This window comes from Dermacentor silvarum, chromosome 8 (assembly GCF_013339745.2).
Source record: "Dermacentor silvarum isolate Dsil-2018 chromosome 8, BIME_Dsil_1.4, whole genome shotgun sequence".
Taxonomy (NCBI): Eukaryota; Metazoa; Arthropoda; class Arachnida; order Ixodida; family Ixodidae; genus Dermacentor; species Dermacentor silvarum.
In genome coordinates, this window is record NC_051161.1 from 23,658,739 (window position 1) to 23,720,657 (window position 61,919).

The following is a 61,919-nucleotide window of genomic DNA, read 5'->3' on the forward strand; positions in this document are numbered from 1 at the left end:
TTCTTGGAAGAAGCAGCAGCACAAAGTTGCAAAGAATTAAACATTTACAAGAACCCTGTGCTCCAGTAACTTTGGCGGTTGGGTATACGTGTTTATCAAAAATTTTCATTGTGCATTTTTATTGACAATCGAGATCAAATAACAGTGAAAAAGAGGAGAAAGGACAACTCACCATTGATTGGACTGAGCCCACAGTCGTTTGGTGGGGTTTAGCCCCAGCAGATAGCGTGTCATATTTTCCGCTGCACGGCCTCACCTTATCTCAGACCCAAGTAAAAATATAATGTACTCATACAATTTGATCACGTCACTTTGATATGATAATCACATCAGCTTTTCTATATATCAGTAGCTGTTGGCTTTTTCACGCAGCTTTTTGTTCGTTGGTGATGTTTGCCATTGGCCGGCTGCTTTCTAGCATCAGGATTGGCGGAAATTTTTCTCTACAACACATTCTAGCGTAAGAGCTTTTTGTGAATATGGATTCTTACTAACTGCTCTTCGCTGCGCATAAGATGTTGTTCAACTTCATCTGAACTGTTTATGTTCAATCTCTTCAAAACCAACATTTGTGGTGTTTAAATAAATGTGCAAAACTATTGCTGTTTTGCAGTTAGGAACAAGCCTGCAATTCGAGTGTCCAACCTCAGTGACAATTTCAGGACTGATGTTGCAGCAATGTGAACAAATTATACTTTAACAAATGGCTGAGATCTGGAGTGACTGATAAAATAACAAAAATGAAATTTCATGCTCACGGTGACTTGCAGACAGCAGTAGTGAAGCTCTGTAGTGTCGCTTTACAGCAAAAATTATCGCAGTGCATGTCAGTTGTACTACCACCATAACTGTCATACAGTTTGCATCACTCTTGGGCTTTTGTGCATACTTCGTTCTTGTGCCTTGAAAACTCGGATTTCACAACATCTCCGAGGCACTCAGCTTACATGTGCCTGTTGACCACCAAGATGAGACTCAATGCTTGCTTCCATTGCAGATGCTGGTGCTGATGACAGGTGTGGTGGCCTTCCTGGTGAACTTGTCCATCTACTGGATCATAGGCAACACGTCCGCAGTCACGTATCCTTGCTGCACACTGTATTTTGCTGGGGCTGACAATCTATTGTGTCTGCCTGGTCACTTGAAAGCAACGAAAGTAACGCTACTTGCTCGATGTTTTTTTTTACACCACAGTTTCTCGGTCTCTCATAGTGAAGACCAAGTCCCTCAGTGAGGCATGCCTTTCTTTCGTTGATAATGCATTCACAAGTTGCAAAAGATGATTATGAAGCGGCTGACTCATGTGGCTCATGTCGGGATTCAGAGCACATTGAAAGAGCAAAGGCCACAGAGTGTGACTTGGCTTGACGGTGACTTCCTAGAAAAATCCGGGATGTTTTGGCCCTATTGACCCTTTTCGCGGAGCAGTTTGTTTTAGAGAAACGAGATGGCGCTCACGGCGGCGCGCCATACGTCTTCTCAGTGACTGCGCACGAATACGAAACTATTACCGCTTCTACCTTGCTTCTGTGCGATCAGCTGTCGGAAATGCAACTGAGTTTTCGCTAACACGCTGTGCTCCAATCATGCTAGAATGAATCATGTGGATTGAAGACGTGTGCAGTAGCTGGCTACAAGAATAGTGACTGGCATGTTAAGGAATGGAATGAATCTGTGTGGCCAAGTTCGCGGACCGCTGCTGCAACTGTCCGAATGTGTTACCGGCACTTCGTGATGTACGGCTTTCCTCGAGGATACAGAAATTTGCTCATCCGCCAGCCTTGTATCGCTAGCCTTTGAAGAAAGGGCTTCATTGCCAGAACGTCGCCAAGAGTGAGTACCACTCGTTAAACAATGACAAAGGGAGTAGCGCCGCTTCCTGTCATAGTAAGTTTCGCGCACGTTATCTATACACATTTATCCCAAATGGCAGGAAAACTTACGCCCACTCTATCGCCGACGTATCAAGAATAAGTTAATGGGCGCACACTTAAATATATGCGCACTGTATACGCACAATAAATGACGGACTACACCGATGGTGCACGAATAGTCGAAGATGAATGTGAAAGTCCACAAGAGAAAGCGAATTACTAGCTGTAATATGAATTTACTACAAGGTATTACAATTTACAAAACAGCTACGTTTCAAGCCTTGTGCGCAGCAAGAACAAATCTATCGGAACTGAGCACACCCGCGAGCGATTAGGCAGAAAATAATCAGCTAGTGGCCGCACCGGGCAACTTCACTGAATCAGAAACTGAGAAGCCACCGCTTCAAAATATTTGCCGAATAAAGAACAAAGAGCAAAACACACTAATCCTGACTGAATTCATGAGCGGAATGTTTGGATAGCTTGGAATACATATTTAGCCCCGCTTTTACAATAAGCGCCATATACGCTGCTTGCGCCGTTTGGACATAGCTTAATCAGCTCCGAAAGCGCTTTTGCATGTTCTCTGAAGCTGTGATCAAAGCTTCGTGTCGTCCACCTAGTCACCGTCTACGATATCTCCGAAAACAGAGGTTTTCTAAGCCGCGCCGGCGTCATACTTCCATTGTAAACAAGGAGGCAACGGAGACGGTTGAGGCAAGCAATGGACGCGTCACCACGTGATCAAACATGGAAGCGCCCACGGGATCGCCGCGGAAAGGGTCAATAGGCAAAACCTGTTGACAATGATTAAGTACCTGGTTTGTGTACCTGTTTTCTTTATTCTGTTAACCATCAGAAGAAATTTAATTGAACGCTCAAATTTAGATATGGAGGCTATCATACTTTTATCTCGCAGTGTAAGAAAGAAGGATTAGATGTGTTGTGCACTTATTGCACCTGTTTTTCATGTTTTTTCACTGCGGTTTACTACAGTCTGATGAGATTTCACCAAACAGTAGACATGAAAGATGAAGGCTGTTGTACTCCCATCTCGACAAACTTGCGGTCAGCAAAGAAAGAATGAGTCATCTTATCACTAAAGTGATGAGATGTGCAAGGTCACATTGTCTTGATAGCACCAAGTGCTTGCGTTCATGAGTATGGTGAGGTGCAAACGACCTCCTATGATTGGTTTGCATAGACAAGGCAAAGCGAAAACATAACGTTGACACATCACTGGCAGAAATTAATGCGATGCTTGTGCCATGTATGTGCAAACATAGAAAAGCTTTAATTTTTCTTGTTCACATTCAGAGCACAACAAATCAAGAGAAAGAAAGAAACAAGGCTGCATGCTAAAATTTAATGGCAATGCAATTGTTTCATGCAACATAAGTATATGAGGCTGCATTATCTATGGATTATTTTTGTCTGATGCTATTCATTCTTATCATCCGTCCCACTGAGTGGCTGCGCTTGGTAATAGCGGGCCCGGCTTTGTGTGAAGCAATGATGAAAGGCAAAAAGAACAAAGAATGAAAAGAATTGCTACATAATATGGACCCTGTATTGCATAAGTTAATCCTTTATTGTATGGTTGAACCTCAATATAACAAAGTTGCACCGAGCACAACTATATTTGTCATAAGCATACATTCATTACACACTGATATCATAGAGAGGAATTCTAAGTTTACTTCTTTATATCCAATAATTTGTTATAGTATCTGTGTTCTACATATCAAGGTTATACTGTAAAAGCAAGAAAGCAAAAGTGTCATGACTGGGGCCTCCATACACTTCCTCATCTCTTCTTTTCCCTCTTTTGTTGCCTGGAAAACCTAGTCATTTCAGTTATGCCCCATCCTAACATAATAGCAAGAAATGTGCATCATCACGCTCCTTGACCACGTTGCAACAGCTACAACGTGGTGGGCCATTTGAAGCTGATGCTGGTGCTAGTTGGTGGCTTCCTCGTCTTCCAGGACCCCATACACACCGAACAGGCCATCGGCATTGTGCTCACACTGGCAGGCGTGCTGCTGTACACGTACATCAAGGTGCAGCAATGTGCAAAGGAGAGGCCGGTGGGAGCCAAAGCCACGATGGCATAGCCATTGCAGTCACTCTTAGTCTCTGATGTGGGCTACTCCACCAGGGTCATGAGTCATTCGTACGCACATGTGGGACACTCACTGCGGTGACTAGTGGTACAGACAGCTCGTTGCCAGGAATAAGGCTACTGGTCGATTTCCCAGCCAAAGTGCGCGCATTCCAGCGTCCATTGCAATGCATATATGCAAAGGTGCTGTAAATCTTAGCCTAAGAGGTGGGCTACTCCACTCGGGTCATGTATCAGCCATACGCACAGGTGAGGTACCCATTTACGGACACCGACAGTCTGTTGTGAAGAACAAGGTTGCGGGTTCATCTCCCAGCTGCTGTGCACACATTCCAGTGCCTGTTTCAATGCACAAATGACCTTGTGCCGAGATTTTGGCATACATCGAGAAGTGCCAAGAAAACAGTTGAGCCCAGATACAACTAAGGTGTTCGTTGCACAAAATGTACTCGTTATAGTTGCACTTTCCCTCAAAACTACCAATAGAGAAGAGAAAAAGGTACAGAAGGAGCTGCTTTATTTCTAAAAATGATGTGCACTGTGCTTACACTGGCAGAAATCAGTGACTGAGGCCTGTTTCAGGAGTGTCGAACCGATAACAGCACTCTCCAGTTTTCACAAGCTGTGGACGTTGTCATAGGTCAGGCCCCTTTCATGTACCAAATTTTGGAGTGAGGCTAAGCAGCTTAAGACATGTCAGTGTCGGCACCACTGTAGGGCACAGTTGGAGGCTTGCAAGTTTCTAAGTCATCCTCATCACTGGAGATCTCCATGTCCGAAAGTTGTCGCACCCTTCCAACAATTGCTTCAAGAGATTCAACAGTCTCCAAGAGATTTATGTGATCATCAGCATTAACAGTTATCTCATGGCTGCAGTCGGCAAGATTTGAGTTGATGCCCTGTGTCCATAAGGCTGAGTAGGAGGAAATGTGAGCTTTCCGGAAGCAGTTTTTTAATTCTTGCAGGCTTGACCTCCATCCATGATGCGTTCAGCATTTTCGTTCTGTCTAAATCTGAGATCTGAGGACATGCTTTTTGTTGTATGTGGGCATGCTAGCAGTGCAGTGTCCACTATCATCATCACCACCATGCCGGCCACAATCATCATTGGGACAGCTAGGCTCGAGGGCATGGACTCTGGTACTACTGGCTTACCATGTAGTCTTGCGAGGACAAGCAGGTTCTCAGCCCTCAATAAATATTAGTCCTATTAGTACATAGTCCTTCCCTTTCCTCAGTTACGCAACACCCTTGACTGGCAGGTTCACCAATTCGTTACGATTGTAGACTTCGAAAATCTATATTTGTTGCTCATTTTGCCATTCTCAGCACCATTGGCGAGCACTTTAACAATTGAATCTTTAGTGCCGGTGTCAATTGCATTTTTCTTAATTTATGTCAGGGCTCCTTCCAACGTTGCGATCGATGTGTGAAGAAATAAAGAAATGCTGCTTGCCTGAAACTGAGTTGGAAGCTTTCTCCAGAAAAAGAATTGTTCCTCGCTGCTCGGGAGTGCTTAAAGAAAAGGGAAGAGAGACGATGCACCACAAAGCTGTGATTGCTTGTGTGTCATGATTGCAGCAGCACTTGCTCCAGTAAAAAAAAAAAACAATTACTGAACAAGGAAGAAAAGTGGTATGTGGCACAGCAGTGCTGGTTCGTCAGGGTGCTGCCCCGCCACAATTCATTCTGTTTGTAACTGATCTGACCAGTGTGCCCAATCGTTACAAGTGAATGGCTCTCTCATAGAGTCCTTGCAAAACATTTTCAGTGTAGAGAAACTGTTTTTAGTAGCCAGACGTTCATTCCAAATCGAATCATATGCGGCCTCGACTGTACTAGAAATTAGCTTGAAACTCTCTACTACAATGGCATTTATGCCACAGTTGCACATTTGTCACTGGAAAACCACTCAGTGCCATAAATACTGGCGGAAACATCGCAATGTGATCGCTGCAGGACTGCTCATTAAATGCCAAAGAATCTGAAAAAGGAGTGTGCATCCATCTTCAGCCTGCAGTCTGAGCGATGCAAACACGCAATACTATGCATGTGTCGTGGCTTCAGTTCCCACCTACAGTATGTAGACTTAGTATGAGCTCTCTGGTCCCAAGTGTGTCACCTGTGGAGTTCTTCTTTCTGGGGTTTTACGTGCCAAAACCAGTTCTGATTATGAGTTGTTTCTGTGATGATAGAGAGAGAGAGAAAAAGGAAAGGCAGAGAGGTTAACCAAGGTGTCACCCGGTTGGCTGCCCTACATGTGGGGAAGGAAAAAGGGGGAAAGGGTGATTGGGGGTTACTTAAAATGTTTTTAAGTTCCAGGTGTAGAAAAAAAAGGGGGGACCTCAATAAAAATTAGTCCTATTAGCAATAGGACTAATATTGCTAATAGGACTAATACTTGAGTTAAGTTAGGATTGAGTTAAGATGTTACCCTTTCCTATCGACCATGTTGGGAATTTAAGCAGAAAACTTTTAGTAGCACTTTAAGGAGGAAAACACACAAATGACAGAAGGGAGGAAAAGATTAGTCAGTTCCAGCATTGTACTAAATGCCAGGCAATGGATTGCCACTCTAATGCAAGTACTCTTCCATAGGGATTGAGTGACTGCTGGCCTTTGATTTGTCTCTTCACTTGTCTGAGTGCTTGTATTGTCTGTCCTTGCTTGTCATTGCACAGCTGAAGGAGACCCCCGACGCTACGCTGCCATCCTCATCTCAAGCCAAGCCAGTCATCAAAAGCTAGTCAGATACAAACCATGTTCTGCCTTGTTAGGTGGACCTCACTTGCATAGAACACTCGATCAGGGTTTCTTACAGCCTGGTCAGTTTTGTATTAAACACTTGTTTTGGTCACAGTTTAACAGTGTGTCCTTCACTTCTGGACTTCGTCTGTGTTCTTCTGCAAGTCTTTGATGATGTAAAACAGTCAACTCGGGTAATTCAAACAAATATTAAAACTTTCTGTTGGCTAGCTATGTTCTGAAATGCATTTTGAGGCTGCTTATTTCAGACAAGGCTTTTGGTTTATTCAAAGTTATTAGCTTTGCATGGCCAAGTAATACAGCCAAGAACACCGGATAAGGGGACATTCGTAAAGTACATAAAGTCGAAACGTGGTCATGTGCGATGCTTAAGCTGCTGATGGGCAACAATCTAACATCTCAGATGTGCGTACATTATGATCCTAAGCCCCTGGCGGCCATTTGCTCTTCGCAATATTGTACCTTGTTTTATGCCTACATAAAGGTCCCCCCCCCCCCCTCCCTCCTTCATCCCACCTACCTAGATCTGGATCCACCAGTGCTGCAAGATGTTTGGGCGATATGCTGTGGATACTGTATGCACTGAACACCCTGCTTCGCTTGCTTGTTTTGTCGATTAATCAGTGCCATGCACATCTCTAAATGCCGAGGCAATCTGGTGTTGTTTCCCAATATACAATGAAAAGCACCAATTAAGTAAATTGTCGTAGCTGTATAACCTATTATCGGCACTTTTTTTTGCGAACAGCTTTTTCTTTCTTTAATGCACAAAAGAGACAAGTAGATGACATATATGGTACCAACATCTAAAAATATGGTGCAATGTTATATCACATACCTCTCTATAAATATGCAAGTTCTCGACACACATTGTTTGGTTTGTTCCTAGAGACATGGCACAACCCAATCTGGGAGATCAGCCATGAATCGGGCAGTGCAAGGGAAGGGTACAAAATATAATACTAATTTTGAGGAATATAATCTTTGTTTTGCAAGTTTTACCCCTTCATGACTTTCCTACCCAGCTGTGCACGCGACTTCGTAAGTATGAGTATATAATGGGCAAAAAAAAAAAAAAAAGGAAATTCTTTGACTATTTTGTTATTGTCACCTTTCTTTTGTTCAGTGCCGGCTTATGTGATATTATAAACTTGTTCTGTGAGAAAGGTCCTTGTAGGCAATTATTTCCGCTTTCTCCCCATAGATGCATCAACATTTTGCGTGTGTTGCATGACGAACTAAACATACAGGGTGATCATTTTTAAGTTTTATGAAATTGTCAAAAATCACGTGTGGCCGATAGCATAATTTTTGTCCTTTAGCTGGATTATTCAAAGAGGCGGACATTAGTATCACGAGAAATCTAAACATGTTCAACTAATTAACAAAAATCACTAATTAACGTCTTAATTACCTTACGGCACATATTTCAATCTACGATTTGTAGACGGTTCGTAAGGCGTATCGACGGGAACAAACTCTCGGGGAGACATCAGTTTGGACGTATTTTTTAAAGTGCGAGACATGGCGTTCCAGTTAATTTTGTGCTTCAATGCATAAAACAGCGTTTTCTTAAAAAAGTGGAACTGCACTTTTACAGCACTTATCTCCTAACTGCTGTCATTCTGGAAATTCATTCCAAGTGAATATGCCTTGCAAGCTCACCGGCTACAATTCGTAAATATGTGCCGTAAAGTAATTAAGAAGTTGGAGAATCTTTGCTAATTGATCATGCGATTCCATTTCTCATTCATGTCTGCCTCTCTAAATAAAATAATCCAGCTGGAGGACTGGAATTACGTTATCTGCAACAGGCAATTTTTAAAAATTCCGTAAAACTTGAAAATGATCAGCCTGTATATTGAAAAAAGCAAGCAGCGGAGGTTCCCCATTGAAATGCGAACTGTTGCAAACGGACTCTCGAATCATGACCACGTGCATCTTTTTATTCGTTTACTGGTAGAAGTTATCGTAAGCGGCAATTTTTAAAAATTCCGAAAACTTGAAACTCAGCCCGTACATTGAAAAGAAGCAAGAATTAAGCAGCGATAAGGTTCTAGTGTAATTTTTCTCGTGTAAATCGGAACTCAACTTCGGCGCTGCTTTATTGCTTTTTCTCACTGGCCGGCGGTTAGGGAGGGCGGGTGACGCCCATAAAAATCCAAAATTGGCCCGAAGAGTCATGCAGAAAATCCTTGAATTAGTTATGCTTATTTATCTGTGCATGATACCACGCTTACCAGAGCGCGCAGTTCTCATATGAAGAACCACATTTTTCTCCCTCTCATCCATTCAGTACATATACACGTACAGTTGGCTACATGATGGATGCACTGCTGCGGGTGTTGAATGCCCACACGCGACTGAAAAGTTTTCAGAGCAGGGGATCCGAGAACAAGCGGCATTTCGTAACAGCCAACACGCATCCTGGATTCACAGGCACAGTCTTTATTTCCTAGTGCAGCCACAGCTGCTTTACGTACCAATTAAATGCTCCTTTACGAAACCACGAGGAAAGTGATTTTTTCTGAGCTCTCTGAATTTCCTGAATACTGCAGTGCTCTCCCCTTCTTTCTATCCAGTCTCTGCATGCCAGTCGCCTCTGTCAGCACAGCAACGCACTACCTGCTTAGGGCAGCTAGGAGTGGCTGATTTTGACATACAAACAAGTTGCACGAAAATCTTTCAGTTAACATCAAGAAATTGGGTGAAATATTTACAAAAATATTTTTTATTTTTTCAGAACGTCTTTATAGATAAATTTAGCTATTTATGTGTTTCTGCACTGATATTGAATGTTGTTTATCATCCGGGCATCTTCGGTTTCTACACAAGCATTGTGGGTATGAATCAAGATGGCGGCACCCATATTGAAGTGGAAGCGGGTTACAAATACAACCGGACCAGCGCCACGGCCTCGTCATGGTCACCGAGCTGTTGCTATCAAAGATTTAATGATTGTATTCGGCGGTGGCAACGAAGGGATAGTGGATGAACTTCACGTCTACAACACATGTAAGAACTTTGGCGGGCTCGGCTTCCGTGCAGCTCACTAACATGGCGCCGTGTATTGTCTATGGGTGCAGGAGTTGGTATCCTATGAGCCGGGATTCTTTCCGCTACCGCTTATTTTATTGCATGGCGGTCAGCGAAGCATGGACAGTTATTTTGCGCGTATTGTGACCCTTAACTGCTCGCTAATGATCGATCTGACGCTGATCATAACGCACTTTCGGCGTCATATCCAACATGGCGGCGCCCTATGAGTGTCATGAGAAAACTTTTCGTGCAGTTTTCGTTGAACGCAGTGAACAAAAAACTGTCAGACCGGACCGATGTTGGCCGCGATGCCCCGGGCTTTGTTGCTTCACGTTGTCTTTGCGATCTGCGGTGAAAAAGAAAAGTGCGAGCCGTTTGAGTTAGGCGGTCCTGAGAACTTCTCCCAAGATGGCGTCTGTTTGTAGTATGTTCGCTACCATGGCGGGCGCAGTGCGCGCGCGCTAGTTGACGGAAGTTCCGAATTTCTTGCGTTATTTTCGCAGCAGCGACGCTATGAGGAATTTGTCTCGCGCTGCTTTTCAAACGCACACTATGCTTTCAAATTACCTTAATTTCTGTGGATTGCTGAATGAAAATGAGAGCCCAGCAACGTCTGAATGTTGCCTGCTCTGTGCTAGTCTTCACTCCGATGCGCCGGTTAGGCCTAAGCCGCGTCAGATCGTACGCGGCGCCTCTGCTGGCGCGCTGCCGCCGGACTCTTTGCGGCGCTTTCTTGCGGCAACAGTGTTGCCATTTGGTTGTTTCGCGGTTATTTTCGGTTTCCTGCAACGTCAGAAGGCCAAAGCATAGTTTAACCTCTCCGATTGTATTGTCCGTTAGCTCTTTACCGTAGAGCTCTAGAACTGCGGATTTGAGGGTTCATCGCGTTTATGTCGCCAATTGCGTAAGCCTGCTGTGCAGTTTCGCTGTATTTTTGGAGCGTAGCGAAAGGCGGTGGGTCTCAGTTGCAAACCATGAAATGCCGGCTAGAAGACGACGATCTTGTTACTGATCTCTGCTTGAGTTGATATTCAGACGATCTGCAAAGTAGATGCTGTTATTGCGAGTTATTCGCTGTCTTCTCGCGGACGAGGGCGTTGCTTTCTCGAAGGTCCAAGCCTGCGGAAATTTATGGGATTTATAACTGGAAAAAAAAAAAAAAGCATTGTGGCTCGCCAAAATTTGGGCCTCCTAAGGTAAGTGAACGGTGCCCACAGCATTGTTCGCTCACCAAAGTTTAGTTCGCATGTTCGAACATCCCTGTTTTCTGAGTGCATGCGCACAAGCTAAACACAATAAAAGGGTTTCTTTTTAGACATTGAAATGCGGAGCTTGACATTTAAATGAATTGTGTAAAATTTTTTAAGGGATAAACATATACATACTGCTTACTAGACTGATGCTTTCGTGTGTACGAGTAAAAGTGCACTTTGATACTGGGAGGCTGCTAGGTATGCTTGGGTGCCGCACGTATCACTGAAACAACAGTTGTGCATGGCTTACCTGAATTGCATTACATTTGTTTGTTGTGTTTAAAATGAGTAACCTTTTCAATAATGCCTTCAATTTTTGCAAGTTGAATACATGGTCATCAGTTATCCAGAACATTTCTGAAAGTGTGTTGCCAGAACAATCTATTGAAGACAATTACAGATTGTATTGTTCCTTTGCATCTTCGTAGTGCTGTTGTCGGTGTTGGACGCATGAGACCGCAACGATGAGCCTAGCTTGCATCAGACTTTGCAAAAGACAGATTGCGAATAAACGAAATCTAAATGTCTAAACCACTTATTGCCAGAACTGAACAGGGCTGCTGAACAGAGCTGTTAAGTTGCATAGCTGGTTGATCGGACTACATCAGTTCGCAAACTTCAGTTTTAGGTATTTAAAAGGCCATGTTAATTTATTAAAATATCTAAAGTAAGGTAGAGTGCTTAGGACTTTTGGAAAGGTCATCTGTCGCTGTCATGCTGACGTTACTTTTTTTTTCCATCAAGTAGCATTTAGAGGTGTTAGTACCAGATGTGGCTATGTTCCCTGCACTTTTACAAGTTCTAGCAGCTGCTTCTGCTAAAATGCTTTGAAAGTCATTGAGTGGATTGTGTAGCACATGGCTGTAGCGGTATGTTTTTAATGTTTAAGTCTTCATAGGGTCAATGTTGAAACTGTATTTGGTCGCCATTGGACTTCTGTGGCTAAAACATAAAAAAAAAAATTGTTTTTCTGTTAAAAAAATAAGCACGGTTGCTGAAAAGTTGTGCGAGTACAAAGGCAGGTATTGCTCTTAGGATACATGGGCCCTGAATGCAGTGCCTGGTGACCTTAATGGCTTGTCCCTTTGGAAAGCATATTGGCAGAACATTTTAATTAGCAATAAGAGAAGTTCATGTTAGGCCACTTTGAAAAGTCAGATTTAGAGAATTGATTCAGAAGTTGTGAAATGAGTGAATTTTGAAACCCAATTTACTACAAAATCCAGCAAAAGTGCTCGTGACATCATCTGTGCTTCACATAAATGCCACACCAATGCCTATATGACTATTATATTTATGACTATATTGCAGTGCAATATAGTCATAAATGGATGTTCAATTCCTTTGTTTTTGCAGGAGTCTTCCGGCACCTTATTAGTGTTTAATCTGCAGCTCCACCGAGGACCCAATTTGTTGAATGTGACAAAAGCTCCTGAACATTCATTATATAGGACTTTGTGATGCTTTCTGCCATAACTTTTGATTGCTCATATCAAGTTGCTTAACAGCAGCATGTTCCTATTGGTATTTACTATCAGTTAAATCGTCACCTTAGGAAGTAGATCCACATGTTTGATAGGCTAGCTTTCTGAAGGAAAATGGTGAGTGAATGCAACAAAAGAGAAGAAATGCGGAGTTTTCATGCATCACTGTTTCAGTATATCAAATGTGCCATTTACGTTATGTTATCCATGGGGAAAGGAAAGAAACTAGAAGGGAAGATAACGTCACGTAGCCAGCTTTCGCAAGCCCTCTCTTCGTGAAGCGGCCCCATTTGTTTTTTCTTTATCCTGTGCCCCCATACGTTAACCCATAATGTGATTATGTGCCCTGCAGACTTGGCCCAGTGTGTTTGGTTCCTGGTAGACTTTAATCAATGCAGACTTGTTTGGATATTTTGCAAACTGTTCTGTGCGCATTTCCTCCCAATACGCTTGTGCAACTCTTGTTGCTTATTTCATTGTGCTCATTTATTGTCTTCATTGCAATGGGTGAGTGTGGCAGTTGCACTCGCACATTGTCATTGCACCTGTTGTCTTTTGGAGGAGCGTGCGCTGAATGCGGTGGTGGAGAATGCTAAAAGCCCACCGTGACATGATCATATGCTGGGCCGACTATTTCTGGTTTCAACTTTATGACACGATGCTCCCTCCTAACTTTTTCCTTCCTTTAGTGTTCCCTATGACTCCATCTTTTGACTGTGGCGATAGTTGCCTTGATTGTGTGTTTGCGTGTGTTTGTGCAGCTACCAACCAGTGGTTTGTGCCGCCAGTCAAGGGGGACATTCCGCCTGGCTGTGCTGCTTATGGCTTTGTGTGCGATGGAACGCGACTGCTGGTTTTCGGTGGCATGGTGGAGTATGGCAAATACTCCAATGAGCTCTACGAGCTGCAGGCGAGCCGATGGGAGTGGAAGCGGCTCAAACCGCGGCCGCCCCGGGGTGCCCCGGGGCCCCCTTGCCCACGCCTGGGACACAGTTTCACGCTTATTGGCAACAAGGCCTTCCTCTTTGGTGGCCTGGCCAACGACAGTGATGACCCCAAGAACAACATCCCTCGGTGAGTGAGCTCCTCCGTGCTGGCTGTAGTCGTGGATGGAGCCAGTGCTGAGTGCACAAGGCTGTGATAAAACAGATTGCCATAGTTACTAGATTCTAACGTGCCTTTGATTTTTCATGGCCAGAAATAGAAAATGCAGTGCCCTCGATCGCAATGCACAATTCGATTTTCAGTTTTTAAAATACGCAAAATGCAATACCCATGAGTGTTTCCTCGCGATAAGAGAGAAATTGGGATTTGTTTTTGGGGATAAAGAATTTATTGCATCGGAGCCACAGTTGACTGGGCATCATTTATTGTCGCTCTCTGAGGGGAGATTCAAGATTGGGGTTCGGGATTTGGACACCAGCTTTTGCAGTTTTGGTTTCATACTCTATTCTAATGCACATGTCATATTTTAGTTCACTTTTTGGAAATATTGAATGTATTAGAATTGAGTAAATGTGGTATTTGGTCAATTACAAAAACTTCTGCTTAAGAACTGTACAGCACGCAATGGAAATACCTTTCCATTGCCTGCTGTACCTGCCAGGTGAATTCCATGCCACATGCTACCGCACGGCAGACAATGAAGTGTTATATCGTTGCACATATCAAATAAATTATACTTTCACAGATGAGACCTGGTACCTGTGCTAGGTTATGGCATGCCAGATGCTCAGAGTGCGGCTTTTTTATGGCTAAGATAGTTTCAACCCAAAGGACTTACACTTATGTGGTTATTCTACACATGTACAAGTCTTGCAAAAGTCCAAGTGGCATCTTTCCGTACTTGGTCTATTCCACTGCGACTATCTTGTAAATCTTCGATTGGGTATAAAAAATTGAAATTGACCTTCATGACTAGAGCAATGAGCTATACCCTAGTGCTAGTTTGCTTTCAACTTTACCTGCGTTCGTGAACATAAGCTCTTGTGAAAGCGTCTGTGTTGTGACTCATGTGCAGGTACCTGAACGACTTGTACACGTTGGAGCTGCGACCATTCTCGAGCTCAATGGCGTGGGATGTGCCACAGGTTTTTGGGCAGCCCCCACCCCCGCGGGAGTCCCACACAGCAGTGGCATACCAGAGTCGCGAAGGGCGCCAGCCACGGCTTATTGTTTACGGCGGCATGAGTGGTTGCCGGCTGGGTGACCTCTGGCAACTGGACGTGGACTCGATGAGCTGGAGCAAGCCACAGGTCGGCGGCGTTGCTCCACTGCCCCGGAGTCTGCACTCGGCTACGCTGATTGGTCAGCGCATGTTCGTCTTTGGCGGATGGGTGCCGCTGGTGATGGACGAGAACAAGGCGTCGACGCACGAGAAAGAGTGGAAGTGCACGAACACCCTGGCCTCGCTCAATTTGGACACCATGGCATGGGAGCCGCTGGCCATGGAGGTGTTTGAGGAAGCAGTGCCACGGGCGCGGGCAGGCCACTGCTCGGTGGCCATCAACTCTCGCCTGTACATCTGGAGTGGCCGAGATGGCTACCGCAAGGCGTGGAACAACCAGGTGTGCTGCAAAGACCTTTGGTACCTGGAGACCGAGAAGCCGCCACCACCGTCGCGTGTTCAACTTGTGCGCGCCTCCACGGCCACTCTGGAAGTCTGCTGGGGAGCTGTGCCCACAGGTTGGCTTTTCTGAATTTTATTTTTTGGGTAAGTGTAAAAGGATGCTAAAGACCAGAAGTAAAGGCCAGACTTCCCTTTATTTTGTTTTGTGTCCAAAATGCAGCACTGGTATGTCTCTGTTAGGTCACGAACTTCAATGCTTTTTCTTCACATTTTGGCTGTTTTGACTGAAAAAGTTGAGGAGGATTCTGATTAATCTGGCTTGCTATGTAAACCTTTGTCATAGAAAAACAGTTTATACAAAAACTGTCTAAAAATTAATGGGATCATGGCTTGCTGGTGAGGACATAAAGTGCATTGGGCACCCACCTTTCACTTTTGCATGTGTATATATATATATATATACACACATTTCAACATACACACATACACAAGCTCAGTAGGACAAAATGTGTATATATATATATATATATATATATATATATATATATATTATATATATACACATTTTGTCCTACTGAGCTTGTGCTCACAATGAAAGTAAGCTTTTTGGCCTTTTAGAAACCTAATTTACCAATCACCTTAACCTAATAAATTGAAATGATCTCTCTAACGTTTTTTATTCCTTTGTGTGTGACACACCCACCTGATAGGGAGGATTGCAAGATGCTATCAGCTTACAATGGTGCAAGCCATTTTTCCAACTTTTAGGTGCGGTGTTGGTTTTCATAATTCATGATTGGCTGATAACTCGCCACATTACACACAGATGGTGAGACGAGGAGTGTAGATGTGTCTGCGCTGCACACTGCTTTGATCAAGGCAGCCTGAGCTCGAGGGTTTGGGTCTCTTCTGTGCAGCGGACGCCTACGTGCTGCAGCTGCAGCGCTATGATGTGCCACCGACCAACACAGTGCCGCCGCCTCCTGTGGCACCACCTGCTGCACCTGTGGCCACACCGCCACCAGCTGTCCCTGCTGCTGCCGCCCCAGCCACACCCCCAGCAGTGTCCCCCATTGCGAGCCCAAAGATAGTCACACCGACCCAGTTGCGCCAAGTTCGAGCTCCTGGTGGGTCTGATGTTTGACTATATACAGTGGCACCCCGATTATACCACTTTGGGGGGACCGCGTTATACAGTGAAAGCTCGTTAATTCGGCCCCCGTTAATTCGGAAATTCGGATAATTCGGCCTGCTAATTCCCTCCCTTCAAAAATGTACATATGCCTATGGCAGCGAACTCTCGTTAAATCGGCACGAAATTACGCGTGCACCGCTTAATTCGGACTGGAGACAGGCCAATACCGGCGCTGAAGTGAGTTTTTGGAGTTTTGGAGCGCAGAAATCAGTACTGGCACGTACACACTAGCCGCAAAACGCGCGCGGCGCGCCGCCGGCGGCCAAAACGCAGCTGCGGCAGGGCGGCCACACCAACCGGCGGCGCGCCGCTGCGGCAATCACGTGACAGACTAGACTCTTCCCCCCCTCAACGTTTCCCCCCTTCTCGAACTAACCGCGTTGTCATGGCAATCGTGGAGCTCTTAGGTGCCTAGGGACATAATCGCTTAGGGACTTTTGAGGCACTGGTCTCCGCTGAGCGTGGCTCTCTTATCTCCGGGACCGGGCGCAGTGACCTTGCCGAGCGTAGCTCCTACGTGCGTAGAGAGCGAATCGTTTAGGGCGCGTTGAATGTCTGGCGGTGTCTGGGCCACGCCGGCCGCGCTGTTGCGTTTGTTCAGGGCCGTTTATAGTCCGACGTAACGCGAGCGTGCACGCTACGTCACGTTGGCGGAAACGAACCTCTCAACGTAACCGGCGGCTTCCGACGCGGCCCGATGGGCACGGCTCCTGACCCATTCGCGCGTTGGTCGCGCAGAATGCGCCAACCCACAATGCATTTAGCGCGAAGAAATAAAGGCGCCCACTCCACTTCGCCGATGGTCGCAGACAGCCGTTCAAAGCGGCGCGCGGGCTTGTGATCATATTGCGCATGCTCCGAAGATAACAGCCGACGCGCGCGCGTCGGAAGAGATGGCGTTTCGGCTGGCGCAGCGTGGCTGGCCGCGAACGATGCTGGCCCGCGCGCCGATAACGTCGGACTAGAAACGAGCGGTCGGGCGGGTCCGCATGACACCAGTTTCCCGCGCGCACGTCAGGGAAGCGGACTGCTCTCATTGGTCTCCTTCATGCGCGGCACGCGCCAAACCGCAAGAAATCAGTCCTGGAGCGATCCCTTCTGCGGCTAGAAAAACCCGTTTCGCGGCTGCTTTCACGGCGCGCGCGTCTTGGCACGCCGCGACGTGAGCCGAAAGAGACGCGGCGCGCGCCTCGGCGCACGTCGCGGCACGCTTGCACTGGACGGGTTGGCGCATGTGCGAAAAGTCGACCTTGCCGCCCAGCTTTCGACGAAAAAACAAACAACCATCACGGACTTCTTTACGAAGTGAAGGTATGGAATAAAAGCCTTGTTCATACGCATATTTTGTTGTCCATTCGATAATTCGGCATTCGGATAATTCGGACATTTTTTTTACTCCCTTGAGATCCGAATTAACGAGGTTTGACTGTACTGTCGTATAATTCGGGCGTCGTATAATCGAGGTTACTAATACACTATTTCTATATGGAGCTTTGTCGGGACCAAAACTATTCCTTATCGTCGTAAAATGCGGATTGTCGCATGACCGGGGGACATATAATCGAGGTTTTACTGTACTTAGATGTAGGTGCACGTTGAAGAACTCTGGGGGGTCAAAATTATTCTGGAGTGTCCCACTTTGGTGTGCCTCATAATCAGCATGGTTCTGAAATGTAAAACCCCATATTTAAATCTTATTTCCAGGACAGGTCCACCTAAAAAGGTGGACCTGTCCTGGTGGCTCAGTGGCTATGGCATTCTGTTGCTGAGCATTCCAGGCCGCAGCAGAATGCAAATACATTACTTGTTCTTCGGTCACATGGTCAAAGCTAACCTGGGGCCCTCCACTATGGTGTCCTTCCTAACCCATTGTGCTGTTTTGGGACTTTAAACCCCATAATGAAATTAAGAGCTGCTGGTGCTGGGTTTGGTCACTGCACGTGGAGGAATTTTTTGACTGCAAAGCCTTTGTTTCCGAGGAACCCAAATACGTTTTCTTTGCAGTGTCATGCTGTTGTGCGCAAGTTTGTGTGAAACTCTGTGGTTTGCTCATTTTTATGCAGCCGTGGCTCAGCCGCAAACTCCACCCCAGAGCCCAGCCATCCGTGTACCTGCAGCTGCATCATTAGCATCTGGCCTGAGAGGTGAGCAGCAGTGTCCAGTGCAGTCTCAAATTGCATTTTTTTCTGGTGCATTACTCTTTGCAGTTTTGTGGCAATAAGTGGAGTATTGATATGCAAGAGCAGAAAAGCTAAAAAAATGAATGCAGCAGATCCAATGAGTTGGAATCTGTATGCAGTGAAGCTTCATGCGAGTGCATAGAGTCGAAACACGAGTTTGAGTTTATTGAATTGCCCTCACAAAATGACAAGGAAAGCTTTATTCAGACATTGTAGAGAGGCAAATGCAATGCCGCCGCGGTTATGCGAAGGCGAGCTTTCTGGTTCTTTCCCCCGCACGGCTGCTACCACTGTGGATGCGCAGAGACGAGCGCCATCTGGTGGTTGGCTAGTTGCGTTGCCGCGCAGCTGTTCAAATAATCAAGTATGTCCGAATGATCGGTCGTTGACTGTATTGCTTTCCGGCTACTAAATTTGGGGACACTACATTTTTATGAAAATTAAGTACTCGTTAGATTTGTTTGCATGTTATTTGCATCCTTACTAAGAAAGAAAGGGCATTTGTTGCATTCTGAGCCATATTAGATTTGGCTGAACCATGCAGCAGTTAATCATTTGGAAGATGGAGGTTGTACTGTTAGTGTGTTATTTCCACTTTGTACATATTGCAAATCGTATTCTTTTGTGCAATGATTCGGCCTCCTGCCGTATGAAATTGTGGATGTTTTGTCTGTTTGAGCTTTACATAGCTTTTTGTGTGCAGGTACGGTGACATTGGTACGCACTCGGTCGCCTGGTGTGGCTGGTCAGCAACAGATCCGAGTTATTGCCACCACCCCAACAGGCCAACAGGTGGTCAAAACGGTCACGGGAAACCTCCCTACAGTCACGGTGAGCCAGTTAAGCCATTGTTGGTGTCTGCTGCCTTGCCTTCGGAGTTGTTCAAGGACACTGAAGTGATCAGCATGTTTGATTTTGTACATAAAGTAAAACCTCATTTATTCGACCCTTGTTAATTCGAAAAAAAAAAAAAATTGCTTAGTTCGGACTTGTCCTCTAGTCCCGGCAGGCATATGCATTACACTCGGACCTTGTTATAACGAAGTTGATTGGGGAGCTGAAATTACTTCGTTATATCCATTGCCATTTACTGCAATATATTCCCAATGGGGTGCACAATTGTAAACATGGAAATAAGATGGCGTTGCAGCCCGCAGTTCCTCTACGTGGCCACGCATGCGGTTAAATTTGAATAAAACAACCAAAGAATCTTTGGTGTGTGCAACACGCGACTTAGCACTTGACTTCAGCACCTGACAGCCTTTAGATAGCTAGCTGCCTTCTGTTCTATTTTGATGGTCTTTCACGTCCACTTTGAGCAGCGTGAGGCAGACAACACAGCGCTCCACTGTATGATTGAGGAGGCAAGCGAACTCCGCTGTGCTGGCTTGGCTCGGCCAGCTTGTGGCCTCCCAGATTGCATGGACGTCGAGGCAATCTCGGAGACCACACCCAGTTGCCAGCCTGTGTGGCGTGGCGCAGAGTGAAAAAGTGAATGCGTTGCGTGACCCCCGAGATTACGCTCGAGAGGTCTCTGAGGCGAGGTCTAGCAGCGGATGCCTGCGTGGCGCGCCATGGAGAGAGAAGTGAATGCACTAATATTTCGCGCCGCCGAACGTAGCCGCGCAGCATGGTGCTGTTTGCCTACTGTTTGCCGCAACCGCTGCGTATGAACCTGTGGTGGTTATCAATGCAATAAACGATGGTTATCAATGTGTTGTTATCGTAGCAAGGCGACTACGCACTTATGAAGGCACGCGGCTAACCGCCAACACTGTGTTCAGTGCGGCGATAAATGCAAGGATACAGGTTTTAAGGGCACAATTACGCCCGAAGCGTTTCGGCTTTGCTGTCAGTCATGTATCGCATACGATTGCCGCTGAGGACCATGGCGGTGCGGACTGCGCCGCCTCGTTTTCGGTTAGACGTTAGCGCTGTTTTTGCTTATTTGCGTCGCGCATTTGTGGTGCTCGGAGCGCTGTCCGCATCGCCATGGTCCTCAGCGTGGCTCTCTGAGGACAGCCACGTTTTGCTTACATTTAGCGCGGCGTAACCAAATTGGAAATTTGAACTGCATGCCACGGTGACGTCTCCGCCGTACGTAGCCTTCACAGTGCAAGGCTTTGGAGGAGGAAGGGGAGCACAATGGAGACCGTGTTTGGTTTCCGATAACTCCGCTTCTGTTGAACGCATTGAAGTACTTTTTGCGGCAAAGTGATTCTGAAATAGCCTATTATCACTTCAAATGTCTTTCTCCACTTTGATAACAAGATTCAGATCCCCTTTAAATACATGCATCTCTATGGGGATTTCAAGGGGAATTTCATTTACAGTCGCTGACGGATTTTTCGGTCTCGAAAAATTCGGACTTGTTGGATATTCCGGACTTCATAAATGCACCGTCAGGGCAAATCTGATCGCCTCAAGCGTAGTATGACGCAGGGCATTATTAGAGATTTTTTATGCCGCTGGCTAATGTTTTTTTTGGGGGGTGGGGGGTGGACGAGTTTTTCGGACAATTTTTCGGTTCCTGCGAGGTCCAGAAAATCGGTCGGCAACTTAAAGCTAATGCATTTTCGCGACCGATTTTTCGGACGAATGTTGGCCCCCAAGTTAGATTTTCCGGACTAAACCGCTCGTTCCGAGCCGCACTACCCAATCTTGTGGAGTCCGCCATGTTGGAATTTCGGCTGGTTTGGCTAGGCTTGGTGGCTCCAGTGGCTTCCAAGATTTATAGGCGCATGCTGTCAATTGAGAGCGCACGCCAGCCTTCAATCTCGGAGGCCATATCCGCTCTTCCTTGGCTGACAAAACGCTTCGGGGTACGGCACTTTTTCTTTTTTCTTTGTTTTTTTCCGTTAGCACTATTGTCATAATCACTGAATGCGAGATCAGTTTAAAGTTTCGGTTGCTATTTTGCACGTGCCGTGTCCACAGAGCAGGTGTTCATCGGAGACCTCGCATCTTTGTGTGTGTTTGTGCAGCTTCGCATATGTGTGATCAGCCACACCTCCTGTCCCTTTTTCAGAGACAAGTGGTGCGAAGTAACGGGGCTCGTTTCTTCGATCTCCATGGCGATCTCCGCCAATGGAGATCGCCAATGCGGTGTCGCTCTTGACTGTATACGACGACGTCAGTTTTACGCAAATCCAAGAAAATCTGATCGCCTCCAAGCTTAGTATGAGGCAGGGCATTAGAAATTTTTTATGCCATCTTAAGGCTAATAAATGTTTTCAAAATTTTTTTTCAGGGGGGCCCCGGGGGGTGAGCAAGTTTTTTGGACTATTTTTTGGTTCCCGCGAGGTCCAGAAAATTTGTCAGCGACTGTACTTCGTTATATCCATTATTTCGTTATGTGATGTTTTGTTATAACAAGGTTCGAGTGCATTTAATGGAATCAAACTTAATTCGGACATATTTCGGCGCACATCGGTTAATTCGGTTAATTCTTGGTGCTTGACGAGAGCATCGTGCCGCAAAAGAGCAATAACGGCGCTAGGGTCCAACTGAAATGTATTGGTGCAGTCCGAATCGCCATCGTTTTCATCACCATAGTCACGAGCGGTAATCGTACGTGAACAACAGAAAAATCTGAACACTTCGTAGCTACTTGTACCTTTATAGCCTTTGATCTTGTGTTTACTGCTGCGCATAACACTGTGTTGGCCATGTGCTTTCATAACTGTGTATATATTGTTTCGTAGTTGTAGCTTATGGCATCTCCTCTGGGATCTTTTGCAGCAAACCCAGCAGCAGGTGCAGCAGCTTCAGCAGGTTCAGCAAGTGGCTGTGTCGCCCTCTGTGTCAACCACTGGCGCTCTGCCCGCAGGGCAGGCACAGCAGGCACAGCAACAGCAGCAGCAGCAGCCCATGTCTGGTATGGCAGCACTAGCGGCGGCTGCGGCTGCCACCCAGAAGATGACGACTGTCACCAGCACAACTGCAGCTGCGTCTCCGACATCAGCCATCCGGGTGGTCTCCCCCTCAGTCCTGGCTCAGCAGGGACTCAAGCTCAGCACCCTGCCCATTCAAGGTGCCTCCACCTCTTCTGTCAGAAGTGCAAATTTAGTGTCACCTTGAGCAAGTGTCCCTCAGTGTTGATGTCAGTCCGCACCGTCGCATGAGAAAATGTGGCGACACTAGGTGCAGAGAGGCACTCTAAGGTGAACGCGTTTGGTGAATTCGCTTCACTTTGTCTACTTCCTCCGAAGCCTCAATTACAGCCGTTGTAAGAGGTTAGGCCTCGGGTTATTTTTTTTTTTTGCATGTGTCTCGTGCAGGTATTAACAAAAGCAGCCTTTGCTCATGAGATGTGCATGTTAATAGTAATGACTGGCAGTAGTGACTGAAAGGCATAGTCTAGGTCAGCAGTACAGGGGGTTGTGGTAGGGTCGGTTTGATGATTGAAGTGTACAACAGGATTGTTTGTACGTGCAGGGAGCCCCACTGGTACTGGAACCGTCAGGCTAGCAGCCCCGGGCACTTTGCTCAAGGCGGGCACCACTGCAGGTGGCAAGCAGATCATCACTGTGCACAAAGGGGCTGCGGCCACATCCCAGCCTCAAATTGTCACCCTCGTCAAGACTACACAGGGTGTCACTTTGGCCACGGTGAGAAAATTCTGTGTGAAGTGATAGGCCCTATGCACTTAGCTGTTGTCTCCAAAATTCCCTTCCTTTCTTCGTTCCTAGCATTCGTTATTGTGTACTGTACAGGTTCTATTTTCACGTTGACTTGGGCCACGTGATTATCAACAGCAACGATAAGTTAGCAACGCTCGAGGAGCCTTTGGTCCAACTGGTCCAAACAGACAGACAGGAAAACTTTATCGGAAGCGAGTGAGTTTGGCCTCCTCTGGGTCCCTGGTCCACCGCACGATCCCATACTATGTCGAGACGGTCATGTTCCTTTTGTTCATGACATCGGCAGCCTGAGCCACTGCAGCAAGCTGCGATGTAGAGTCCGTAGAGGAGAGCAGGACCTCCCAGTCCTCCCAGCTTGAGATGGCGGGCTGTCCCTGCGGGGGTGGATCAGCAGGGCAGCCAAAAAAGATGTGGGAGAGTGTGGCGTGAGGGTCGCCGTATAGGGAGCATGTAGGGGAGGTGCCACAGTAGTGGGATAGCAGCTGAGGGAATGGGGAAGAGCGGGTCTGGAAGAGTCTCCAGAAGACCTATTGGGAGTGGGTAAGGGAGGGGTGGGGGAGGAGGGTAAGTCCGATGGTGGGGTACCTGCGTGAGCTCTGCAAAGCTGCGAGTGGTTTGATCGGTACTAACCTCTCCTGGTGTGTGTCTGTTCAGATGCCTAAGGTGAGCCTAATCCAGCAGGCTGGCAAGGGGTCACCACAGGGCAAGGTGATCCCCCAGGGGGCCACCATTGTCAAGCTGGTCACCACGCAAGCAGGCGGGACTTCTACCAAGCCCACCCTCATCACAACCTCGCAGGCACAGCAGCAGTCCACTTTGCTTGGTCTGGCGGTAAGTCTCGATAGTGTCTGTAATGTCTGTTTGGTTTTTCACTGCTGGAAGCTAGTTACAGGGACATCAACAGGAGCATTTGAAGACTGTTGTCTGTGTCGTGAAACAATGCACAGTTTTTGGGATTGGCCCAGCACACTGCCGAGCACACTGATTCGAGCACACTGCCTCCTGGAGCTGTTCAGTCAACATTATTTCTGCGGGAAACTTGGTTTGAGGCACATGATTTACTAAGAAGTGATAGCGAAGCTTCAACTTTGCTCGCTGACAGCACTCAAGAACCTACCAGAATTTGGTCTAATACAGACATGAGCCGCAGCTGGAGCCAGTTTCACTGCCTAGGTGATTTCTCTGCTGGTGGTGCCTGCTCAAATGGCTCCAACCTCTCTGCATAGCATCTAGCACAAGGCACAATCTCGCACACTGCTGCATTTGCTGTGGTAGTGCAGTTGTTGTAGAATTCTGTTTCTGAGCACAAGTTTGATTCCCAGCCATGGCAGCCATGTTCCATTAAGGGCCCATTGCAAAAATCTCCAAGTTGCCGAGCTGTGGGTGTGTCAGAAAATAAGTTTATCCAGAGCCACTTGCCACGGCCTCTCTTATGGTGCTTGTGCTGCGTTGCGGTAAACACTAAAATTCACTGGAAGAAGTGCGCATTCCTGACGGGGGTGGAATGTAAAATCGCTTGTGTACCGTTCTTTGTGTGCACGTTAAAGAAGCCCAGGGGGTCAAAATTAATCCGGAGCCCCCCGCTATAGGGTGCCTCATAATCAGATCGTGGTTTTGTCATTTAAATCCCAGAATTAAATTTTTTTTTCTCTTCGACTTCTCTCCATGTTGCTTTGTACACAAGTGCAGCGAGAAAGCACTGAGCTCTACCGTCATCATGGCACCAGTGGTGTTGCCGCGCATGCACTCTGGATGTGGTGAAATCTGTCTATTGATTAAAAATCAGGTTGACGAACGCTGCTGCTTATGAAGCATTTCTTAACCTCGCTATCTGCGTTTCAAACATGCTTGATTTGCTTGGATGTGCAGGGTGCAGCGGGCTCCAGCCCAAAGGTGACCATCCTGCGAACACTGCCTAGCAACATGGTGACAGTGGCAAAGCCTGGCTCGCCAGCGTCTGTTGCCACAGTGGGCAGCAGCCCCAAGCAACAGCAGACCATTGTGATAGCTGCGCCCAAGGCGGGTGGCCAGCCAGGGACCGCCAAGCTGCTCACGCAGGCAGGTGCCAAGGCAGGTCCTGGTGGCATCCTCGTGGTTACCACTCATCCGCAGGGCAAAGCCACCGTGGTGGGCACTTCCGCTGCCACAGTTGAGGCTGGCAAAGGTGAGAGATAGCTGGTGTTTCTAAAGAAAGCATGAAATGCTTATGCCTTCCATCACCAACTAAGTTATGGCAAAGCTCTTGTAGTATTGGCATGCAAAGGATAGTTTACAAAAGTTGCTAGGCTTCGGCTTCGCTTATTTTAACAGCGGAGCTGTTTAAGCCGGCCATTAGTCCATCCGTTGCGGATAAAAATGTGGGCCGATCTTGGCGGTAGTGCAGAGAGGTTCCAAGCGCAATGTGCTTGGCCTAGCCCAAGTACGTGGCCAATACCTTGCGATAGCCAATCGATAGCCAAATGTGTAATAGCTAATCGATAATCAATCAATAAATTCCAGAAAATGCTGGGGATGACTTGGTAGAGCTCAGCCTAGCCCAAATATGTGGCCAATACCTTGCGATAGCCAATCAATAGCTAATCGATCAATAAATTCTGGGAAATACTGGGGATGACTTGGTAGTGCATAGCCTAGTCCAAAAGCCAGGACTAGCTAGGTGCCCATCAGCTCCGCTGTCTCTTTAGGATTGTGCCTCCAGTGCAAGCTACGTAAATTTTTTTGAGAGCAGCATAATAGTTTTATTGATGAGCAATTAATTTTCCTGATTGGGTGTTGCCAAAACCTATTTTGTACTGTGGAGCTGTTATAGGAATTTCAAGATAAAATTGCCACCTACGTACCTTTTCGTTTTTGCATCTTTCCTTGCATATCAAACCTTAGCTTGTGGTGATACTAAACTGTTCGTGATTGCACAGAGTTTGTTTTTTAGCATGTCAATTTTGATTGTGTGCAGGTGCCAAAACAACATCGGTGAACGTGCTCCCACTGTCCGCCGGCGGTCAGCTCAACTCGGTCACCTCGCCAGGTGGTGTGAAGATGATTGTGGTCTCGTCAGCGGGCCTGACTGGCCAGCAAGCATTTACGCTGCTCACTACAGCTGCTGGTTCTCGTGAGTGCCAACCACTGTTTCTTCACTGCTGCTTCCATCTCTTGCATTACCAGCTCACCGGCTTGTTTGTGGCCACTGTTCTTGGTGTACTTGCTCTGAATTTATGTGCCTCTTTGTAAACTGTTGTGCACAATGTCTGGACATTTTAAAAATTGTAGAACCATGCTAACTAGGGGTGCGCGAATATAAAAATTTTCAAATGCGAATCAAATATGAATACTTAGTTTCGAATATCGAATAATGATATGCACATGCATTCATTAGCAAGTTGGTTAATTTGTTATGTTGGAACATTGCTATTACATTGTCGATGTTGTTAAAAAAGCTAGACTAGTAAGCCGTTATACTAAAACATTGTGTATTTGGCTCATGTTAAACTGGGAAATTTAGTCATTTCCACGAGCTGTCCTCGCCAGCCTGTGACGCATCAAATGCTCATATCTCTGAGGCATTTGACCCTGTGCCAGTCGTCGCTCATTGCACTTGCTGTCAAGCAATGAGCTCAGAATTAAATGCAACGCTAAAAGAAGGGGGGGGGGGGGGCAATACCCGTGTCACACGGGCACCCGCAAACTCCTTTAGGATAAGGGAGCGCAAAACTTCGTAAGGGAGTTTGACCTCAAGGAAGTTGTGGCCGTGTTGGCCAATAACAAGTTTTCAAAAGAAGCCGCCAGAGGCGCTATCAGCGGCGTTTGATGTTTGTAGAATTCCAAAAATGTAACTTCTAGTTACGTTCGTAGCTATTATAATTAACACTCCTTCCATTAAAAATACTATTTACTATATTTGATGCGAAAAACATACACCTCGCTAAAAATCAAAGTGCGCTCGCTAAGCATTGCCGTGCTGACAGCGACGCTAGCCACCCCATGCTTCTCTGTGTTCCTTTGCAGCGTGGCGAGTAGGCTCTGCAGGGCTCTGCGTTGTTTTACCGAAACAATACTCAACATTTCATGCACTGTGATCTCGTGAGCTTTTCTTTTATTTTGTGCACTGTGCCATGTCAGTCATGAGTGCCGGAGCGGAAGACGAAGTGTAGGCCTACAGGTCGAGAGTGTAGTCCAGCAGCAAGCATAAATGTTACTGAATTGTACTTGGAACGTTTATTTATTTCAACAGAACTGTTTTGAAAAACACTCGACATTATTTTTAATGCAAACCATAATTAAATTCTCAGCTTTACAACAAAAAGTATGGGCACGAGAGTACTCCCTTCAGCCGCTGAGGGAGATCGCCGATCTCCCTTGACCAAAAGCTCCGTTGAACTCCCTTAGTGGAAGGGCAACCGTGTGACATCGCATGCATCTCCCTCAAGATAAAGACGACGGAGTTAAAAGGAGTTTGCGGATGCCCGTCTGACAGGGGTATAAAGCTACTTCCACGAAGTGAAATTTGTCGAAACAGCAGAGCTGTGGTTGTCTTCCTTTTTAACGCTGTATGTGCAAGGGAAAACGTGCGACGGGGAACCCGCAAATGCACCTCGCACACGCAAAGGCGGGGAGCGGGAATGAAGTGCGCTCCAGGGGGGGGGGGCACACTTTACTGCGGCCGCACGCTCCCGCCGGACCGGAAAGCTCCGAGGGAAGGGATCTCCTGCCAGCTCGCGCCGAGCGGTTTCCATCTTTCGAAACCGCGTGCTGCACAGAAACACCTGCCCTTATACCCATCGCTTCTCCTCCTCGCGCCCTGTGCGGCCTCTCATTGGTCGCCTCCCCCAGTACGCCTCTCCTCCTCTGCTCGTCACGTGGCCTGTGTAACGCTTACGGCGGACGGCGAAGGGTCGACTAAGAACAGCTCCACTGTTAAAAAAAAAAAGTGCACCCTCACTGTTTGCAAACTCAAGCCCCTTGCTACTGAGAGACTGGCTTTCCCGCAAGGTTTAGACATGTGGTGGCTAAGTGTGCTTTGCAGGCGAACTACCAGCCCGAAATTATCACAATATTCAGCACAAAATCGCGCCAATATTCATAGATTAGATAGAAGCAAATGCCAGGATCAGTGTTTGCTACCGCACAGCTAGCAATATATTCGATTTGATTGAAATATTCATACCCAACCGAATATTCAAACATTTTTGCATATCCATTTTTTGAATCGAATAAGGATATTATATATACAGTAGAATCCCGCTGATACGTTTTTCACAGGACCGTAAAAAAGGCACAAAAAAAACGCAAGAGCCGAGAAACAGGAAAAATTGAGAAATGGGAGTAGTGTTGAACTGCACACAATATTATTTTAATTATTACATGCGAAAAAAGTTGTAGGTACTATATTAATAAGCATGGTGTTGGCACCCACACGTAAAGATGCACACATCGCACTCGATTAGCGCGGACACGCGCTGTCATACGCTGGCAGCGTGTGGAAGCGCCGCTGCAGAAGCAAGCGAAGTAACCTTCGTGCTGTTGTCTATCGCTTCAATGCAAACTGAGCGCCGAGAACACGCAGCACGCACGAAGCTACGAGCCGCCGATGCACCTACACTGCCTAGACTCTGCCCCAACGCAGATCGCTTTCAAGATACAGCCCGCGCGCGAGCTGTATCCCTCCTTCCTTGCTCCCTCGCTGGTGCCTCGAGCGCAACGGAAGAAGGCGCGCTTCCTCCCTGCTTTTCTTTCTCGCACATGCAGCATACGGTGCGCGGCGACGGCGTTATCACCCTTGGACTTTATACGAAACACCTATGAGCCAAAACCAATTTTAGGGCCACAACTCGTCATAGACACCATCTTTAGATAGCAAATACGGATTCAAGGGCCATACTTTTGCTGGCGGACACCGAAAATATGTCGTAGTTGTCACCCCCGGCACTTTCTGCAGCTAATGCCATCGTCAAGCCACCAAGCCAAGCGACATGAAAAGTTGAAATGGCCGCTCGGGTCGGCGCGAGGTGGCAGTTTGCAACGTATGATACAGGAATGGTCCCACAGTTGCGACGCAACAGCAGGGTTACCAATGCATTGGGTTCTATGGGAGCTGTGCCGGGACCGGCCGAAAACGACGTAACAACCAGAAAAACGCAGCACCCAGGAACGTAACAGGGGGGTTCTACTGTCTAATATTCGATAATGATCGAACTTTTCGAATATTTGCACACCCCTAATGCTAACCTGCTATGTAAGTGGGAGATGTGTACACAAATAGGTGCGAAGATAGTGTGAATTGAGGTTGTGGTGGGCAGCTTTTCAAAGGAAGATTGTCTCTTTTTTATTTGTGAATATAAATTGATGAAACATCCCCTCCATATCTATTGCGATGTGCTAAATTAAAATATAGTTTTTTTCTCGTACTATGTGTGGTTCTTGAGGTCAGGAATCAAGGTGTTTTGCAGAACTGTTTGGGAACCCCTGCGCCTATGAGAAGTAGCAGCACTTGCGTGGTACCATTTGTATCGCATGGTATAGGCTTTGTGCTGAATACACTTGCAGGACTCCTTCACTTGTAGGGGATGTAGTGCAGGCCCCTCTCATATGAAATACCTTGCTTGTTCAGAGCCAGTTCAACGTGGAATTGGCTCTGCATAGCACATGGTAGTTGGAATTGTTTCTTCACGAGGTAATTTACCTGCTTTGCTGTTAACCCACTCGATCTTGGGAATTGCTGAGTGGTTGAACGGTTTGTGCTTGCATAGCTGAGGTCTAATGCTTGTATGCATTTTCTTGCAGGGCCTGGTCTGTCGCAGCTGACGAGCAACAGTGCTCCTATTACGATCACCATGCCATCTGGTCGGGGTCGGGGTGCAGGGGCCGGAGGCGGACAGATTGTGGCACTGCCTGCACAGGGGTTGTTGCCCAGTGGGGGAGCCATCACAATTCAGACCAAGCCTGGCGTGAGCCCTGCTCAGAAAGTACTCACGATTGTGACGACAACCAGTTCGAACACTCGCACATCTGCCCCACTCTCTATGGTCACGCAGGTACCTAGAGTTTGCTCTTGCTGTCGGGCACTGTTTGCATGACTGTGATGTTTTCATTTCATTTTACTTGCTTAACTCCCTGCCTGAAGCACACATGCTGCAACAGAATTGTGAGTTGGCAAAATACAGTTAAACCTGCTTATAACGAACCTCCATATAACGAATTCCTGGATATAACGAAGTTTTTCGATTCCCCGCCGTTACTCCATAGAAGCACATGTATTTGAGACCTCTACGTAACGAAGTGGCAGCGGGAGACCCCCTCCATATAACGAATTATCCCCGCCGACAACCTAGAGATTTCGCCCCAAATTTTGTCATTTTTATGCGAGCAGCAACCGGAAGCACCTTCTCCGCAGCGACGGAATGCGAAGTGAGCGCACGTGTGCGAGGCGGGCCTGCATCCCCCGACCCGGCGATCTTGCCGCCACGGGCGTGACCTTTCCCTCTCCCTTCATTCAAACCTGATCCTGCCGCTTGCTGCAGCTGGCCTAACCCGCCAAGCCGGCACTCTCCTTTTCCAATTGATGTTGCCGACGCGCTCGCAGACGCTGTGACACATCACACTCGATGAGCGCGGACACGCGCTGTCAAACGCTGGCGGCGTGTGGAAGCGCCGCTGTAGAAGCGAGCGAAGTGACCTTCGTGCTGTTGTTTATCGCTTCAATGCAAACTGAGTGCTGAGAACACACAGCACGCACAAAGCTACGAGCTGCCGACGCACCTACACTGCCTAGACTCTGCCCCAACGCAGATCGCTTTCAAGATACGGTCTGCACGACCCGCCGCGCAGTACGTAGTTGATGCCAGAGTACAGTACAATGCCGCCCGCTATCCCTCCCCCCTCGCTCCCTCGCCGGTGCCTCGAGCGCAAGAGAAGGCGCGCTTCCTCCCTGCTTTTCTTTCTTGCGCGCGCGAGATTTGGACACCGTCGTCGGCCTCCTTGCACGTTTTCACTTGCACATACAGCATACAGCGCGCGGCGACTTCGTTATTGCCCTTGGACTTTACACGGAACATCTATGAGCCAAAACCAATTTTAGGGCCACAACGCGTCATAGACACCATCTTTAGATAGCAAATACGGATCTCAAGGGCCATACTTTTGCTGGCGGTAACCCAAAATACATCATAGTTGTCGCCCCCGGCACTTTGGTCGGCCAATGCCATCGTCAAGCCACCCAGCCAAGCGACATGAAAAGTCTAAATGGCTGCTCGGGCCGGCGCGGGGTGGCAGTTCGCAACGTATGATGCGGGAACGGTCCCACAGTTGCGACACAACAGCTGGGTCACCGATGCATTGAGTTCTATGGGAGCTGTGCCGGGACGGGCCACAAACGACGTAACAGCTGGGAAAACGCAGCACCCGCGAACGTAACAGCGGGGTTCTACTGTAACACTATACGTCGCTACGACACCATCGTGACGCTTGCTCTTCGTTTCCGATGCCTCGCTGCTTGTGCGAAACGACACGCGTCCACGCATCCAGTGCGTGGTGTGACATTCCAAGGATGAGTGCTTCGACGAAAGCGGAAAACAGGTGCGCGTTACAATCGAGGGCGCGCAAAATCGAGTAAATACGGCAAGCGTTTCTTTTTCGAATTTTCGTGCCGAACCTGCATATAACGAAATCCTCCTTATAACGAAGTTTTTCGGGAATTTGTCAATTTCGTTATACCCAAGTTTAACTGTACCACCGTCTAATGTTTTATTATTGAATCTGGAGACAATTGCAAGAACAATAAAAAATTGAAGCTAAAATAAATAAGTAAAAACATTTACGCTGTAATTGTACAGATGCACTAGCGGCATGTCGCACTGTCCGCTGTTTTCCAGACACTAGCCAGCGCTTCATGTGTCCTGCTTTTTTTTTCTTCTGTCCGTGTCAACGCTTTATAAGCACCTGTCTTACCAACAGGCCCAAATTGCCACCCCTGATATAAGCCCCACCAATCCAGTTTTTGTCCTTCTGGACCTTTTTGACTAAGTTGGGTGCACATCCTTTTAGCAGAAATTCACTTGCTGTGGTACAATGAGTCAGCCTTGTTGAGTGTCTGTGCTTGGCTTGCAGGCACTGGGTGGTAGCCTGTCAGCTGCTGGTGGTAAGGTGATGCTGATGGCTACTGGTCAGCCAGATTCAGCCGGCGGTGGAGTCACCTACACAACATTGCCCTCTTCAGCTCTTGTCCAGGCTGCTGGTAAGTTTCTGCTGTAGTTAAAATTGGAATTCTAACCTCTGTGTGGTAGTATGCACATCACACACCTCAGCAGTGACCCCTTTGAAGAAAGGAAATGAACTTGATTTGAAGGCTGTGTTTTTGTGTGCTGCAGACTAATTGCTATTTATGGGATGCTGGAATGCCGGACTTAAGCAGCAGCAGCACTTGTTGCAACATCTCGTGGTGCGTTGTTCAACCACTAGATGTTAAAGGAGCTTTTATGTTTGTTTTGTATGCATTCTCATCATTATAAAGGAAAAACAAGTTACTTGTCACAGTTGACGCTCATTACAGTCAACTGTAAAAATCTAACGAAGATTCATTACAGCCAACGTCCAATATTTTTTTTACTCCCTAGGGGCCGCGAAAATGTCAAGAAAATCGGCGTCCCAAAAAAAAAGAAAAAATAATCAGACATGTCAATGTAGTTAATATGTCAATGTTGAATCAATGTCATACAGCATTTAAATGTTACAGGAGCTGGTCCGGACGAAATGAGTTCAATTAACATTAAATTAGTAGCTCATCTTATCGCCCGCCCGTTACCTCATGTTACGAATTTAGTATTTAAAGGGAGTATTTCCAAGTCATCTAAAAAAAAAAGGAAAAATTATTCCAGTAGGGTGACTGCTCCTGCATTTCTAATTATCGCTCTATAGCTATTCTTCCTTTCTATAGCAATGTTATCGAAAAATGTATTGAAAAGCGCCTAACTAAATACTTCTCAAAATTCAACATTCTTTCGCCAAATCCAATTTGGCTTCAGGGTAGGTTCCTCGACTGCCTGTGCTATACTTTCTTTCAATGATAAAATAAAAAGCGCTATAGATGCCGGTTTCTACGCAGGATCAGATTTTATCGATCTGTGTGTTCTGGAGCTCAATTTGCTTTGAAGCGATAGACAACACGGTCACTTCGCTGGTTGCTGCTCCCACGTTTCCTCACGCCAGCGTTTTGACAGGGAGGGTCCGTGGTCATCGAGCTTGATGTGTTCATGTTTGCTGTGTGCGTTGACACCATGCTCGTTGATTTAGTTAGCAAGCAAATGTTTACAAGCTCATATGGCAGATAAAAGTACTATCCTTACTTCGTATGGCTCTCTGCTAATTTGCTATCGCAATCGATGCTTTGCCTTTCGGGGGAACTGCGACTTTTTTTTTTTTTTTCAGTAAAATAAACAAAAAATGCTCAGGCGGGAACTTTAGAAAGTTGTGATAATGATTATTTCTTATTTGCACGGCTTACAAATTATGGTGCATTTTTAAACTTTGGGAGCACCAATATGAGTATACATGTTACGGATGCCTGTGACGTGTAATGGTGCTGATAATAGAAACTTACTTGATGCCGTTTGTGATTGCTGTTGTCTGCTTCGCAGCCCAGCCGACAGCTGTGGATGCAGTGCTTGATGAGAGTGATCTACAGGTGAGACACCAAGGCTTCATTTGCCTTGCACGCAGGGCAAAGAGTAATACTGTGGTATTTCATTTTCTTAGGAAGCATAGCAGCTGTCTCGCACAATGTAAACATATTGTCGAATGTACAGGTTTGTTTCTTGGAGTGACTTGGGCTCATTTTGTTCATGGAATGACGGACAGTTTAAAGGCAGTGAAAAACTCTTACCATATTAGGTCGAGCCTTAATACCTGAAGAGTAGTAGTAAAAGGCTTGTCAGTTTTAATCGCAACATTGAAATAATCGCGAGTGCTTATGCCAGCAAGGCTGGACTGCCACTGAGCAGTTGGGAACATGTAGGAAATTAAATGCTGGTTTCACTGGCTGCCATTGATTCCTTTGATAGCTTTGGACACTTTTGTGTGTGTTATTCCCTTGGAGCACAGTTACGCATTTTGGATGCTTGGGTCGCAGAATATACTACAGCATGCTGAAATTGCTGCAAATGTCACTGCATCACAGATTCTTTGTTGCCTTTTTGAGAAAAAATTGCATTTGGGATGCAGGCATGGTTTAAAAATACAGTGGAACCTCGATTATACGTCCCCCGGTCATGTGACGACCCGCATTTTACGACGAATTGATTTGGTCCCGACAAAACTCCCATAGAAATAATGTATTATTAACTTCTATTACACGACACATTTTTACGCTGACCCGCTTCGTAAGACGCCTCTCTGGTACTGTCCGAGAGAAGTTTCTAAGCAGACGCATTCTGGCACGTAAGCACACTGCAACAGGCTGATAACGGGTGCGCAATACCGTATTTACCCGAATGTAACGTGAGGGGCGACTTTCCAGTCACGCGAAATAAAGAAAATAAAACCGCTAATGTAACGCAAGATGAATGAAAATGAAATGGTACCTTTATTCAAGGAATCGCAATTTGGAAATGTTCTCTTCACTCATCATGGTCGTCTGAACAGAAGACGGTGCTTTCCTTGGGTGATCTTCTTGTGCGATCACTTTCGTAGATAGATTCACTTTCGCAAAATTTCACGCTCGCACTGAAAGCGTCCTCGATAAGTGTTTCCGGCACTGTCCTAAACTCGCTATCAGCGCAAAGAGAGCTGTCGGCAGTGTACTTTAAGGGGCTTCGCGAGCCGAGTCTCACGAAAGTGAAAGTGAAACTATCTCCAAAGTGATCGCCTGAGAATTGTCATGTTCCGTGCCGTCGAGCTTGCTTGAGATTTAAGTACTTGACTGCACAGTCGTGACTGCACAGTCATTTCATTCTGGGTCACTACCAAGCCACTTCAAGTTGCACAGAGCTTTCCTGACTGGCCTTGCATTTAACGCTGGTCCTGCCATCTGTGTTGGCGTCGAGACACCAAGCCACGGCGATCTTTCCCAGCTCCTTGGTCATCAAAATTGCTCGTCACTCGAAGCAACCATCATAGCGAATGCACTGCGTCACCGTAATGTCGCAAATGAATGGAGTTGAACCGCAAAATGCCGTAAAGTATTGCAGCAACCAGCCACAAGCACACCGAAAACAGCGTCGATTCCAACCAAAAACAAGTTATGACTTCAGTCGACTTGTCTATGGATTGGATCGAGCCGTAAAGTTACAGGTTGCCAACGTAACGCTGAAAATTGCGGGATTTAGACTGTTTTAAAATGTCAATTTTGTCGTTATTCGACTGTAACGCGAGGGTCGAGTTCAAGCAACGAAATCGTGAAATAAGAAACTCTCGTTACAATTGAATAAGTACGGTAATTTTTTAATAATTTAATATACCTTCCTTGGAAGCAGTGCAAGTCCGTGCTGCGGGCTTAATCAGGCGGTCTGTACCCGTTTTTGGGCAAGACTGAGCGTCACTGCCTGTATTCTTAGTTTTTCGGTTATACGACGCCTGGATTATACGACAGTTTTGCGTGGTCCCGTCAATGTCGTATAATCGGAGTTTCACTGTAACTAGCTTTTCGGGTGCATGACCTTTAATGCTGAATATTCTTCAGTTGCATTTTTCAGCCAATATAAAGCAACTTTGAGAAAAGTTACATATTTTGGAATTTATAAAGGCCTTGCTCAGCTGTCTTCTATAAACAAGCGAGCTGGAAACTTTGAGGCAGCATGGATTTTGCTGTAAGTTTACCTTTCGTGTGGATAGTTGGGCAGTGCTTGTCCTGTTTTATTATCGACTTGGGTTTCTCACGAGCAGGGCTTTGTGTGCGGCCTGCTTTGCTTCCAGGTTTGCTGCTACTGACATGTAAGGCACTTGACTAATGCTTTGCCGATTTTTCAGGGAGTTCCTATGGAGACTGATGCTGACAGCACTACAGATCCTGCAACCATGCAGTCTGCTCAGGCCTTGCTTGACACCATGGTGCCTGTCAAAATCACTGCTGAAGGTGTTTGTGACGATGGAGTCCAATCTGCTCAAGCTTGCACAGATGGCATTCACTGTGGTACACCGGAGCCTTGCACAGATGGCGTTCACTGCGGTACACCGGAGCCTTGCACAGATGGCGTTCACTGCGGTACACCGGAGCCTTGCACAGATGGCGTTCACTGCGGTACACCGGAGCCTTGCACAGATGGGGTTCACTGTGGTACACCGGAGCCTTGCACAGATGGGGTTCACTGTGGTACACCGGAGCCTTGCACAGATGGGGTTCACTGTGGTACACCGGAGCCTTGCACAGATGGGGTTCACTGTGGTACGCCGGAGCCTTGCACAGATGGCATTCACTGTGGTACACCGGAGCCTTGCACAGACGGTGTTCACTGTGGTACACCAGAGCCCTGTGCAGATGGTATGCATTGTGGCACACCTGAGCCCTGTACAGATGGTATGCATTGTGGCACACCCGAGCCCTGTACAGACGGTATGCATTGTGGCACACCCGAGCCCTGTGCAGACGGTATGCACTGTGGTACACCCAAGTCCTGTGCAGATGGTATTCACTGTGGTACACCCGAGCCCTGTGCAGATGGTGTTCATTGTGGTACACCTAAACCATGCTCAGATGGCATCCATTGTGGCACTCCAGAGGACTGTGACTCACCAGAGCAGCCCCGCTGTGCCAGCCCAGAGCCTCCATGCACAGTGTCCCCTGTGCTTCACAACAAGTCCCTGCTGCGGCCTGTGCCCATGCGCTTGGGTGTGTGTGTGGTGGCCTGTTCGGACCAGGGTGAAGGGGGTGAGGGTGACAATGGACAGCCGCCGGGTGATGACTCAGCACCGGTTGACAGTGGGGGTGGAGGAGAGGGGGAGGAGCCACCGGGGCAGGGAGATGACCCACAGGAGCCACCAGTACCGCCTCCACCGGCGGACTCAAGTGGCGGGGGTGATGAGCCACCGGAAGAGCAGGGATCCGGTACCCCAGATGCCGCCCCTGCTGATGCACCTGAACAAGAGGAAGAAGAAAAGCGTGAGTCTCTCTGACTATCATCACTGTGCTCAGTGTGATCTGAAATGCAGTGTGGTCAGTCAAGTGGAAATTGAATCAAGTGGAAATACTGCGGTCTGTTTTGTGTGCATTACTATGACAAAGAACATTGCTGGGAAGTCTCCTTTACTTTTTTTATATGCGCTTTCATCAGCTCAACTTCTCTTGTGTGGGCTTCCTCTTCAAATGAGCTCTGACTGGAGCTTCTGTGTCTTTGGTCGCACTGATGTAAGTGTGCGCTAAGTTGTCTAATAACGAGATTGATGTTTTTCGAACTTGCTGATCCCTTGTCTCTCTAACACATTTTCTGTGAGGGCACATGAACGCATCCACTCTGTGTGAAAGGGCCCTTGGAAATTTTTAGCGCTAGTTCAGCTTAACAACAAAAAAGTACATTGAAAGGGATAACGAGCATATGAGAAAACTGCTACTGCATGACGGGAACAGCACCCGGGGTGATACCAGGCGTGTCAAAATGCTGGCACAATGAGAAATGCCAGCCGTGGTGTTACAAGCATTGCACCTCGATGGTGTAAGAGATAAGACCAACAGAAAAGTGTTGGCACTTGTCAATGCCCTATGAAAGGATTACATAAGTTTAACTTGACAATTACTATTCGTTACTCTCAGACCAGTGTGTGCACCACGGTGTGGTATGCACACAGCTCCTCAGCAGAAATGCTAATGTGCGTGCACTTCTGGCAGTGCCAGTTAAGCAGTGCATGACAGTGTGCCCACTTGGCTTTGTTGTGTTTGCAGTCAAACGCATTGCACATCTCTGGGGGCCTTCTAACCCTCCACACACTAGCTGCACATGTGCTGTCGTCGTGCCTCAAGTGCTCATATAATGTTTATCACAATAAAGTGCACTGAATGTTCTGGAACAAAATGAAAGTTCCAGCCTGAAATGACAGTTCTGGCAGTAGGTGTGGTAGTGCATAAACCCTGTGCACACCAAACCTGCATCTGGCAAATTATACGTGTTTTTGCCTCTCGGAGCTAATACTACATTCACTCGTATGCAGTGATGCATGCCAATGGTCACTTGAATCTTTTTTTTTTTTTTTTTTTGATCCTGGTGGCCACTTCTGAACAAAAGGGCATCTCTCCAATCTCTCCAATGCTACTCACTGCATGCTTGTGAAAAGTTAGACTTGAAAGGATTAGGTTCACCAACCCTTGTGGGAAGTTTTGTTGACCTTGCTGCAGGCAATTGCTTTTTGGATTCAGAGGATACATGCTTCCAGCGAAATCGTTAAATACAAACCCTGTCTATGTGTTGAATCATTCTTCTAGAAGAATGCATCTCCTCAGGCTGGACCTACTAACCTAACTCGTTACTGCTATTGCTTTTTGATGCATTTCCTGAGCTAGACGTGTGCCAAATTTGCGTGCTGTCATTCTGATTGCATCTGTTTCTCTTAGCCGAGGGTGAAGGTGAGGAGTCGGCCGCAGGCGGCCTGTCTCTGGAGACACCTGGTGCACTGCCTCCTGACCAGATGTGTGTAGATGACCCACCCCCTCAGCAACCACCAGCACCAGCTGAACAAGCAGCTGACGGAGGCAAGTTGCCTTTCTCGTATATCTGTCCAAAAAGGAAAGAACATGCTTCTTTGGAGCATTGCGGTTTTGGAGGCGAACTTGTTTTCTGGGCTAAATTATAATGCAGTCAAATCCTGATAATTGGAACTCGAAGGGGCCCGAAAATTTGTTCGAATTAAAAGGACTCATTTTTGAAGTATTCGTGCACCATAGCATGGGACCTGCGAACGGTGCGAGTTGTGACACAACGCGGGCGTGCAAGCACATAGCAAGCGAGGGCCCTGAAGCTGCCCACGTCTGCCAACGCTCCGCTTCCCGATAACGGCCGGAAATGAAACTTCAGGGAGTGGCCGGCGCCGACACAGCGACAGCGTGCGCTGGGACCGTCGAAGGTGAGGGAGGAGGGGGGCAGGGAAGTGGATTTGGCCTCAGCAACCCCGTCGCTTCGGTGGCTCTCCTCGCACTTCCTTGCAACTCCCTCACCTTCGACTGTCTCCGTGCGCGCCTGCGACCGTGCCGGCGCCGTTGCTCCGTGGGCAGTTACGTTGGCCGGACTGGGCCTCTGCTGTTGCTTCCCTCTGTGCCGCAGCGTTCAAGGTCAACACATGACCAGGGAATAGAGGAAGCAGAAATCAGAAGGGTTCACTGCCATTTTCTCCGCGTGGTTGAGACGTCTGCAGGTACACGCTTATTCCGGCGCAACGTAGAAACGGGGACTTTGCCGTTTGAGAGAGTGAAATTTCCGGCGCGGTTCTTTTTCTTTTTTTTCTCTTTTTTTTTTCTCTCCGCGCGGCATTGAGGGGTCTCGCCTAAGCTTTTGCTCTATGACGTTGTCAGAGCAATGCTGGTCGGAGGCGCCGCCACGTGATTTGGTGCACTGCTGAGAGCATTGTCGTTGCGGGGTATGTTCGATTTAACCGTCACGAATGCTTTCACGTTCGAATTACGTACTGGGTGTTTTTGCCCATTGGAATGCACATAACTTTGACGGGACCACAGCGTCAGTTCGAATAAACCGGAAGTTCGAATTAAGTGTGTTTGAATTAAGGAGATTCGACTATCTTCGTTCCTTAATTTTGTATGAACCTTACGAGTGATGAGTTTCAATGTGGTGCACTAATTAGTGTAAAGTGTGGATCTGTAGCATGGACCGATAGTTCGTCCAAAGCAGTCTTCTCAGTCAGTCATGGATGTGTCGGGACCCCTTGTGGACCGTTGGAAGTGATGGGGGGGAACCCTTGCATTGAGGAAGCGCAGGAGAGAGGGGGGGGGGTTCAAAGGTTTATTTTCTTTTCGACAAGCAAAATTGGCAAGGAACACTGACGTCTTTTATTTATTTTCTTTATTATCCTGTGCGGATTGCTGTTGCAGTTCTGGGAATGAGTCACGGCTAAACTGGCCTCCAAAAAACACGCAATTTTTGTTCTTTCCCTGCAAATATCGACATTTTCGAATATGAATATTAAGCTTTGAATATTGATTAATTATATGCACATGCATTTATTAGCAAGTTGGGTTAATTATCTTGGAGAATTGCAATTAGATTGTCCGTGTTACAAAACTAGACTAGTAAGCCATTATACTAAAACATTGTGCATTAGGCTCGTGTTAACTTGGAAAATTGAGTGATTCTCACTAGCTCTCCTTGCCAACCTGTGCCTTATTCATCATCATCAGCCTATAGTACTATTTATGTCCACTGCAGGACGAAGGCCTCTCCCTGCAATCTCCAATTACCCCTGTCTTGCGCTAGCTGATTCCAACTTGCACCTGTAAATTTGTACCGCATCAAATGCCTGTAAGCTCGGAGGCATTGATCCTGTGCCAGTCGTCGCTCATCGCAATTTGCTCAGAATTGGGGGTGGCGCTCAAAAAAAAAATGTAATAAGTGTACACTATCTACCCGCAAACCCGTGCCCCTTGCTACTGAGGCTGGCTTTCCCGCATAGTTCCGGCTTTTAGCCGCTAAGTGTGCTTTACAGGCGAGATTTTGCCAGCAGCACGAAATTGTCACAAAATTCAGCACAATATTGCCCCAATATTCTTAGATTAGATAGAAACAAATGCTTCTACTACTTCTTCTTTCTGGGGTTTTATGTGCCAAAACCAGTCCTGATTATGCGGCACGCCGTAGTGGAGGGCTACAGATAAATTTTGACCACCTGGGGTTCTTGTACTACAACGCAAGCACATGGGCGTTTTTGCATTTCGCCTCCATCGAAATGCGGTCGCCGTGGCCGGGATTCGATCCCGCGACCTCGTGCTCAGAAGCACAACGCCTTAGCTAACACTGCGGTGGGTAGAACAAGAACCGTGTTTGATCCCGCACAGCCAGCAATATGATCGATTTGGATTGAATATCTGTATCCAACCGAATATTTGAGCATTTTCGAATATCTATTTTCCAAATCGAATGAGGATATTAAAAATTTTAAACTATGCTAGACCCTTGGTCAGCTCATTTGGCAAAGCGGTTGCCTCGGAAAGGTGAACTCTGCAACTTTCTTTGAGGAATACAGATGCCCTTTCTTTGTCGCTTTGTGCTACTTTGTGGATGCCAATTTTTCAAGCAAGATGATTTCAATGTGGGATACTACATGCACAGACAGTGGTTGAGATGTGTTGTGTACCTGTGCAGTGATGTCGGCAGAGGCTGAACCACCTGCGGAAGCCACTGCTGTATCTGCCGCTGCTGCTGCTCTTTCCGCTGCTACTGCTGCTGCTGCTGCTACACCTACTACTACTGCTGCCGCTACTGTGGCGGGGGCTGAATCTGCAATGTGTGCGGACCCCCTGACCACGTTGGCGTCGGCAGCAGTCTCGACAGCGAGCAGCACACCTCCAACTCCTGCTCCAGTGCTTGCGGCTGCTGCTGCCACCAATGGCCTAGCAGCTTCCATCAAAACGGAAGAGGACGTCAAGCCGCCGGTAAGCACCTGCTTGGTCAGTTGAAAATTTTTGGGAGTCGTGCACAAGGAAGTGCTGGTTTGTGCCATGGTTACCATTAGGTGTGTGTGCATTGCTTTTATTTAAGAAAACCTGTGACGGATGGTTGTACAAGTGCGCTTAGTTGACAAAAGAATGTGAAGCAGTTATAAATAAATGCAATGGGAGAAAGAATTTTAGGTCCACTGCCCAGTTCTGCATGTAGGCACCATCGCAAAAAAGTGAACTGCCAGCTAGCCTTTAATTTACAAGGAAATCGCAATAATACAAGATTTCTTAATTCGAATTGGCAGATAATTCAAACTGCCTTGTTGGTCCAAAACCTTATGTATAGAGAAAAACTCCCCCGAATTCGAACTCCAAAAACCGCACGACGGCTATTTCGGAAAATTTTTTTAATCCCATGGACCACTTTTCGGACAAACCCAAGCCAAAGGTGAATGTTCAATGCGTTGCTAGCCACTATAATATCGCCTGCTGTAAAAATGATGAGAAAAGACGCGCGGGACGCCGAGACCGAACTGGAGCAAGCAGAGTGACGTGTGCCCTCCTTTCCCATCTGGCTTAAAGGCTTGCATGTCAGGAATTCGCTTGCATTTCCCTTTTTTTTTTTTTTTCATTTTACGCTTTGTTTTCAGGGATTGGTCAGGAGAAGTGGTGGGCAGCTTTTAGGCGAAAATGTCGGCCTTAGTGAAATAAAAAAATTCCGCCTCCATTTCACCTGTCAAAGTGGATGTACAGCGAAGCTGTTGCCGACGTCACACAAGCGGTCACCACAAGGCGTCTCACCGTTGAGATCATCAATGTAGCGTCTACGACATCGTTCGCTTCCTTTCCATTGGTGCTTTGATGCCGTGGTGCACGTTCGCGGCGCCCATACGCTTCCGCATAATTCATGTTCATGAAGTAAACGTCGTAATTTTTTAGCAATGTTGCCCTGATGTCGATTATGGTCGCAGCATGCTCTGCGTGACTGATGCAACGGACAGAGCGCCAGCTCATCAAGGACAGATACATTGTGTGCACGCGTTCGTCACGCGTGCACGCAGGTGTGCCCGGAGTGCAGCATATATCCTCATTCTAGTAGACCCTCCGCCTGGTGCGAGTGCGTTATTGAATTAATTTAATTTCTCAAAGTGCGTCACAAATTTTGTAAAGTGCGACTTACACATAACCTGCAGACATGATAGCATCGGATTGTAATTTGAACCTATTGAGGAAACATAATTCTGTTACACTGAAAGTTCCAGTACGCACACATTTTTCTTTGTCGACGCGATGGTGTACACGCACGAATGCAGAAAATTTGCCGGGGTAGCAATATACTGTACAGCTTGCTGTAAAAGCAGTGGTTAAGACAGATTTGTTGGTTGTAAACTAAGAGAGTGTCCTTCTTGGTGCATTGTGGACTTGTGCCATTTAGGTTAATGAATATGCTCACCACATGCGCAGGTGGAACTAAAAGCTACTGCACCTGCACCACCATCAGCCAGCAGTGGCAAGCGTGACGGCATGTGGTTCGACGTGGGTGTGTTCAAGGAGACGTCGTGCCTCGTTTCACACTTCTACCTACCTTCGGAACAGTCGGAGCAGCAAAGAAAGGATGAAACAGATGTGGACGTTGTGTCTCTAGGTGCCCATTCAATGCTGCAGAAGCAGGAGCTGCTGCCTGGGACAGCTTACAAGTTCCGAGTGGCTGCCATCAATGCATGTGGCCGGGGCCCCTGGAGTGAAGTGTCTGCATTCAAGACGTGCCTGCCCGGATACCCTGGCGCGCCCTCGGCAATCAAGATCAGTAAGGGTCCTGACGGTGCTCATCTCTCGTGGGAGGCACCTCAGGGCAATCCTGGGGATGTGACCGAGTACTCGGTGTACCTGGCAGTGCGGTCAGCAACGACAGGGGACGGTGCAGGTCCTGCCAAGACAGTGACCTCGAACCCATCGCAGTTGGCATTTGTGCGAGTTTACTGTGGACCCCAGGCAGCCTGCACAGTGGCCACAGCTTCCCTGGCATCGGCACATGTGGACACCACCAGCAAGCCAGCCATCATATTTCGCATTGCGGCCCGCAACGACAAGGGGTATGGTCCGGCGACCCAGGTCCGGTGGCTGCAAGGTACGTGGGGGTGCATTGATGGCAGCTTGTTGTTGCTGAGTAGCAAATTGTGTTATGGTATGGTGTAGGGAAATGCAGAGCGCATGCAAGCACATGTTGTTGTAATGGAAGTACATTCAATTAAAGGGAAATGTTAAGTGCATTGTTCGTTTCCATTGTGCAGCTTCCCTTTGAAATGTACTGCTTGTGTGTCGGGGGTTTTTTTAGGTGTGCATTTCTTCTGCACTTGCCGGTAGTTATGCTAACCAGCCTCGCAGCACTGGCATAAGATCGTGCAGATATTGCACAAAAGATTATATATGGGAGATGGGCTGTGCCTAATACATGGCTGGTGTGTTGCCACAATTTCTGAATGTTTAAAAAAAAAAAAGCATGTTCTTGAGCTGCGAAAGCATAGTTGGAAACGGCAGCGTTTTCTTTGTTCAGATGGTGTGGCACTGAGTGCTGGCCGAGGAGCTGGAGCGGCTACAAAACGACCGCCGTCTGATGGGTGAGTCCAAGACAAATTTCTTTGTTTCTTGGCACGGAAGGATGAAATTTGGTACACACACTGCAAATCGCATTGAGGCGGCCTTCAACAGTGGTTGAATAAGGGATGTTGTTGGAGCTAGCATTTGAACAAGGGGACATGTCATCATCAGGGCAACAACTGGTTTCCTTAGCAGGATGTATGCATGGTGTAGCTCACTGTCTGGGTACACACTGCCGATATGGCTACGTACTGCTGCTGGTACTTCCAAGAAGTAGAGGTGACAAGAATGGAAAAGGATGAGCTGACATTAATCCTGTGGTCCTAGTTTTCTCAGGAAGCAGGAACTAAGAATATACAGGGTACAAGTAACTTTACCCAAACTTTAAAAATATACAAATGTAACGTAGCTGAACCGAACCAAGGTTATGTTGTTTGCAGTCGCTTGGAGATACTCGGATTATTTTTGCATTCCGCCTAATTAGATAATTGGTCTTAATTAAATCAACTTCTCAAATATTATAATTAGATGAAAAGTGTCAATGAGAAAATTGTAGAGCAACATGAGAAACTGCCGATAGAGCTTTCTGTTGCAGAATACGTGCTGCACAAAAGTGTTTTTCTGAGCGTGAAAGATGCCCGCGAATACACAGTGCCTCGAGCAGCCAGTCGCGCGGCAATTTTGAACACAGTAGAATGTCGGTCGGCAACGATCCCAAGCCTGGACGACCTTCACCTTCGAGATCAAGGCGATGTTGGTTGTGTTTTTTGACTGCAAAGGCATTGTCATTGTCCATCGTGAATTTGTACCATGTGGTCAGATGGTAAACAAGGAAGTCTACCAGGGGATTTTAGTGCGTTTGAGGGATGCTGTACGCAGTCAGAGGCCGGAATTTTATGAAACCCAGACTTTGACAATGCACATCGACAATGTTCCGGCTCACGTGTTGCTCCTTGTCCGCAGCTATCTAGCAAAACATCGCACTCCTGTTGTGCCCCATCCACCGTATTATCTGAACCTAGCCCCAACAGACTTTTTCCTGGTTCCCAAACTTAAAGCCACGTTGAAAGGACGTCATTTTCAAATTGTAGAGATTCCGGACAATGCGACAAGAGACCTGCGTGCCATCCCAGAAAGTGCATTCCAGGAGGCTTTCCGAAAATGGAGAAAACTATGGGAACAGTGTATTGCCAGTAGAGGGGACTACTTTGAGGGGCACAGTGCTTACAATGTTGTACAATAAACAATAAATATGTATACAGTGAAACCTTGTTAAATCGGATTTCACGGGACTGAAAAAAATGTCCAAGTTAACCGAATGTCGAATTATCGAGGTTATCCAGAAAACAATAAGCAAATGCTTATTACGTCAACACGCGTTTACTTAGTAAATGAATAGGCAAATCCTGTGCTATTTTGTACAAAAGCAGTGCGGAATCTATAATTCCCATCTCGTGACTCATTGGCTCTCACAGCAGTGATCGAGTCCTCGTGACTTCCTTCGCAGCCCGGCCACTGCGCGCGCCTTCATTTGCGACACGCTTTGCGCTACCGGCGCATTCTGATTTTTTCATTGAGCAGATCGCCAACAAGATCGTCCGTCAATCCATCGTGATGTAGCCGGTGCTCTTCATCCTCAACAGCTTTGCATTGAGTCAAAAGAAAACTGTTTGCCACAACCGCAGCAGTGGACACCACGGCCACTATCGACGCAATTATGAACAGAGACTTTGCGGTGTTGAAGGCACGCAGCCGATGCACGCACCGAGTCATAACAAAACTATTGTTCGCTGCATCTGCGAACGAAACCGCAATCAATATCGATGCCATCATGGATGGCAACTACGCAGTTTTATAGGCACGCGGCCGACGCGCATACCGAGTCAAAACGAAGCAGTTTGCCCACAACCGCTGCAGAAGAAACCATGGCCGCTATCGACGTGATCATGGATGGCGACCTCAGTTAGCTTTCTCTGTCACTCCGGTTCTGTGTTGTACACATTAGAAATCTCAACTGATATTGCTTGATATTAATGTGTATTTGTATATACTATTGCTTATTTTAAGTGTAGTACCACAGTATGTCAAAGCTGCATGCCCACGAAAATTCCGCAGCTTTTTGTGTAGTGTGGTCAAAAGTGAATAGGGTGATTACACCAGGAGTTTCACCACTTTGATATTGCTGGTGAGGATGCTGATATTATTTTTAGGTTGTAATTAATGAATGTTTGAGCAAAAGGCACACATAATAAAGAAAACTACTCTAAAGCCAATGACGTGGCTATACTTAAAATACTAGCCTTTGGTTGTTGCCTTATGCCTTAGTGTGGCGGCCGTGTGGTGGTAACTACCTGTACCATGGTGCTGGGAGAAGCTATGTGCATGTTCTGCAATCATTATGTCAGTCTCATAGCGTTCGGTCAAGTGTCTCACGGTGATGCTGTCTCTTCCTGCAGGAAAGGAGCAGCTGCCAAGAAGGCAAAGAGTGAAGACTCCTGAGCAGCCTGGCAGTGACCAGGCGTGTTTTATTTGTCAGCTTTTAACCCACCAACGCCCGTGTTACTATCATCAATTTTGTTTCTGCCATCATCAAGTTTGGAAACGTTTTTAAATGAGTGCCCTTCCTCCACCCCTTGTCCTAATTCCCTGGCCCCGCGGTTGTACATAATAAGCATCACCGCTTTGCACCCAGGTCTTTTCCTTGGGCAAACAGGGGGTCTGTGGCACGGGCCCCTGTGGTGGTAGCCCAATTTCATGCCCTGTGGATGGGCAGCGTTGTGTAAATAAGCTTTCTATTTTTTTCTTCTCCCCATTTATGTCTTATCATCGCAGCTCAAAGCACCCATCTCACAATGCACCCATGCACATGCAAGCATTGCTGACGGTTTTCATTTTTGTATAGTCACCCTCTGCCGACTAGCGCGAGGCTTGCACGATGACGACGCAGTGTCTGAACGTTCTACCCCTCCCTCTACCCCTCCCCCCCCAGACACATACACACACACACACACACACCAAGTGACGGCGTCCAGGCCTTGTCAGATCATTGCTGTTTTTCTTGAGTAAATAAAGCCGTTGTAGACTATTCCTTCTTGCTTCTTTTGGTCACTTCTTAAGGTACTGCCTTCAGAGCAGTAAGCCCCCAGAAATGGCATTACTGTGAGGCTAATCAGGATGTGGGAAGCCACTGAGTGTGTTCCAACTCAGTAAGTAGCCATAATACAAGCCAAGCACAAGAGCACCATCACTCTTGTCAAACTTTTTTTTTAAAGAAATACTTGTACAATGTTGTGCATACACAGGAGGAGGACTTAATCACTATGGGTGAAACCTTCTCCACAGAAATAAAATGCGAACGATAAAACGAAGCAAACAAGAGAGTGGGAAACATTCATATACATATACAGTAAAATCTTGCCACAAGAGACACTTGGTTATAAGAGACATTTGAAAATGGTTTGGTTCGCCTTCCTATGGTCGCCATGTTAATATCGCATACAAGAGACTAAGCTAAGGACAACTTTTTTAGGTCCCTAGAGTAAATTCTTCACTATAAGAGACGCAACCCAGACACGCTCATGTGATGCGACCAACGTCGTACCAAGCAGTGTGCGCTGCAATTTTCATTCCCTTGATTCGATTTTGTTCCGTTCCGCAGCCAGATGTACTGAATTTTCTGTCATTACGCTTCTATAATCGCTGTCGCGCTCCCACACCGACTCTTCAACAGAGTACCATTGAGTTGGATTTCCGTCGCAGCGTCTGCGGTGCTTTTCGCATTGTATGTCGGAAGTCGGACTCCGGAGCCATCTCCATGTTTCCATGAGACAGCTCTGTTCACATCAAAGATGTGTTTAAACACACTTTGATGCTGATGTATAATAAAGTGGTCTAATCCGACTCCTCAGTGTTTTTAGAATTTTTGGTTACAAGAGACATGTTTCCCGGGTCCCTTGAGAGTCTCTTGTAACGAGCTTTTACTGTAAGGCCAAAAAAATGCAAATAGGTATATAAAAAATTTTTGTCAATTTTCTCCTGTACATTCCCACGGAAGTTGTATGTCATATGCATATTAACATTCCAAAATGATATTGACAGCCAGACAAAGAACTTTATTGAAGGTCCTGAGAAGCTTCGTTGCCCCCTCTCAGGGAGGCGACAAAGCCGCGGTCCGCACCCACGTCGGGACAGGGAGAGGGGCTTTAAGGGAGACCGAGCTCCAGCGCCGCATCGTGGGCTCTCTGGACAGTCCAAAATTGCCGTGACTGGTGAAAGCTCCGAAGAGCAGAGCTCCACTCCTCTGCAGTGCATAAATGCGGGCCCCTCTAACAAGAGGCATCCCCAGAGCATGTGGTCTAAAGTACTACATTGTCCGCAGCTAGGGCAGTCTGGGCTAAAGCAGTCTGGATTGATGCAATGAAATAAATTCAGGTTGGGATATGATCCCGTCTGAAGCATGCATAGTGTGGCAGCTTGAGGTCTGGTTAGTGTGCCGTGTGGAGGAGGGTATAGTCTCCTACCATGTAGTAGTGTTTGGTAACCTCGTTAAATGTGGAGAGAGTGTCACGGAACTCGACAAGCCTAGAATCGACATAGCCTTGACTCACAGTGGCATCAGCGCGGAGGGTTAGTTTGTGCGTTTGGACATGTGCGATGTCATTTGAGGTTGGGGAAGGAGTCGAGTTGGGGCTCGAGATGTGCCAGGAACCGCGTGATTGTATGTGGCTGGATGATTTTTTTGCCTTTGAGAATTCGATGTGCTTCCTCAGCGAGGGTACCAGAGGCAAATGCCCGGACTGCCGCCCTCGAGTCGGTGAATACTTCAGCTCTCTCATCGTCGAGAATTGCCAGAGCGATCACAGCCTGCTCTGCCCTAGCCGGGGTGGTGTCTCTGATGGAGGCTGCACAAGTGATGTGTCCGTCGTGATTAACTACCGTTGCGACGAAGTTCAATGTGTGCCCGTACTGGGCCGCGTCAACGAAAGTGACTGTGTGAGGCGAGGCTTTTATCCTCCGGAGCAGTGCCACAGCCCTAGCTTTGCGCCTGCTCGCATTCTGTTGTGGACGCACGTTTTTGGGGAATGGAACAACCATAATGTTGTCCTGTAGGTAATCTGACATTTCACATGTACGTTGTACCGCTACAGTGGAGCCTCCCTCCCCGCAGGGGTGCTAGAGAGTCTTGATACTTAAGCCGTTTCCTGAGCTTCTATGATTTTGTTGAGCGTATTATGTACACCTAGTTGAAGAAGGTGGTCCGTGCTGGCGTTTATTGGTACTCCTATCACTTTTTTGATGTTTTTATGGATGAGCGTGTCCAGCTTGTGCCTTTTAGACGGCTACCACTTGTGCATTGTAGCCACGTAAATCGTGAGGAATGTGTGATATTGAAAAAAAGAAAGCAATGTGGATATACCATAATTACTACGGATACTAGGCGTGCGCAATTTATGGATGGCGGATTGACCAATGAGAAAGTACATGCGAGAAAATGTCTACAGAAAGAATGAAATTTAGAGATAATGCCTATAGTATTATAAAGGCTAGATAAAGATAATCAAGATTAACAAAAATCTGAAACAAAAAAGACAACCGTGGAGCGAAATAATACGAGGGACTTCTTTCGAGTTAGTGAAGAAGCAGTGTGAATGAACGTAGGCTGACAGCTACAGTACGGTGCTGTGTCCTTCAGCTGTCATCCCATGTTCTCACTGTTTAATCAGATGTCTCCAACCAGCTCACACGTACGCTCTTTTGTTCCGTGTTCCTTTTGAGTATATAGTTCGTCCTGTACACTCTGTCCTGGATTCTTAATTGCTTTTTATTTGCAATCAACCAGGTACCCCAGAGCTGTGTAATACACTTGTGAAACTAAAAATATTCGGTTACTCCCACAAAAGTTTCATGCCATCAAAGACGATCAAGCGAATCGTCTAGGCTGCCATCGACGGGCGTTCATCATACTTCATGTAGACGGTGTTTCTTTGCTATTATGTGTAACGTAGCGTGTAACAAACAGGCCTTGCAACTGTTAACCCAGGCGGTGAGGAAACGCGAACGTTTGCCATCACCGACCACAGCATCTAAGGTAAACTATCTTTTAGATGCCACAAAGCTCTTGCATGACAGCTCTGTAGGTGTTCTGATAACGATCGGCATCTAGAGGGCTGTCTTTCTGACGTGGCAGTAGTGGGCCGCTTGCTGCCTCTGGGCTGCAAGCAGTCGCATCCTTAAAGGGACACTAAAGGCAAATACTAAGTCAAGCTGAAGTGATGGATTAATTCTAGAGAAACTCAAAGGCGTCAATATCATCGCGAACAGAGCCTCAGTAAATTGGGGTAAATGCACGATGCGATTAGAGACTCCACCGGGACATTCATCCGATGACGAAGGCACTCATTTAAATTCTGTCGCTAGTACTCAACCACTCATTATAAAAACATTTGTATTGTATTATAAGACGAAATAAAATGCTACTTGACCAGTTCTATTTCATTTTTTAGGAAAAAGAAGACATTACACCGTCGCGGCGGCCGCATTTCGATGGAGGCGAAATGCAAAAACGCCCGTGTGCTTGCGTTGTAGTGCACGTTAAAGAACCCCAGGTGGTCAAAATTAATCCGGAGCCCTCCACTACGGCGTGCCTCATAATCAGAACTGGTTTTGGCACGTAAAACCCCAGAAAGAAGAAGAAAGACATTACACCGTTGAGAACAGTGCGGTCGGAAGGTTTCGTTTTCGCTCGACTCTGCCCGCGCTTTCGCGTTTCAGTACCGATATCGCGTAGTGCTGCGCTGGTTTTGCTGGCTCGCGAAAGTGCGGTCGCACAAACTGCAAGAAGCAGAGAAGCGGTAAGGTCCCTGTATTTTTATACAGGGACCTTAAGAAGCGGCGCATCGTTCCGCCGTCTGTCGGGAGACGTTTTACTCACCGACGGCAGCAAAGGGCGCGTGGCGGGAGATTTGGATTGCCATAAAGGTATTCGGATCGGACCCTTCAGATGCAATTTTCTCTTAAACTAAGTTATTTTCTTTGCACGAAACAAGCGTTGCGAGGTTTCTGGAATGGTATTTAAACAGTCCACATCGACTTAGTATTTGCCTTGCACTAAAGGCAAATATTAAGTCATGCTAAAGTGATAGATCAGTGCTCAAGAATCACTCGGGTGTCAATATTATCGTGAACAGAACCTTAGTAATTTAGAATGAGGTAAATGCAGGACAAATGAAGTACTTGACCAATGATGAAGGCACCACTCATTTAAATTCTATCACTAATACTCAACCACTAGTGATAAAAACAATTGTATTGCATTATAAAACGAAAGAAAATGCTACTTGTCCAGTTCTATTACATTTAAATTCTATCACTAATGCTCAACCACTAGTTATAAAAATAATTATATTGCATTATAAGACGAAAGAAAATGCGACTTGTCCAGTTGTATTACATTTTAGAAACACTTTGAGGATTCTTAAGCGTTCTAAGATTCCCGACTGCTTCTCACGCTTCCCGGCAACTGCAGCTTATGTAACCGTAATGTTTACCTGCAAACGCTGGCGGCGAACGCTTCCTTGCTTGCTTCCTATACCATGGCGCATACCCACTACGATTGGCCAAGAAGCCGGCGGTTAAATGGGTGGGGAGAAAACTTGAGGGAAAAAGTATTGTGAGGGAACATTGAAATGATCCAATGAAACAAACTGATGTGAGAATTTTTTTTTTCCTTCTAGGAAAACGTGTGCTTTTTGAAAGGTGAGCGGCGAACGCTATGCACGAAGACGAGTTTTCTGGTTCTTTTTCTTTATATTTTGAAGAAATGAAAGCCACTTTTTGGTGACGTGAACCGAAAATTTGCACTGTGTAGGTTGCTTATGTGCTCGGAAAACCGTTACTGAATACTCGCTTTCTCCTAATGTTTATGCTTTATATCTATCTAACCCCTGGTATCCTCGGTACACTATAAGACGAGGCAACCTAAAGTTTGCCCGCGCGGCACTAGTGCCAATACTCCCCTGGCGGAAGCACGGCCGCCTGGATCGGCGCGCGCGGCGGGGTTGCCCGCCGGAACCCCGCCGCGCGCGCCGATCCAGGCGGCCGTGGCGGAAGGATGGAAGTGTCGAAGGTCGCCGCTGGGCTAGCGCGCGCCCGTGTTCTCTACGGCGCGAGCGACGGCGAGCGCGACCTCATCAACCAGGAAAGGTGGCACGCAATACTGCTGTGTTGTTGATTGCCACAAGAGCCTCGAAAGGTCGAAAGCCACTCGTGAAGTCCTACAGAATTCCGGGAAGGTGGTACGAGAAGGACAGACGACAAGCGTGGATAACTGCGGTGCGCCGAGTCAAGTAAGTGACGTACTTTCGCATTCGCGTGCAATGTCACGGTCGCTAGATAAAAACGCAATAGTAATGTGTCGGTATTTAGCGCATGGCCGTTTGTTTAGACGTGTCGCGGAGTTGAATCGTACAGTGACATTCGCCGTGTTAGCTTAGCGGTAAATGCATACGTGTAGCGCCGCTAAGCTCGACGACGCGATCTCGATTCCCGGCCACGGCGGCCGCATTTCGATGGGGGCGAAATGCAAGAATACAGTTCTTACCATGTACTTTGATTTTTGTGCACGTTAAAGAACCCCCAGTGGTCAAATTTATTCCTGAGACCCTCCATTACAGTGTGCCTCATAATGGTTCGTGCTTTTGGCACGTAAAACCCGCGAATTTAATTGATTGTACTGTTCGTTCACTCGCATCGGTAAATAGGAGCTCAAGATAATTATATCCTTTTTCCAAACGCTGCAACTTAAATTCCTAGTTGTGCATGCAACTAAAGGGGCCGCACGTTATTAGTCTTTTGTGTGGTGGCAATCCGCATTTAATGCAAGCTGCGGTCATCGCATACGTCTGTAAGCGGCAGATCGCAAAGCAGCTGCCCGAGACGCGCGCGTTATGTTTGTTGCTCGGCCATGCTTTCTAGGTTCACAATATCCAAGCATGCTTTAATGTAATTGCCACCTTGCACATTCTTCCTGCTTCAGTCTTCCTGCCAAGAATCTTCGTTTCGTGTAGAGCCGGCCATCGGTGTGAGCTTACTTAAGCTGCGGCGGGGCATTCGCCCGACGAGAAACTAGATTTGCTTTGGTGAGGCATGTATCGCTAATTCTTGCGCTCGTGCTGCTGGTCCCAAGGTAATCGCTGGTTACCGTGATCTGGGTTCATTTCGCGGAGCAGTTTGTACGAGCGACTTCTCATGAGCAGTGAAAAGATACCTTGCTCACTAATGCAATTAGTTGCCATGACTCTAACATCTGCATTGAATAAGGCATGATATACATTAAATATTTATACAGCATGATATAAGGCATTATGCGCATATGTAGTACTTACATCGTTAATTAATTTTATTGGCTTATTGGTGCCTAATGCATGTGTTCTTTCTGTTCCGACAGTGCTGATGCCACTCCCTGGGAGCCAAATTGAGAGCAGCCGTGTGTGCGCGCCCAGCGACCAACGAAACCAATCGCAATCGTCACCGTCTCTGCACATCTCTGCAAGCATGCATGACCGCTTTGTGACTGCATCATAGAGAAATAAAAGTGACTAAATTACTAAACTCGGTGTGCACCTCTAACTCGATGTCGTATACAATCTTGTTGGACACCTCCGACACGCACTTGGCTTTCACTGTCAAGACACCGCCCACAATTTGTTCAACACCACACACGTGTGGAAGCAGACGCTCCCCTTTCTTGAGGTTGCCGCCACGAAAAAAGCTGTTGGCGTCGGCAACCGTCTTGAAACCGCACTGCAGTCTTTGCATCGCTGTTAAGCAAGCAGGCGATCTGCCGCCGTCGAAAACGGAGCGCCGTGAGCACGAGCAGCGAAGGAGAGCACGGGCGAAACAATAATGTAAACAAAGCAGAGACTGCACCACGGCGCGACCGCGCTGCTTGAAATTTCTACATTGGGGGCGCTGTCAGGAGGCGCAGCAGCGCCTTCAGGCGATCGTTTTCTCGTCTATGTGTGGCACGGTGTTTATACTTATTCGAAGTATGAAGCAATGTTCTGAGTGACGAGCGATACATGTTTAATTTGTGTAGGTTCATTACGGCCTTTGTAGAAAGTTTATCATTGAAGTGTTCCAGAGTGTCATACTGCCGCTAGCTGAAATGTTTCCCAGACTCCTAAAACAACTGCACGAGATGCGGACTCGAAATTCCGTGACAATAGGGAGAATTTTAAGCGCAATGAGTTGCGAAACTTTCACTTTCCTGTTTAAATTCAAGTGTTGCCGATAATTACTAAACTCGTTTTCGTGCGTCACACGGGATTCGTAATTTTTCTCCGGTGTCCTCGGTGAGCTAAACCAGGCATCTTGTTTTTATCTGGGGAAAATTAAAGGCATGGTAAGGGCAATATGTAGATAAGGCAAAAAAGTTGGGCTAGTTGGGAACGAGCATAAGACACGATTACTAGAGTAAAAAGACGGGGACAAGAGAAAGAACACGGGACCACGCTGTAGATATGTAGACAATGTTCAGTGTAGACAGTGTATGTAGATATGTAGTAGATGTAGCAGATATGTATGTAGATATGTAGACAGTGTAGATATGCAGACAATATGTAGACAATGTTCCATATGAGTCAGTTAAATTTGCCTTTTCCAATAGAATAGACGGCTGCGCTGTCATAGTTACAACTACAACTGATGTCAAATATTGCGAACATAGGGGGAACAATACACCAAGTTTATGTGCGATGGTATATGCGTGTTCATCAAATACAGCTTTTAAAAAAACTGTAAGCAAGTATTCGAAAGTACCACGCTGCTGTTATTAGCCAGGTTTTCCAATGTCCCAAGAGAACTCCGCGTTTCAGACACTTTATACTCCGAAGGAATAGAGAGCATTATAAGTACAATGTGTTGCCACGTTTTAACGTTTCTGGCTCATTTAGAAGTGTTACGAATAATGATTGAACCTTCATTACTTACTTTGTACTTTTTCATACGTGATATATTGGGTTCGCCTGGTGTCTCCTCAATGAAATAAAGGAAGTAGCTTCTTTATTGTTCCTGGCCTAGTTATAAGCTTTGCAAATGATTACTGAGCCGTCGTTGCACCCTCCCCCCATTTTTCATACGTCATAAGGCGTTCCCGGTTGGTTTCAGCGATGTCCTTGGTGAACTAATTAAGACGCTTGGTTTATATTTGGCGAAAATAAAGGGCGCGGTGTGGACACTATGTCAGTAAACTTCACACAGGTGACTAATTACGATATCTGCAGTAAATTACGCACGCAAGCGATCCGGAGTCTTACGGATATGTTTTCCGAACAAAGCAGAATTTATCTCGCTGCCTTTGGAGAACTGATAAGTCAACCAATATCAAATCTAGAGAAATTTGAGAGGGCAGGGTGGGGGGGACGAGTAGGGAGGGAATACACCATGGTAAACGTTATGGCGAAGTAACATGTGTGTTAATGAATTACTGGCTTTTAAAAAAATTTCAACAAGAACTGCTCGGCAACTTTTTTAATTATGCGATATAATTAAGGAAACTAAAAATTTTATTGAAACCGTTCGAAAGGAACAGCTTCGCTGAAAATTTGTTAGTAATTCTCCAAGGTCGCACACATCTGCTGTTTCTTTTCTTGCGAAATTGCAAGTCGTTTATGCTGATTGTACATCGTTGTGTATAACCTCGACAATACTATTACCTTAAAAAGCGATACATGTGTGCTGTATATAGACAAAGTACAGTTATTTGTTTAATTAGCAACGTCGTCTGTAACAAATCTGCATTTTCTGACGTGCGCTTCGCTGCTGCTACTGGGCGGGATCAGGGACCTCTGGGCACTCACTGCGTAGCATCACTGCATCATATGTAGATTTTATATAGTGTCAAGAAATAAATGCAAAGTCAAATAATTTGGGCCTCCATGGTTCACCATGTGTGATTGATGAATAGGTTTATGTCTGTGAAAATATAAAAAAATTACTGACAGACGCATTTACCGTCTTTTTGACCTATTGTAAAAGTAATTCGATATATATATATATATATATATATATATATATATATATATATATATATATATTGTAAGAGGGTTTATCAGAACTCGGAGCAGCGCAGCGGCGACAGTCCAAACGAGACACGGCTTTCAAGCACGAGCGCCGTTGCCGAGCAAAAGCGCTGGACCCACAGCGTCTCTCTTCGCTACAATATATATATATATATATATATATATATATATATATATATATATAGAGAGAGAGAGAGAGAGAGATAGGGAGAGAGAGTGTATATATATATATATATATATATATATATAGAGAGAGAGAGAGAGAGAGTCAGGTCGTTTGCGGTCTGCAAACGACCTGACTCAACAGCATCGAAAACACTAAACACCGAGCGCAGCCTGGGAAACTGCTTATTTCAGGGCAATTATTGGTTACATGTTTGTGTTTCTAGTGGAACGCAAGCGCCAATGACGGGCGGATGCTGCTAACCACGACGCCGAGCTAACTTGAGATATCGAGCGCATGCGACAACGGCGAGCCGAGGAGGCGGCGTTACGGGCACAGCAGCGTCAACGTGGCAATGGCGGGAACGCGTTCGCCGGGGCCAACGCCCGCTTTCGGCGGGAGTTTCTCGAACGGCACTTTGGCTTCGGCTGCGGACGAAACGTCCACGTTGAAATCGCGAATCGAGTGGAACGCAAGCGCCAATGGCGGGCGGACGCTGCTAACCACGACGCCGAGCTAACTCCAGATATCGAACCCATGCGACAACGGCGAGCCGAGGAGCCGGCGTTGCGGGCAGAGGAGGTACGACGCAGAGAACGACGTCACTAACGGCGCTGCCAATGGAGACGTTTAGAGAAACATGGGACGAACGGTTTTTGTTTCGCCTAGCCATATACAGCGTTCGCTGTAAAAAAGAAAGAAGTACATAAATTTATAGAATGATATTTCATTCCCTGCCAACGATAGAAAAAAAAAAAACTAGAAGATTCAGAAACAAGCGTACTACAAACAGTATCTCCATCATCGCAACGGCCAGAACTCGTTATAGTATATTTATATGACAGGAATGGCTTGCGTACAATGTTGAATTGAACGATGTCAACAGATTTGAGTTCAATGAACCTAAACTTCTGTAAATGTTTATTATTTTATAGTGATTAAGTAGCGTGCTAGGGAACGCGAAGGAACGGTGTTGCAAAAAAATTACTAGTAATTGATGCGCCTAGAAGAAGGTAACATTTTATACGCTCGCCAAGCTCGAGGAAGGCAAGCGCTCGTAGCAGAGGAAGACGACGTGGCGCAAGACGGTGGCGCGCGCCTACGCTCGAGGCGCGATCGAACGCCGGAAGCGGCCAGTCGGCTCCCGGGACATCGCCGCAGCTCTTGCCTCATCCGTCGGGCTTGCATCCTTGGCCGCCGCCACCCCAGAGACCAGCCGCCACCATGCCCGAGGAGGACGACGACGGAAAGAAGGGCGGCAAGGACGACGCAAAGAAGGGTGGCAAGGATGACAAAAAAGGAAAGGACGACAAGAAAGGCGGCAAGGACGACAAGAAGGACAAGGGCAAGGACGACAAGAAGGACAAGGGCAAGGAGTCCAAGAGCCCCAAGAGCGGCAAGGGATCGGGCAAGGGTTCGGGCAAGGGTTCCGCTAAGGGAGGATCGCCAAAGGCACCCGCCTCGGCGCCGCCGCCCAAGGAAGACAAGTCCGAAAAATCCGACAAATCCGAGAAGTCCAAGAAGAGCGAAGCCTCCGAGAAGACCGACGTCTCCGAGGCTTCCGCCGAGTCCAAAAAGAGCGTCGGCAAGGGCTCCAAGGCCAAGAAGCCGTCGGGCCCCTACAAGGCTCCCGAGCCGTCGGAGACGATGCGCAGGGCCATGGCCGACGCGGGTCCCGTGTACGCCGAGCGATACTTCAACGACGAGTACGAGGACGAGGACGAGATGCGCAACTACGTCGAGGTACAGGTGTACGAGCGCTGCCCTTCCGGTATGAACGTTGGAGAACGGTCGACCCCAGGCAGAGGAGTGCAACACCAGCGGGGACACACATACTACACGAATGCGCCGCCGACCCGCCGCCAGTCGCGCCCGCAAAACGAGGGAAGGCCACCGCCGTTGCAGCAGCGAATTGAGCGGCGAGTAAGCGCGGCGAGCCAGCGCCAGCTGGTCTTCGACGGCCAAAACATGTCCGAGAGCCAGGAGGGCTCGTACTACGAGTACGAGGAGCGCAGCCCACCTCAAGCAACGCCAGGACGTCGTGCCAGTCGCGATCGTTACTCGGGTCAACAGATGGATCCCTACGCAGGTCCCCACCGGCTGGATCGCCGCTCAAACCACCAGCTGGATCGCCGCTCAAGCCACCACATGGATCGCCGCTTAAGCCACGAGCAGAATCGCCGCTCAAGCCCCGAGCAGGATCGCCGCTCAGGTCATCACATGGACCGCCGCTCAGGTGGGGTTTCGCGACAAGGTTCGCAACAACTCTGCATAACGCCAATCGCCGTGGTGGTCGACGTGATGAACTTGGACAACCCCGACGACGAGGGTCGCTTGCGCGCTTTTCCCTGTACTCGAGGGAGCTCGAGAGAACGGATGTGACTTCAGTCGGCGTCACTGTCTGCGTCTCGAGACGACGACGCCCCGGGACGACGTCGCTCCGAGACGACGTCGCTGGTCAACAAAATTTATTTCAGTCAGCGCGTGGTCACCGACTTCGTGGGACTCCTCCGGTGCCGCCCTGATCTTTCCCTTTGCGCCAGATTGTTCGCAGCTGGACACAAAATTACTTATCCCACATTAAAATCCTACGTAGAGCCGTCTGCAACGTCTGTCTTCATTTAATCCTACTCGCCGCAGTGCCTCTGAGCCTTCGGTGTTTGGCTCGAATCCCTTTTGGGCCGACCGCACTCTAATGAGGGACAACGCAAGAGAAGGCCCGTGTTTTGTAATTTCTGTAAATGTAAAAGGGACGCTGCAACGAAAAGGTTATCCGGTTACGACGAATGCGTTAGGAATAATTTAACTGTCCTTGGATATGTTTACGCTACCAGTAATTTTAATATTGCCAGTAAACCAGGAGAAGGAAGAGCGCGAGGCTGCTCGCCCGGGCATTCCGTGCGCTAATACAAGGAGGTTAGCTGTCAGCACTATAGATCGATCGATAGTTGGCACGAAATCGTGGCTACAGGCAGTGCAAAACAGACGCGAAGGCAAACGCAAGAGAATGAAGACGCGTGCGCTAACTTACCACTGTTATTATTGTGACAAACTTTAGATACATACTACCACAATAACAGACGAACAGCGTAACCCAATAAACTCGGAATCCGCGTGCCAGTACGCAAAGCAACAAGCACTAGCTCTGACCCACAAAAATCGCAGCCTTTTCCGAGTATACCTAAGGCACGCGACAACGTCGGTTGGTTGGTTGGTTTGCTTTTATAACGTCGCCAAGGATGCACTTCGCCGACCTCGATCCCACTACACCCACTACACTACTCGGTATCACGGTGCGAAATGCAGTGGTCAAAATAGGGTCGGCACCCGCACTTGTTGCAGTACTCAGCTAAGTGCTCCACAACACATTTGCTTATTTTGTTTTCGAGCTTCCCGTGACTCTCATTTGCACAGAGTTCGTGTTAAGAGAGCAGAGAGGCAGCGCGTCTTTACCACGCGTTTATTCGATGAAGAAGCCGAAGTGCCGAGGCTCGAGCACAGCACAATACTTCCCGCCGCTGCCGCCGGACTTCTTTCACCTTTTCATTGCTTGTTCGAAACTGAATACCTGCCATTGATGGTAATTTTCTGTTAAAGCGATGGCGTTAAGGGCCCCGTGTGACAGAAAATCCGGTTTAGGCGTCGGGATCCGTAGCCGGTGTTGGCGTCCCGTGAGCGAAAATTGCCGAATATATTCTATACGGCACTAAAGTTCTTCTTCTATCACTAAAGTTGCTCACACCTTGTCTTACATTCCTTACAAAGTTATTCCTTGGAATTTTGAGAATAACAGCCTACAAACAAATGTCATGAAACAAAACACCGACAGTGCATGTCTTTCTGTGTTAAATCTTTCCAGCCTGAAATATTAAAAGTGGAAAACATTAACAAAAGATCGGCCCACGCAAGAGGCCGCGTTTCTACCAGAAACCCCGCCTTCGTCCACAGCGTTCGTCACCAGCGTTTCCCGGCAAACATTACGGTTACATAATCTGCAGTTGCCGAGAAGCGTGAGAAGCAGTCAGGGATATTTGAATGCTATCGCGTTCCACTTTTAAAGGTGAAGCTTAATCGTCCTCCAATTAAAAAAAATTTTTTTTTTTTTAGTTCCGGAATGAAGAACCCAGGCGGCGGGATGACCTTGTGAAGTAGTCACATGCGCAAGTTCAGAAAACAAGATGTTCTTTGGTTGTCGATTGGTGGTGTTGTTGTTGCTCTAAACATATGGCACGTACTCACTAGGGAGATTGGCCAAGGTTCGCAATGTATGAACACGAGTGACCTCGCAGCTTTCGTCCTCGTTTCATCGCTGTTCACTGAATGCGCGTTTCGCTCACGAGAAACGTACGGTGCGATACGCTTTCGCTCTCTTTCGTTCTCGCTTCGACCACGAAGTCTTTAACGAGAAAAGGGCTCCATGTTTACTGCTAAGTGCGTTCCTTTGCATCCTTATAAACCTAGCTTACGCTCGTCCACACGGGAGGGCGCTGCTCGAACTGTTCAAACACGCGGAATTTGTGTTTGGCTCATACCAGCAGGATCTAAGTCAGTGTTTCGCTGTGCACATTGTCGGCTCTACGTCTTTCCTATAAATAAAATCTCTTTCTCTCTCTCTTGCATAAGAAATAAATTGTTTCGTATACTGCAACTCCAAGCCTGTAAATAGAGGGTGACGTCTTGTTTCCAAAGTATCTCTCTTCCTATGCATGCCCAAGAAAGGCGTGCCGAACGTTCTTTCGTGTACCACTATTTCGAGCTCCATATTAAAAAAAAAAAATGAACCTCTGTTCAAGGTAACTGCAAGCAGCTTGTTAAAATAACCTTCCAAGAGTTCCTACGCCGAAAGCAGGCTATTTTTTCCTCCAAATTTGTAATCAGCGTTTTGTAATCGATGCTACCGCGCTCAATACTGTAACCGGCACAAAATTGAGAGTATTATACCTGGATATCTTGTGGGTTCTTGTCAGCTATCAAGTCGTCAGCGACGGCAGTTCCTCGAAGCGGTACCCTCTCTACATTCAGAAAAAAAAAATGGGCTGGGGCGTCTGGAAAAATCCAAATGTTGTTGGTGTTAGCTTGTACGTGACTGTATCATAAAGCCAACCCACTCGAGGACACAGGTGGACCCATAGTCCTGTTGATACATATGTAGTGATTGATCACATAGACAACACCGACCAGCGCACCTAGCTGTAGCCTAGATGCAGCCTAAGAGAGCCTTCAGCGATTCAAATTCCACATGACTGTCAGTGCGGTCAAGTTATCACGCATGAACGTTGAAGCAGGAGGCACTGGTTAAGCAGTACTGCTCACCGCCCACCGGCCTTGTTCGGCGTGACAGCTCAGTTAAGTAGGAATCAATGACGTGCCAGTTGC

At 47.1% G+C, this 61,919-nt stretch overlaps 3 protein-coding genes across 6 annotated transcripts in view; all 3 read left to right on the forward strand.

Moving 5' to 3' along the window:
* LOC119460808 (solute carrier family 35 member E3) overlaps nucleotides 1–6,878 on the forward strand; it is a 12,647-nt gene extending 5,769 nt beyond the window's left edge. The window contains exons 4-6 of one of the 3 annotated variants that reach the window (XR_007468378.1): nucleotides 998–1,080; nucleotides 3,799–6,116; nucleotides 6,164–6,878. Coding sequence is in view for 2 of the 3 variants with exons in the window: in XM_049672525.1 (XP_049528482.1) it covers nucleotides 998–1,080; nucleotides 3,799–3,964; nucleotides 6,681–6,746 (315 nt within the window). In the remaining variant the exon portion in view is untranslated. The remainder of the gene's footprint in view (nucleotides 1–997; nucleotides 1,081–3,798; nucleotides 6,117–6,163) is intronic. The other 2 variants (XM_049672525.1, XM_037721901.2) reach the window with 2 other exon arrangements.
* Nucleotides 6,879–9,589: 2,711 nt separating this feature from the next.
* LOC119460810 (host cell factor 1) lies at nucleotides 9,590–47,388 on the forward strand. Of its 2 annotated transcripts, XM_049672524.1 has the most exons (21): nucleotides 9,590–9,780; nucleotides 13,303–13,615; nucleotides 14,562–15,226; nucleotides 16,028–16,237; nucleotides 18,369–18,449; nucleotides 19,189–19,316; nucleotides 22,227–22,518; nucleotides 22,923–23,095; nucleotides 23,783–23,959; nucleotides 24,998–25,292; nucleotides 26,082–26,237; nucleotides 29,906–30,156; nucleotides 32,228–32,354; nucleotides 33,754–33,800; nucleotides 36,080–36,326; nucleotides 36,507–37,208; nucleotides 38,652–38,789; nucleotides 41,407–41,696; nucleotides 43,167–43,830; nucleotides 44,257–44,320; nucleotides 46,757–47,388. In XM_049672524.1, the coding sequence occupies exons 1-21, from the start codon at nucleotides 9,621–9,623 to the stop codon at nucleotides 46,797–46,799; spliced, it is 5,223 nt and encodes a 1,740-aa protein (XP_049528481.1). In that variant the 5' UTR covers nucleotides 9,590–9,620; the 3' UTR covers nucleotides 46,800–47,388. The 2 variants fall into 2 exon arrangements, with proteins under 2 accessions (XP_049528481.1, XP_037577832.1); XM_037721904.2 differs by having other exon boundaries at nucleotides 36,080–37,208.
* A 10,379-nt stretch (nucleotides 47,389–57,767) lies between these two features.
* LOC119462003 (adipocyte enhancer-binding protein 1) lies at nucleotides 57,768–58,925 on the forward strand. Its single transcript, XM_049672392.1, has one exon. It carries the CDS (start codon nucleotides 57,768–57,770, stop codon nucleotides 58,923–58,925), a length of 1,158 nt encoding a protein of 385 aa, XP_049528349.1.
* Nucleotides 58,926–61,919: the final 2,994 nt, after the last annotated feature.

Bases quoted from the DNA above. Each gene is read 5' to 3' on its own strand.
- LOC119460810 (XM_037721904.2), top strand. From the start codon at position 9,621: ATGGCGGCACCCATATTGAAGTGGAAGCGGGTTACAAATACAACCGGA. The intron at 25,293-26,081 runs GTGAGAGATAGC...GATTGTGTGCAG, and splicing joins CACAGTTGAGGCTGGCAAAG to GTGCCAAAACAACATCGGTG. The intron at 41,697-43,166 runs GTAAGCACCTGC...CCACATGCGCAG, and splicing joins AAGAGGACGTCAAGCCGCCG to GTGGAACTAAAAGCTACTGC.
- LOC119462003 (XM_049672392.1), top strand. From the start codon at position 57,768: ATGCCCGAGGAGGACGACGACGGAAAGAAGGGCGGCAAGGACGACGCA.